Source organism: Scyliorhinus canicula, chromosome 11, assembly GCF_902713615.1.
Source record: "Scyliorhinus canicula chromosome 11, sScyCan1.1, whole genome shotgun sequence".
Lineage (NCBI taxonomy): Eukaryota > Metazoa > Chordata > Chondrichthyes > Carcharhiniformes > Scyliorhinidae > Scyliorhinus > Scyliorhinus canicula.
This window is the reverse complement of record NC_052156.1, coordinates 117,491,920-117,564,008: the sequence shown is the minus strand read 5'-3', so window position 1 is coordinate 117,564,008 and position 72,089 is coordinate 117,491,920. Positions and strand designations below refer to the sequence as shown.

Here is a 72,089-nt window from a genome sequence, read left to right as displayed (position 1 = left end):
TAACCCCAACTTTGTCATCAAACCTGCCGATAAAGGGGGTGCTATTGTCATCTGGCGCACTGACGTCTACCTCGCAGCAGAGGCTGAGCACCAACTCTCAGATACTTCCTCTTACCTCCCCCTGGACCATGACCAGACCACTGAACATCAAGCCATTATCTCCAACACCGTTAGTGACCTCATTTCCTCCGGATGCCTTCCCCTTATGGCTTCCAATCTCATAGTCTCCCAACCCTGGACAGCCCGCTTTTACCTACTTCCAAAAATCCACAAAAAGGACTGCCCCGGCAGACCCATTCTGTCAGCATGCTCCTGTCCCACCAAACTTATTTCCTCTTATCTTGACTCCACCCTCACTCCTCTGGTCCATTACCTCCCCACCTACATCCGGGATTCCTCTGATGACAGCTTCCAGTTCGCGGGCCCTAACCACAATCTATTCACCATGGATGTACAATCTCTCTACACCTCCATCCCACACCAGGATGGCCTGAGAGCTCTTTGCTTCTTTCTCAAAAGAGGCCCGGACAATTGCCATCCACCACCACTCTCCTCTGCCTGGCTGAACTCATTCTATCTCTCAAAACGTCTCCTTTAACTCATCCCACTGAGCTTTGAGTCATCGGACTTGAAACGTTAGCTCTTTTATCTCCGTACAGATGCTTCCAGACCTGCTGAGATTCTCCACCATTTTCTCTTTCGTCACAGCAGAGATGGCACTGAAATGGGCCACAGGATCGTGAACCTATGGGGCTGCTGACTCTGCAACCTACTGTTCTGAAATTCATAGCGAGGTACAGAAACAGCTATTCAGCTTGAACACTGCGAATTTGTCTGCTTAAATGGATTGAATTAAATGACAGGGGTGACAGACTGAAGGATGAGCAGCACAAATCAGGGAGCTGCAATCCAAAAATAGCAGGAGGAACAGGCATCATGGACGTGTTTGATGAGGAGAGGGAGACATGAACACTTAGGAGCAAATGTTCTAGCCGTTCCATAAAAGCAATCAAATGTCAACAGATCTGATACTGTGACCTTTCTCAGCTCAGTTGGGAGGAAAACATTCATGTTACTACAGAATTTAGTACACCTAGCTAAACCTGGAGACAAGTCATATGATGATTTAATGACTGTCTTGCAAGAACATTTCTCTCCCCGTCCACTATTAATAGCTAAAAGCTTCCGCTTTCACTGACATGCTCAGGAGAAAGGGGAAACACTTAGCTAGCAAAGTACTACAAATTTGGCCAGGCTTTGGATGGTACACACCGCGAATGATTAATTTATGGCCTCCGGAATGAAGCCATCCAAAGGAAATTGCTTACTGAAGGTCAATTAACCCTAAAATGTGCTGCAGAAATCGCAATGTCTACGGAACTTTCTGCAAGAGAAGCTTCACTGATTGGAGATTGAGCTAAAGTCCATAAGATAGAGCCTGTGAGAAGCAGGTCCACCAAGAACCTACCATGTCATCGCTGCAACCAAGTGAGGCATATGGTTGGAAATTGTTGGAGCAAGGAGAGCAAATTAAAAATTCTGGTAAAGTTTGTCACCTTGTCAAGGCATGTTGGTCATGCCAACTTTCATCACCACAAATGAAGTGTGCCAACTGCAAAGTCTACAGGGCAAGTTAACCAGTTAAGTGATCCAACTGAAGACTCACTGAGTATTAAGTGCCAAATCAACTTAAGGAATTTAAGCTTGGCATCCTAGCAGTACAAGGACATCAGCAACGATTTTGGATCTATCCAAAATTAAATGGGAACACTATTAAGATGAATGTGGATACGGACACTGCAGTATTGTTAATACTTAAATTTATATACTGTCAGAAATTTAAGTATCTGCCAGTACAATCATTTGATGAGGTCTTGAAAACATATACGGAAGAGGTTGTGCCACTGAAGGGCTTCCATCAAGGTGACTGTGGAAGTTAACAAACAGAAAATGGAGTTGCCTCTTCATGATTGTAATGAACCTCTTTTAAATCCTTGTCTGATTCTGGCTTCCTTTTAATGCCTGTCCTGCTGGCTGTTTTTAAAACTACAGACTTTTGAACTGAAACTCCCCTGCTGCAAGTTGCTAATTAGACTGGCCTGGGCACATCTCTTGATGCAGTGTGCTCTGTGGAATAACTTGAGATGTCATTTTGATGGACTTGGCTAGCAGCCAATCCCCTCTTTTGCAATTCTGGGACTTTTTCTGTTTTTATTGGGATTGGTAGAGCCTTTCTGAAACTTCTGGAGCAGAAGGCAGGTTCCATTTTTGCTTTCAGTTTTGTTCTGAGAAGGAGTTGAGAAGAAGCAAGTTGTGTATCTCTCCCAGAAAGGTTGGAACTTCTTCCTTCGCTGATATATTGGCTGGAGTGAGCAGGTCTGAACACTCTATCAGTCCTGTGAAGGTTTAATTCCTCATTTAAATGCTGCAAGCATTCTCTACATAACCAGTCCTATGAAGTTTAACCTGTGATCAAAAGGCTACAGCAGTGTCCAGTCAAATCTGTGAAAGGATGGGGAAGGCATAGTACTGATCGCTCCCACTTGAGATCTCTAGAGTCTGGAAGAAAGGGTCTTTTACTTTCTCTTCACTACAGTTAATCTTTACCTGCAGAAAGAACAGACAAGCGTTCCAGAGGCTCTCTTGTAAATTCTCATGGTGAGAATTTCAGATTGACTCAGGGAGGCTGATCGTCCATCTGGTGGACACAAGTTAGAATTGCACAGGCCAGAGGGGAGTCTTCTCTGTGAAAGCCCAGGTCAGTGGAAGCAAAGGTAACATCCCAGAGGAGGTTACAGCCTGAGAGTTCTAGTTGGCGACAAACATTAGAAGATCCAAACCAACCGATGATTTCAAGATCGCCGACTACAAAGACTACCAGCTTTACAGTAAAGTTTAATCTCAGCCCTTTTAATCCCTGTTATTTTTTTAATCCTTCCTATCCTCCACCGTGTGTCTGTCCTGTGTGTATCTGGGTGGAGAATGGGGCAGGGTATGGGGAATAGTTAGATTAGTTGACCATTATTCTATTATTTCCATTTTACCTCTTCTATTATATTATCTTCTATTATAAATAAAGTTTTTTAAATGTTTTACTTATAAATCTGGCAGCTGTAAGTCATTGGACCAGCCAAGGGTCGAAGATCTCAGGAAAACATACAAAATATTGGTTAATTCACTTATGTTGGGACTCTGGGGCCTGTTGAGCTGGAATTGATCACGCATTCACCGAGGGTATTGAAACACATTGTTCAAGGAAACTTTCCAGTATAGTTTGGGGGATGTTGGTTAAGGATGATTAAGCTAAACTGAGCCAATGTGAACCAGCTTGTTGATTCTACGAACGATCTTCAACCACTTCTGACAAAGTATGCAAAGGTATTCAAGAACTCACTTTGATCCATGACTGCATTCAAAGTGAATCTTAAGATAAAGGCAGACAACATGCCTAAGTGTTTGAAAACACATACCGTACCCTATGCTATTCAGTCAAAAATGGAAAAATAACCCAAGAGGTTACTTAAGGCAGGGAACATCAAGGCTGTTACCAACAGCGATTCGGCAACCCCAATCATCCCAGTCCCAAAGAAAGATGGTTCAATACGAATAATGCAGGGATTTCAAAATGACTATCAACCCTGTATTATGTGCTGATCAGTACCATCAACCACTTATTGAAGATCTTTTTACAGGCCTATCAGGTGGCCAAAAAGTTAGCAAAGTTGTTTGACTCCAAGCCTATCTGCAAATGAACTTGTCTATTGAGTCTAGCCCATCATGACCATAGTAATGCACAAGGGTCTGTTTCAGTATAGGAAGCTTCTGTTTGGGATAACATCGGCACAAGCTTTCTTCCAACAATTTATGGATCAGATCTAAATGAGGAAAGGATCAAGTTAGGCAATGCTACCTGAATAACGTTTTGATTACAGGTTTGAACGTTGTAGAGCATGTGAAGAACCTAGAAGCTACTCTTGCAAGGCTGTGACTACATAATCTCAGGGTCAAGAAAGAGAAGTGCGATTTTTAAAAATCTTGTATTCACTATCTTGGACACATCGTCGACCGAGACGGTCTTCACAAAATACCTAAGAAGATGGTGGAGATCCTGGATGCTCCACGACCACAGAGCATGGCTGAGTTCAGGTAATTTCTAAGATTGTTAAATTACTATAGAAAGTATGTACCGCACTTAGCAACACGGCTGAAGCCTTTACGCACAGTACTTTGTAACAAACAAGCTTGGCTCTTGATGAATGATTGTGAAAATGCTCACCAAAATGTCAAAATTAATTACAGGAATCTGAGGTATTGGTCCATTATAATCCAAAACTGAAGCTGCAGCTTGTTTGCGATGCATCGTCATGTGGGATTGGAGCAGTTGTCTCGCATATCATGCCTTCAGGCGAAGAGTGAACAATAGCAGTTGCTTCCAGGTCTTTGATTAGTGCGCAACTATGCTCAACTTGAGGAAGAAGCTCTCAGCACCTTTCAGCAAAAAAATAATTTTTGTTATTTGAAGGTTCCACCATTATTTATTTGGCCATCAATTTATTCCATTGACCGACCATAGTCCCTGAACAATTATTGGGCCACATAAGGGGATCTCTTCGCTCGCTGGTAGTCAATTACAACATTGGGCATTAATCTTGTCACCACACGATTATGTCATTGAATATCATGAGTCTAAACAGCAGTGAACATGGACGCTTTGTCCAGACTGCCGCTGCAAGATCAACAAGACCAAAAAGATAAGCACGAATCTGATGAACACTTCAACGACATATTCTATCTGTTTCATGTGGAAAATGTTCCGGTAACATCTTCTCAGGTGCGAAAATTTACCCGAACAGATCCAGTGATGGGGAAGGTGTTGGATACAATTTAAAAAGGCACTCTAACACAAGTGCATAGAGAATCCAGACCTCAAGCCATATTTTGTCAGGCATCTTGAGTTGACAGTATAAAATGGAACATTCTTGTGGGCATTAGAGTAATCATACTGCCGGGTCTACAAAGCAGAATTTTGGACCAGCTGCAGGGGGGTGGGAACCAGAACGTTAGCTTAGAAGGTGTAATAACTGAAGGGGAAATAGAGAACAAAAATAATAAAACATCACCCTCGGGCAGAACAAAAAAGGTGACAAGTGTGAGAAGGAGGTGGTCAATGCAGGACTGAGGGTATTGTACCTTCATGCGCGCAGTATACAGAACAAGGTAAATTAGCTTGTTGCGCACATTGAAATTGGCCAGTACGATGTTGTGGGCAACATAGAGACGTGGCTGCAAGGGGATCAGGGCGAGGATCTAAATATACAAGTATATGTGTCCTATCAAAAGGACAGGCAGATAGGCAAAGGGGGCGGGGCTGCATTGTTAGCAAGGAATGAAGTTAAATCGATAGCAAGGAGTGATATAGAATCAGAAGGCATAGAATCTCTGTGGGTAGAGTTGAGGGATCGCAAAGGTACAAAGACCCTGATGGGATTTATGTACAGGCCCCCTAGCAGTAGTCAGGATGTGGGGCAGAAAATAAACCAGGAGGTAGATAAAGCATGTAAAAAAGGCAACATCACAATAATCATGGGCGACTTCAATATGCATGTGGACTGGAAATCAGGTAGGTTGGTAGTGGATCCCAAGAAAAGGAATTTGTGGACTGCTTAAGAGATGTTTTTTTTGGAGCAGCTTGTGACAGAGCCTACTAGGGAACAGGCAATTCTGGATTTGGTGATGTGTAATGAGGCAGACTTGATTAGGGATCGTACGGTGAAGGAACCCTTAGGGAGTAGTGACCACAACATGATAGAATTTATCCTGCAGTTTGAGAGGGAGAAGCTGGAGACAGATGTAACGGTACTACAATTAAATAAGGGGAACTACAAAGACATGAGGGAGGAGCTGGCCAGTGTTGATTGGAAAAGGAGACTAGAAGGGAAGTCAGTGGAACAGCAATGACAGGGCTTTTTAGGGGTGATTCGGGAGGCACAGAAGAAATTCATCCCAAGGAGGAGGCAATATGTAAGGGCAGGACAAGGCATCCATGGTTGACGAGGGAAGTAAAGGACAGCATAAAAGCAAAAGAAAAATCATACAAAGTGGCAAGGATTAGTGGGAAGCCAGAGGATTGAGAATTATTTAAAAACGAGCAGACGACAACTAAAAAAGCAATAAGGGGAGAGAAGATGAAATATCAGTTCAACTTAGCTCGCAATATAAAAGAAGATAGGAAGATTTCCTTGCAGTATATAAAAGGTAAGAGAGAGGCAAAAATAGACATTGGACCAACTGGAAAACATGGCTGGAAAAGTAATAATAGGAAACAAAGAAATGGCAGACAAACTGAATAGTTACTTTGCATCAGTCTTCATGGTGGAAGACACAAGTGGGATGCCAGAGCTCCAGGAGAATAGGGGCCAGAGGTGAGTGCAGCGGCCATCACTAAGGAGAAGGTTTTGGGAAATTGAAAGGTCTGAAGATGGATAAGTCACCTGGACCAGATGGACTACAACCCAGGGTCCTAAAAGAGATAGCTGAGGAAATTTGGAGGCATTGGTGGTGATCTTTCAGGAATCACTGGAGGCAGGAAGGGTCCCAGAGGACTGGAAAGTGGCTAATGTAACACCATTGTTTAAGAAGGGAGGGAAGCAGAACATGGGGAATTATAGACCGGTTAGCCTGACTTCAGTCATTGGTAAGATTTTAGAGTCTGTTATTAAAGATGAGATCACAAAGTACTTGGAAGTGCATGGTAAAATAGGACTGATAAAATAGGACTGAGTCAGCACGGCTTTTTCAAAGGAAGGTCATGTCTGATAAATCTGTTAGAGTTCTTTGAGGAGGTAACAAGGAAGTTAGATAAAGGAAAACCAGTGGGCGTGATTTATTTAGATTTCCAGAAGGCCATTGACGAGGTGCCGCATAGGAGACTGATAAATAGGTTAAGAGCTCATGGTGTTCAGGGTACGATCCTGGCATGGATAGAGGATTGGCTGACTGGCAGAAGGCAGCGAGTGGGGATAAAGGGGTCTTTTTCATACAGAAACACTGCACATTCAGTAACACAAAGCTCACCGGCTACACTGATGTTCAAAAGAAAACTAGACATACATGTCAACCTTCTGACTCCCCCCTTCAACCTCCAAGATAGTCAGGCAACAACATCAGACGTAAGTGGCCAGAAGGGAACAACATTCCGAAAGCAGAATCTTAGATCGTGGAGAACATTGTCTTGTGTGAAAGTACATCTCAGGCAAAAAAATACAGTCTTGCAATTGGATTTGCCAAAACGGGTCCAATTTCACAGACAGTACAATCTGACGATGACTGAATTTGCTGTTGGCACACTGACCAATTATTGTCTGCACATAGTGGGAGTTCCAAATCTGTACCAGATGCTTTCACCACAGACACAATGACATGCACGACTTGAGGACTACAACTGCCATAATTACAGAATCTGTTGCAACAGAATCATCCACACAATCAGAGATAGTTCCTGAGTTGGTTCCGTCAGATGTAACACTGACCAGTGTACAGGAAGACACTCCTAGTACCCCTGAGAGCCAAGTGCCTGAACATCGTGTTCTGCCAAAATGAGGCAGGCATCCAGCCAAGAGACTGTCTTACTAATGTACATATGGATCTGTAACATAACAATGTTAGTTATGGCATACGCTCTTGGATCTGTGTTAAGGTGTTTGATTAAGTACAAATATCAAGGACACTAAAGGAGTAAAGAGGAAGGGGTGTTGTGTGTCAGAGTAAAACCATTGGCTGGTGCAATGTCATGTGTTATGCAATTACATCATTGGAGCGTATCACAGGTTTTTGTGGAGTTCACCATTGTACACTATTTGAGCAGCGCCTTGTAAATAAACCTCTTGCACTATGTTATATAAGATTGACATGTTCACATCTGATTCTCTCTCTTTGCGCTACAACAAAGAATATAACATTAGGGAATTGAAGGTTATCGGGGGTCGATGGGGATGTGGAACTCAACACAAACAGATCAGCCTTGATTTTATCAAATAGTGGAGCAGGCTCGAGGGGCTGAATGGCCTACTTGTCCTATTTTGAATGCTCGAATATCAGCTGAGAGAAGAGGAACATGGGCAGAATTTACCAGCTGTTCATGCCAGCAGGATATTCCCGTCCCACCGACAGCGCGCGGGTTTCCTGGCAACGAGGGGGTGCAGACAACGGAAACTCTGGTTGACAATGGCGGGACCAGAAAATCCCGCTGTCATATTATCCGCTCCTGTATATCTCTGCCATCTCGTCAAGAAGTCGATGGAATTCTAGTGGCTGCCCACGCATGAAGAGGAATGGAGTGTGCTGAAAGCAAAGCTCACCACAGCCCCGGTTCTGGCGTTCTTCGACCCAACCAAGGAAACTAAGATATCAACTGATGCAAGCCAGGACGGCATTGGGGTGGTGCTCCTTCAGTGGGATGACTCCTCGTCCTGGGCTCCAGTGGCGTATGCCTCCAGGGCCATGCGCCCACTGAGCAACGGTACGCTCAGATTGAGAAGGAGTGTCTGGGCCTCCTGACGGGGATAGTCAAGTTTCACGACTATGTTTATGGCCTGCCAAAATTCACGATAGAAACGGACCACAGGCCTCTAGTCCACATTATCCAGAAGGATTTCAATGACATGACGCCTCGGTTACAGCGAATTCTTCTCAAGCTACGCCACTACGACTTTGAACTTGTCTACACGCCAGGCAAAGAGCTCATCATTGCAGATGCCCTATCCAGGTCCGTTACCACACCGTGTGAACAAACTGACTTCATCTGCCACATAGAAGCGCAAGTGCAATTGTGTGCCACCAACCTTCCGGCCTCTGACGAGCGGGTGGTCCAAATTCGTGAGGAAACGGCCAAGGATCCTCTGCTGCAGCGTGTGATGCAGTACCTTACCAATGGCTGGCAGAAGGGACAATGTCCCCAATTCTACAACATAAAGGACGACCTGATGGTGGTGGAAGGCATCCTCCTGAAACTCGACAGAATCGTGATTCCTCAGAGCATGCGAGCTATGGTGCTCGGCCAACTCCATGAGGGTCACCTTGGGGTCGAGAAATGCCGACGCAGAACTCGGGAGGCGGTCTATTGGTCGGGCATCAGCAAGGACATTGAAACACAGTCTCAACTGCCCTATCTGTCAGAAATTCTAGCCAGCCTAACCCAAAGAAACGTTGCAGCAACACAAGATCATGACCTCTCCGTGGTCCAAAGTCGGTGTCGACCTTTTCCACTCCAAGGGGCGTGACTACATCCTCCTGGTCGACTACTTCTCCAGTTACCTAGAAGTGGTGAAACTGTTCGACCTCATGTCAAAGGCAATGATCAAAGCCTGCAAAGAAACGTTTGCAAGACATGGGATACTGTTCACAGCAATGAGTGACAACGGTCCTTGCTTTTACAGCCAGGAATGATCTGATTTTGCACAGTCCTACAACTTCCATCACGTAACCTCCAGTCCCCACTACCCGCAGTCAAACGGGAAGGCCGAGAAAGGGGTCCGTATTGTAAAGCGGTTGCTGTGCAAAGCTACAGACTCAGGCTCCGACTTCAACCTGGGAATGCTGGCATGCTCATGAATCACACTCTGAGGACCACAGTTCCAGCCATCCATGTTCCAGACCTTGACCACCTCACAGTCGTACAGAAAATGCAGCAGTCACAGGCCCAACAGAAAGCCACATATGATGCTCATGCCACGGATCTACCCGAGCTGGTCCCAATTTATCATGTTCGTGTCCAGTTTGCCTGAGGGCGGCTGGTCAGCCACAGCTGTGGTGATCAAACAAGTGGCCCCAATATCGTTCCTTGTCCGCATGGCTGATGGCTCCCTGCTATGACGCAACAGACGGGCATTGCGAAGTGTTCCACGCCCCCGCTACCTGACCGAAGTCCCCGCCGCCTACAATGCTTCCTCTAGACGCCCCGTACCACGAGGCCACCAATCCGCCAGCAATCCTGCCGGCCCCCGCGACCACCGCACTGGCAGCGATCCCTCCTATCCAAGTGCAGGGGTCTCCTGATCCACCTCTCTGACGGGCAACCAGAATTCGGCGCCCACCACAAAGACTAAATCTATAGACTGAACCTTTGTACCTTTTGTGACCTCATCGATTTGACCTCTGTAAATATTGTTTTGTTTGCCATGTATCTGCACTATCGGCACCTTCCTATGTATAAACGTTCATTTCGACACCTTTTGTATATAGTCAGGCACATGTGTATATATATATATATATGTACGCACGCACACCTCAATATTTATTTATCTAAACAAAAGTGGGGGGGGAGATGTCATATTATTCACTCCTGTATATAATGAAATGCAGACAGGCAGTGATTGACACACAGGATGACCAGTAAGCACACAGCACAGTGCAGCCAATCACCAGACAGGACACTACCACTATAAAGCCAGAGGGCACTAGGTTTCCCGCTCTCTCTGGACCCAGCCACTGAGACAGTCAGAGTCCACGAGCTAACCATGCGGTAGCTAGTAAGTCTGGTCAGGCTTGTACCAGGTCTCCAGTCAGTTCAGTATAGTGCCGACCCACACCCGAGCATGTTCATTAATTATGTCGTTGAATAAAATCGTGTTGGATCTTCTTCAGTGTTAGAGGTCTGTCTCTCGCCACACTGCATCAAGTGCAGTCCACGTCGAACCAACCTGCCTAACACATCACCCGCTGGCGGGCCGCCTCCGCAACCAAAAAATGAGCGGCGGATTGGGTGGTAAATCTTGCCCGTAACTTCACAAAAGTTATTGGCATGTGCAGAAGCTTTGAAATGCTTATTGAAAGTGTATTGATAGGAGAACTGCTGAGGATTGCACTCTGCTCAGAGGCAGTTCAGGCCTTCCAAGCACAAGACAGTGGATAAAGGAACAACTATTTACAGAACAGCCAGCAGAAAGATTGCGGCCATAATACGGGATGTAAATATTGCAGAGGGCTTGGCACAAAAGATAAGGAAGCATGTCCAGTGCAGGGAAATCCGTGCTCTAACTGCAAAAAGCTGAATCACTTTGTTTTTCTGAAGGAAAAAAAAACAAGTCTATGGAGATGGTTGCTAAGGAGATGTCTGACAAATATTCTGACAAATCATTCCACACCTTAGTTGGTTGCTACCATCAAGTCTCAAAGCAAAAAATAGTTTGTGGTTATTGGAATGATGACTACATAAGGAGACCATCGGGTTATTCAGAATTTAGCAGCTGTGTAGAAAATGATCAAACTGGACCTCAAATGTAATAATCTCCGGATTACTCCCAGTGCCACGTGCAAGCGAGTACAGAAATAGGGGGATAAGGCAGATAAATGCGTTGCTGGAAAGTTGGCGCAGGAGGAAGGGTTTTAGATTCCTGGACGGGCTTGGGGGGGCATGGCACCTTTACAGGCCGGAGGATGGGTTGCACCTGAACAGAGCTGGTACGGAGTTCCTTCTGAGGCGTTTTGCTAGTGCTGTTGGCAGGTCTTTAAATTAGCACAGCAGGAGGGTGAAACGAAGAGGAAATATTAGGGAGGAACACCAGGATGCAAAAAAGTGAGCGGGATAGATAGCACTAGTACAGAGAATAGTAGGTTAATAGGTCAAATTGGAGTAAGTGAGAAAGTAACAATGGCTAAATCAATGTTACTGTGCACGTATGTGAATACACTGGGTATACTAAATAAGACGGGAGAGTTACATGCACAGATTGCTTTGTGGAAATATGATGTTGTGGTGATAACAGAGCCCTGGCTCAAGGAAGGGCAGGACTGGGTGTGAAACATTCCTGGGTATAAAGTGTTGCAAAAAGGAAGGAATGGAGGAGGGGTGGCAGTATTGGTTAAGGGGAGCATTCCAGTGCTGGAGGAAGAGGATGTCTCAGATGGTTCAAGGACAGAATCAATTTGGCTGGAGCTAAGGAACAAAAAAGGCACAATTACATTGCTCGGTGTAGTCTGTAGACAATCAACTAGTGAGAAGAATGCAGAAGAAAAATGTGCAGGGAAATTATAGAGAGATGCAAACATTATTATGTGGTTATAATGGAGAACCTCAATCACCTGAATGTAGACTGGGACAGTGATATTGTGAAAGGCGTGGAGGGGTAACATTTCTGTAATTTTACGTTCAGGATATCCACAGCAGTATCAGTCCAGTCCAACCAGAAAGGATGCATTGTTGGAGCTGGTTCTTGGAAATGAGGTGGGACAAGTAGATCAAGTGTAAGTGGGGGAACATTTAGGAGACCGTGATCATTGTATCATAAGCTTTAAGATGATGATACAAGGCAGCACGGTGGTGCAGTGGTTAGCAATGCTGTCTCACGGTGCCGAGGTTCCAGGTTCGATCCCAGATCTGGGTCACTGTCCATGTGGATTTTGCACATTCTTCCCGTGTCTGCGTGGGTTTCACCCCCACAACCCAAAGATGTGCAGCGTAGGTGGACTGGCCACACTAAATTGTCCCTTAATTGGAAAAAATGAATTGGGCACTCTAAATTTATTTTAAGATAGATGATGATACAAAAAGAAAATAGTCAATCCAGAGTAAAAAATAACAAACTGAGAGCCAATTTTGATGGGGCAAGAACAGAGCTGGGCTGGTTGGACTGGAATGAAAGGCTAGCGGGATAAACCACTCCAGAGCTTCCTGGATGAAAAAGGAGATAGAAATTGAAATAAGGCAGAAAAAATGTGTTTTTGGTAGGTGTCATACAGTTGACAAGGGTGGCACGGTGGTCCAATGGTTAGCACTCCTGCCTACGGCACTGAGGACCCGGGTTCGATCCCGGCCCCGGATCACTGTCTGTGTGGAGTTTGCACATTCTCCCCATATCTGCATGGGTTTCACCCCGACAACCCAAAGATGTGCAGGTTAGGTGCATTGGCCACACTAAATTAAGCACCTTAATTGTAAACAAATAATTGGGTACTCTAAATTTTTAAATAAAGAAAATAGAGTTGAGAACCAAGTGGAATACTGAAGAATAAGCGAGGGGGTGCAAAAGCATATTAGAGAAGCAAAGAGGGATTATGAGAAAAGGCTGGGGGGGGCAACATAAAAGGGAATCCTAAAGTCTTCTGTCGGCATATAAATAGTATAAGTGTGGTAAAAGGAGAAGTAGGGCTGATTAGGGACATGAAGGGGGATTGACACAAGGAGGCATGGGACATGGTTGAGGTACTCAATGAATACTTTACATCGGTCTTTACCAAGGAGGTAGATGCTATACAGGCCATGGCGACAGACGAGGAAACTCTGTCCCTCGAAGTGTTCAAAATTGATAAGGAGGAAATGTTGAATAGACTGGACTGTGGGTATTTAAAGTTGACAAGGCACCGGAACTGGATGAGATGCCTCGAAGAATACACTCAGGAGAGGTGCCAAGGAATTGGAGAATTGCAAATGCTATGCCCTTGTTCAGAAAAAGGTTGTAAGGATTGTCCCAGCAGTCCGTTGTGTGACTCAGTGTTACACAACAGACTTGTGTGCAAAGCTTTGGCTCATGGAATAAAAGTGACAGTAGCAATATAGATACAAAATTAGCTGAATAGGAAGTGGAGAGCAATGCTCGATGGATAATTTTGGGGCTGGAGGAAAGTCTGTTGTGGTGTTCCTCAGGGGTCAATAGTAGGACCCTTGCTTTTCCTGATATATATTAATGATCTAGATCTTGGTGTACAATTTCTAAGTTTGCGGATGATACAAAACTTGGCAGTACTGTAAACTGTGAAGAGGACAGTGCAGAACTTCAAAAGGACACAGACAAGTTGGTGGAATGGGCAGATAGGTGGCAGATGACGTTCAATGTGGAGAAGTGTGAAGTGATACATTTTGGAAGGAAGAATGTGGAGAGAATATAAATTAAGGGATAAAATTCTTAAGGGGGTTCAAGAGCAGGAGGACCTGGGTATATCTGTGCATCAATCATTGAAGATGTTAGGACAGGTGGGGAGAGCTGTTAAAAAAACATATTGTATTCTGGGGTTTATTAATAGGGGCTTAAGAGTACAAGAACAGGGAGGTTGTGCCAAACTTATACAAGACACTAGTTGGACCTCAGCTGGAATATTGTGTACAATTCTGGGCAACATACTATAGGAAGTTTGTGAACATATTGGAGAGAGTGCAGAAGTTTACAAGAATAGTTCCAGAGATGAGAAACTTCAGTAATAAAGATAGCTTGGGGAGGTTGGGACTGTTCTCCTTGAAGAGAAGGCGGCTAAGCGAAGATTTGATAGAGGTGTTCAAAATCTCGAGGGAGCTGGACAGAGTAGATAGGGAGAAATTGTTCCCATTCATAAAAGGATCAAGAATGAGAGGGCACAGATTGAAAGTCATTTGCAAAAGAAACAAGTGTGATGTGAGAAAAAGCTTCTTCACACAGTGAGTGGTCTGGGTCTGGAATGCACTGCCTGGAAGTGTGGTTTAATCGAGTCATTCATGAGGGCAGTAGAGATTATTTGAATAAAAATAATGCACAGGGGTATGGGGGAAAGGCGGGAGAATGGCACTCAGTCATAATGCACATTTGGAGAGCCAGTACAGACACATTGGGCCGAATGGCCTGCTTCTGTGCCATAAAAATACTATGATATTAATGTGGAGTGTCACAGACACTGGTGTTCTGTTCAACATCGGACACTTTGCAGGCCTGTGTGAAATGGCTCAAAGTGGTGACCAGAAGGTGAATCCATTGAAGGTAAAGTTCAGGCTCTGTGATGGAACAATAGCTCACCCCAAGAGACAAACTAAGCTAAGAGCCCAATGCAATGGGAAAAAAGCTCCAAACTAATCAGAATCCCCTCATCTTAGCTGAAACAAGTCATAAGCTTGGATTGGTAACCCTCCATGTACCAGAAGAGATTTTCAGTGTTTCAGATGACCACCAAAAACCATTCACTACTGAGCAGATCCTGACCAGTTACAAAGATGTTTTCACAGGTCTTGAATGTATTCCTGGGGGTGCGAGATCAACTCAGCATCTTCTGAGGAGAGTTTCCAACTGGTCTAAAATCCAGTCTGAGAGATGAGATTGAGAAACTTGAAACGGTGGGTGTATTTAAGAAAATGAAACTGCTACACACTAGATTAGCAGCATGGTAGCTGTGAAAAAAGCTGAGAGTGCAAACATTCAATGCATCAAGCCTGTGGCAAATAGCAAGCCATGTAAAGGACTTGTCACCTCGATCGTACACAGTGAAAGTGAACGACCAGATATTGTTACAAGGGACACGTACGTGCAAGTGGAGACGCTGCTCCTTCACAGCACACAGCCGAAATGCAAGAGTTTATTTTGTCAATTGAACAAAGAACGAAACAACCATCAGTACGAGAGGTGAACTGTACCCCAACAAATGCAGCGGATCACCAGCAGCACTCGCTACAGAAATAATATTCCCCAGAGCCACCACAGGAACCAACAGTCACTAGATGAATAACCAACAACCCCCACACACCCACAGAAGACCTGAATACTTTAAAGATTGCCTAGATAGATGGAGGTGAGACAGACTATAATTGATAGTTTTTTGTTTGCACATGATAACTTTCTTTATAGGCTGTGGGCGCAATTCTCTAGAAAAATTTCTAAGTGTGGTAACGAGCGGGAATTGCCGCAAGCTTCCCAGCCCTTGGCCCAGCGAAGCCGGCAATGCTGTTCAATATTCATTGGTCCACATAACGAGGACTCACAGGCTTCTCGCCAGAAATGAAGGCTCAGCAACTGATTCACCGAGACCGCGCTCACCAGCCCCCGCTAACAAGGTGGAGCAGCACTTAAGCTGCACTTGGTCAGCCAATCTCAGCCAGATCGCAACAATGCTGCTGAGGAGACCAGCCCCAAGATTTGGGGATGTTGACCTGGGGAAGCTCCTAGAAGCTGTGGAGGCCAGGAGGGATGTCCTATTCCCCCGAGGGTGCTGGAGGATGAGCCATAGGGCAGCCAGTGCTGCCTGGGATGAGGTGGGGCAGCTGGGAGCTCAGGGAGGGTGACCAGGAGGACTGGGCTTCAGTGTCGAAAAAAAGTTAATGACCTACACCGGGCAGCACATGTGAGTAGACACCAACGCCCCCCCCCCCACCCCCCACCCCGCTAAGGGAGCATTGCTCCCACAACTCTCCAAACGACCCTCTACCCCCTTCCCACCATTGTGAACCAAGCGTGTGGCTAACGATGCGCCCTCTATGTCTCCTCAGGAAAAACACTCCCATAATTGTCTGGCTATGGCCCAGACTGGTGGACGGGTGCTGGACTTAAGAATCCTCACCTTCTTCGAAGGGTGTGTGCCCTGGAGGTGACTGGGATGGCCGAGGACACATCGGTCACCCATGAGGAGGCTGGCGGATGCCAGAAAGGTGGGGAACCACCGGGCCCCAACAGGAGAACCTGTCAAACATGAGTTGTTATTGCCTTACTGACTGACCCATCCCTCCTACTGACCACATGTCCATTTTCTCACAGGTCCTGCATCCGACAGTGCCGGCCCATTGTGGGTGGCTCCTTCTCCTGCTTCCCAGGAGACCACCTCGGAGGAGAGTTCTGAGGATGGCACCGAAATAGTCACGTCACAGCTGTCATCCCCGCCCTCCCCCAGGATGATAGACACACCTCGGTGGGACAGGTTAGTGGACAGGCTTCGGGGGCACAATCTGGTGAGCACCACACTGCTGCTGATGTAAATAAGGTGGAGGCAGGACCCCACAGGCGAGACAGCAGTCGGAGGGCTGCTGGATCACAAGACCCAGCTGGGTCCCAGCCTGATGCTGAGCCTGTGGAACAGAGTTACCCGTGGCTGTTGGAGATGATAGGGAGCAGCCGAAACATTCCGGGGGAATGTCAGCATCACTCCAGCAGATCCATAGCCACTTGGAGGAGTCTCAGAGGCTATGGGCACAGGATATGTCGCTGGCGATGCGTGACGCCAAGGCCAACACTGTTAGAGTGACGACGGCAGTGGAAAGCCTGGTGCACAACGTTGGGGCCACGAGCGAAGGTGTCCAAGGCGCCGCGTAGTCGGTGACGGCTATGTCTGAGAGTCTCGACAGAATGCCCGACTTGCTGGGGGATGTTACCCAGTACCTGGCTGACCTTGATGAGATTCTGCGGCATATGTCCCGCTCTCAGATGGGCATGGCCGAGTCTCTGAAGAGCTTGACCCAGTCACAGGTGGGCATTGCCGAGGCCCTGCAGAGCATGTGTCAGTCACTGAGGAGCATCGCCGAGGGCGGCGACACAATGGTGAGGACATGGGGAACCGCCAAGGCTGGCAGAGTCCGATGATGCAGGGGCAGCCGGGGCTCAAACCAGCTGCCCCGCTCTGCAAGGCGAACTTCAAAGCCCCATGAACAAAGAGTGGGAGGACGGGGTGCTGAGTGCAAACCCGGACCTGTCCAATAGAGTGGTGACGGTGACCACCAGCTCCCCTGAGTTCCACACCTCTGATGAGGCTGCATCTCAAAGTCAGCACACGGGACTGTGCATGTTCCACCGACAAGTGAGCCAGGGCCCTCTGGCCTCAGAGGACACCCGCCAGGGGATCAAAGGCCACGGGACAAGGTCAGCAGCTGGCTGGCTCTACCTCTAAAGTGCATCCTGGGGAGACACCTAGACATAGTGGTAGATCTAGGAGGGCCCAGCACCTTGAGGATTACTGGGGTGGGAGGCAGCACCATCGGGAGAGTGGGGACTTGTATGACACATTAGCCACCCTTGTGCACAACGAGTATGATGCCTCTGTGACTTTCTTCCACAATGCGGGCTGACCTCCAAACCCTTTGCCCATCTCTCCAGGCATCTCCCCCTCCTCGTGGTACCCACCCACACTCCGGCTGTGGACATGTCCCTTGAGCTGTGTCCCATCTCCTGGATGTTCGGATGTTGGCTGCTGCGTGCGTGGTGTTGCCTCCCGCAGTATTCAGGCACAGTGCCCAGGCATCAAGGTATAATTGGGATACTAGACAATGACTCCCACATGGCATGCCCACACACGGAAATCCACTTGGGTTGTGTGAAGTGTTCACTTAACCATGATTGCCATTTCCCTATTAGTGATAGCATTCAGCCACACGGCCAGAGGCCTTAGCAGTCAGTGGGGGTTACGGGTGGTCAGTGAACCAGACAGGTAGGGATATCATTTGCCCCAGGAATGGTTACACATGATCCAGAGGATGGCATAGTGCCGTGAGCGGTTACCCCCATTTGCCCCCTCAGTACCTCCCCCCACCCTCCTATGGCTGCCCACCCCTGCGGAGGGTCCCTCAACCCCAGGCGAGCACAGGGACGGCAATCCCAGCATCCCTGGGCTCTTTGCCTGTGAGCAAAGGTGGCTACTCACCTCCTTGGCTTCCCACAAAAGCCCATCCATCAGGTTCACGTTTTTCAAAAGGAGTACTAATCGGCACCAGCTGGGGAGGCTGCTGAATGACAGGGGGCCATTGGATATGGGGTGGCTCTCATTAATTGTATGGAAATAGGGCTTAAGTGGTGATAATTGTTTTCTCACCACGTTACAGCAAGATCCCGATTTCGCTTACGGGAGCAGGCCGGTTGCATCGCAAACTGTTTGCCACCTGGCACAGTTCTCGCTTTTGGCCTCTCCGACTATTCACCGGCCTCGTTTCACTTGAGCGAGAGCGTAACAAGGCCGGACAATCAAGTCCTGTGTCTGTGGGTAACTTGCAACTGTAAATGATAATACAAGCAATATGTTTCTTTTTATAAAAAGCAGATGCTTGAAGAAATGCCTCAGTGTACAGTTGCCTGTACTGTGGTTTGTCAGTCATATGGTCTCTGATATTGCTTTGTGAGTAAAGGATTGGGTCAAAAGCCATTTTACCTACCACATGGAACACAATTCACACTAGGATCGGTTTTGCAAAGTCCTCTGCCACCTACTGTGCTAGGATTGCCAACTTTGGTTCGGCATGGTCCTGGTGATTTGATCACGTGACCTTCAAATGAACAGCCTCAAATCACATGATATTTGATCATGTGAGCAGCACGGTAACAGTGGGCTGCACGGTAGCATAGTGGTCAGCACAGTTGCTTCACAGCTCCAGGGTCCCAGGTTCGATTCCCGGCTTGGGTCACTCTATGCACGGAGTCTGCACCTTCTTCCTGTGTCTGCGTGGGTTTCCTCCGGGTGCTCCAGTTTCCTCCCACAGTCCAAAGATGTGCAGGTTAGGTGGATTGGCCATGATAAATTGCCCTCAAGAGTCGAAAAAATGGTTAGGTGGGGTTACTGGGTTACGGGGATAGGGTTCTCGGTGTGGACTCGATGGGCCGAATGACCTCCTTCTGCACTGTAAATTCTATTATTCTATGATGAGACATTTGTCCACTATTTGCAAATGGTTTCGCACTTCCCTCAGTTGAGTGTGTTAGCACTCCATTGCATTCCAAAGAAAATTATGTCATAGTGTTCCCAAAATATTTTAAACTCAATGCACAATTGGACAAACATGTTTTGGAATCATATTATATTGACATGTATGATGTTTTGCAGGATTAGAGTACAGCAAATCAATTGTTACCCACCCATGCACATTAGCAGATTTGCATAGATTAGTGAGAGCTACTTTTTTGTAATTAGCTGCTTTTTATTATTTGCTGAACAAAACAAAGTGAGTTTTAGAATATAGGCGCATAAGCCAAATGGTATTTCTCCAGATAAAGCTCTTCTACTTTAATCCAAGTTCAGCAAATTAGTCAATGCAGGCTGATTCATTTGCCCCATTTGTAATGTCCTCTGTATTCCAACCCCATGGAAGAAACCTTTCTTTGCTTTTGCAAAGGAGCAGATAGATTAGCAACAAACATAATGTTTTGACTTCGATTTAACAATGTACTCACTAGTAACAGTATAATTATTTCTGATTTTGTTTTCCCTATTCAGGGTTGAACTACTGAAAACATTTTGTCCATATCCAAGTATCTAAACCTTTGCCTTGTGGAACGACTGACCTGTTTCTGTGTTGTAAATACTATGTAATACAATGTAATACTGCACTATCACAGCAGTGGAAGAAGGGTATAAGGATTTGGTAACAGTTGGATTTGGTTCCTAGAGCTTGGCAGCAACTTTAGTTCTATATTCTGCTTTCTTGTGTTCTTCATCCCATACACTTTGGATCTGAACTCTGCTCAGTCCAGCTCTGGATCCTGAACTATCGCCACTCTTTTGTTTTCTCCCTGGGAAACATGTAGAAACCATGCAGAGTGAATACACATGGAATGGTAGGCTGGATGCAACAATACAGGTTTATTCTCTGCATGTTCTTCCCGTGTCTGCGTGGGTTTCCTCCGGGTGCTCCGGTTTCCTCCACAGTCCAAAGATGTGCAGGTTAGGTGAATTGGCCATTCCCATGACTCTCCACTCCCCAAAGGATATCCTCCTCAACCTGCACCCAGGTATGGGGTTTTTATATTATGAGGGCTGCCCTCGTTAAAGGTGAAGCCCCGCCCCATTACCGGGGTAGTTCATAATCCGTAGAGTCATGGGGAACCGGATGGTCCATACCCCATGACCTCCGTGAGGGTTGTAACACATATGTTTTGAACAAAATTTATTTCAGAACTTGATTTCAAACACCACAACTTGAGAACATGATAAAATTCCAGATAATTGTCATTCTTATGTACACAACCAATAATGAATGATTCTAATGTCAAGTTTACTGAAAACCTAGAACTTGTTCTGTACAGAAGACATGGAGGAAGTAGTGTCAAAGTTGTCACTTGGTGATTTTAGTAACAGATCTATTGTTTGGACTATTTAAATGCCCCAGAATGACACAGCAAATTTGAATTCACCCAAAATGGGGCGGCATGGGTGGCACAGGGTTGGACTGCTGCCTCACAGTGCCAGGGACCCAGGTTCAATTATGACCTTGGGTGACTGTGTGGAGTTTTCACATGTCAGCATTGGTTTCCTCTGGGTGCTCCAGTTTACTCCCACAGTCCAAAGATGTGCAGATTGGGTGAATTGGCCATGCTAATATTGCCCAAAGGTTAGGTGGGGTTAAGGGGATGGCCGGGAGGGGGGGGGGGGGGGCAGGTAAGGCACTCTACCAGTGCAGACTTGATGGGCTGAATGGCCTCCTTCTACTCTGGACGGATTCTATGATTTTGGTGAAATTCAGTTTTGTGAACAAATATAGATAGCTGCTTGATGGCCGGCACAGACCATAATGGACCAAAGGGCTTCTTTCTGTTCTGTAAAACTCTATGACTCGATAAATTATTCCAATTCAGATTTAGGCATAATTTATAACTTTACATAAATTACCCCTCATGCACCATTTACAGGTTTCTGCAGTTTTCTCTCAACTTGTTTTTAAATATTTTATCAGTTGTTAACGTACATTTCATGTGATTACACTAAGTTGGTAATTGGTTTTTGAAAGAATGAATGTGTTCATGTGACACTTTTTCAGGATATCCTGAAGCAGTATTAGGAAATTAAGGCACTTACGGATGGGCACGAACTGCAGGCCTTGCCAGTAAAGTCCACATCCCATGAAAGATTCTTTTGCAAATTGGATAATTTTACAAGCACAAGTGCTGGAGAATTTTGAAGAGGTAACAGAGAGGTAATGTTGATATGGTGTACATGGGCTTCCAAAAAACATCTGATACAATGCCACAGAACAGTCTTGTGACAAAGTCATAGCTCATGGAATAAAAGGGACAGTAGCAATATGGATGGAAGATTGACTGAGTAATAGGAAACCGAGAGTAATGTCAATAGATATTTTTCAGGCTGGAGCAAGTGTTCGATAACGTACTACTCATAAAGTAGCGTAATAAAATAAGAGCCCATGGTGTTGAAGGTAGTATATAAGCATGGATAGAGGATTGGCTAACTGATAGAATAGAGAGTTGGGATAAGAGAGGCATTTTTAGGAAAGCAATCTGTAATGGAGTGTTACAGGGATCTGTGCTGGGGCCACAATTATTTCACTATAGATATCGGATGGTGATGACCAACACGAGGGGACATAGCTTTAAATTGAGGGGTGGTAGATATAGGACAGATGTCAGAGGCAGTTTCTTTACTCAGAGAGTAGTAGGGGTGTGGAACGCCCTGCCTGCAACAGTAGTAGACTCGCCAACTTTAAGGGCATTTAAGTGGTCACTGGATAGACATATGGATGAACATGGAATAGTGTAGGTCAGATAGGCTTCAGATGGTTTCACAGGTCGGCGCAACATCGAGGGCTGAAGGGCCCGTACTGCGCTGTAATGTTCTATGTTCTATTAATAACTTAGACGAGGTAAGTGATGTTTGCGGATGCCACAAAAATAGGTGGGAAGGCAAGTAGTGAGGACGACATAAATACAGAGGGATAAGGGACGGTTAGGTGAGTGGGCAAAACCTTGGCAGATGGAATATAATGTAGGAAAATGTGTAGTTATGCACTTTGGTAGGAAGAATAAAGGAGCTGAATATTATTTAAATGGAGAAAGACTGCAGAAAGCTGTAACAAAGAGGGATTTGCAGATCCTGATGCATAAATCACAAAAAGCTAGCTTGCAAACTATCTGTCTGATTATGCTCCTGAGAAGCGCTTTGTGCAATTTTACTACGTTTAAAGTGGTGTATAAATGCAAATTGATGCCTTGTTTTATGTTGTCAGGATCATGCTTTAGTCCCCTTCCCAACTCCTAACGAGGCAATAATGGTTTCTTATTGTTAAGACTCCTGTGTCTGCTTTATAGAGGAAGTCGAATAGGAAGAATGAAGGGAAGAGAACTTGTTCATAAGCCATGGGTAGCGTAAGGCACTCACTTTCTGGAATTTACACACCAATTTATATAAATCAATGTGCTCTTAAATTCAGCTCACACAGGAACATCCCTTGTGGAAGCTATCAGAGAATTATACCACATGCTGCAACCTAACCTCCAAGTCATCTCCATAGGCAGTGCATGTATAGCAGCTGTGAAGGTCAACAGTTTGTACTCAACAATACGCCTCTGGGGAAATCAGCAATATTAGTCAGTATCAGTTGTGCACTGATACATCACATCACAGTTTCCTACAATGCCACAGTGGCTACACTTTGTTGGCTGTGAAGCCTGTAGTCATGAAAAATATTATACAAATACAAGCCTTTCTTTCACTCAATGTGATTTTCCCCGAATGGGTGCATTAATAGTCAGTTAGTGGGATTAGCGTCCAGTTGAGGAGGTTGAGCAGGTTCTGGGATTAGCGTCCAGTTAAGGAGGTTGAGCAGGTTCTCGAGGCTGGAGGGCCAACATGAGGTGACTTCCAGGTAACTGAAAGAAGGCACCCCAAAATGGAGATGCCCTCTCTCCAACATGTTTGAATGTAAAATAGAAAACAGATCAAGCAGCCTAGGCCACCATTGTGTGGGCCTGGGCAATTTATCCACAGTGGAGCCTGCAACTGCAGGTAGATTCAGGCATGCAGGGAGGGACAGTCTGGCTGCACCACTAGATCCTCCATATGTTGCTGAGAGGCTGCATCTCCAGGCAACTCAACTGTCACCCTGTCATATGTGGGGAGTTCAAGGTGTATTAGAAAATCCCAGTCAGCCTCTGACACTCAGCCATAATAAGACCATAAGATAGGGGCAGCACGGTAGCACAAGTGGATAGCACTGTGGCTTCACAGCGCCAGGGTCCCAGGTTCGATTCTCCACTGGGTCACTGTCTGTGGAGTTTGCACATTCTCCCCGTGTCTGCGTGGGTTTCCTCCGGGTGCTCCGGTTTCCTCCCACAGTCCAAAGGCGTGCAGATTAGGTGGATTGGCCATGATAAATTGCCCTTAGTGACCAAAAAAGGTTAGATGGGGTTATTGGGTTACAGGGATAGGGTGGAAGCGAGGTCTTAAATGGGTCGGTGCAGACTCGATGGGCCGAATGGCCTCCTTCTGCAGTGTATGTTCTATATAGAAGCAGAAGTGGGACACTCAACCCGAGTTTGCTCACCATTCAATGAGACCATAGCTGATTTGATATAATTCTCAACTCCACTTTCTGATTAAAAATCTGTCTATCCGAACCTTGAACATGTTTAATGACCCAACCTCTACAGCTCTCTGCGGTAAAGAATTCCACAGATTAACTACACCCTGAGCGAAGAAATTCCTCCTCATCTTTGTCTTAAATAGGTGACCTCTTAATCTGGGATTATGCCCTCTGGTCCTAAACTCTCCCTCAAGAGGAAACATCCTTGCAGCATCTACCCTATGAATTCTGCCTCTCGTCTTCGAAACGCCAATGAGTTCAGGCCCAACCTACTTAACTTCTCCTCATAAGAAAATTCCTCCATACCTGGGATCAACCTAGTTGAATTTTCTCTGGATTGCCTCTGATGCCAGTATATCTTTCCTTATGTAAGAGGACCAAAACTGTTCACAGTATTCCAGGTGTGGTCCAACTAGTACCTTGTATCGTTTTAGTAGGACTTCCCTATTTTCATACTCCATTTCCTTTGAAATAAAGGCCAACATTCCATTTGCCTTCCCAATTACCTGCTGAACTTGCATGCTGGCTTTTTGTGATTTTATGCACAAGGACTCCAAATCCCTCTGAGCTGCAATTTTCTGCCATCTTTCTCCATTTAAACAATATTCAGTTCCTTTATTTTTCCTGCGAAAGTGCATAACTTCACATTTTCCTACATTATATTCCATCTGCCAAGTTTGTCCCACTCATCTAACTTGTCTATATCCCTCTGTTGACTGTGTGTCATCTTCACCACTTGCCTTCGCAACTATTTTTTGTGTCACCCACAAACTTGGCAATGGTATGTTCACGTCCCTCGTCCAAGTCATTAATATATATTATTAGGGTAGTACGGTGGTGCAGTGGATAGCACTGGCTGCCTCAGGCGCCGAGGTCCCAGGTTTGATCCCGGCTCTGGGTCACTGTCGACGTGGAGTTTGCACATTCTCCCCGTGTTTGCGTGGGTTTCGCCCCCACAACCCAAAGATTTGCAGGGTAGGTGGATTGGCCATGCTAAATTGTCCCTTAATTGAAAATTTTTTTTAAAAAAATAATAACAAAAAATTAAAATATATTAATAATTGTGGCCCCAGCATGGATCCTTGTGGCCTTCCACTCGTTAAATAAAGGATACCATCCTAAAAATGATCCACATCATCGTTAAATAAAGGTTACCATCCTAAAAATGCTCCTCCTCTCCCATCCTGGACCTCCATATCCATAATGTGTCCATTAAGGAATGAATTGGCTATCTGCCTCCTGCATGCAGATAACCCAACTGCCACCCCAAGGGAACTGGCAGCCTCAGTTCAAATCCTCAACAGGGGCTAAAGATCCAACCCATTATTTGCTGGACAAAACTAGTTCACATTACCCTAGGCTACTGGTGCTAGCACAATTCAGGGCACTGCAGTATTACTTCAAACTCGATTCCCTGAAGTACAAGTAGTTAGTTATATCTTCCACCCTCGTGCTCCCAATTCATCAGTCCCATCGCCTACAGAATACAGGAGAACTAAAAAAATATTACGGTTAAGACTACAGGGATGCTAAATTGGGGCCAGTTAGCTAGAGGTTAGTGTGTGGCTGAGATTAATGTCAACAGAATTAGGTTCAAATCCTGTCCCAGTTAAGATAGAGGCACAACGTCGGCCTTATCACCCAACAGCGGTAAAATATCGTGGCACTTTGCTGCGGCTTGGCAAATAATCAGGCAGAGAACTGAAGAAGAAAGACGTGGGGAATATTTTATCTGGATTTCTTATTTTCATGTCCATATAATAGTTAACAGACCAACCCTTGACCTTCTCACGAGCATGTAAGTACAGGAAACTGGAAATGGGTAGCTGAAGATCACTGAAGACACAGACAGCCCACCATTAAGGAAATGGTCAGCAATAAATTTTTTAAAAAGAGGATTGTACAAGTTTTATTAAAAAATGCTATTTTAACTCTTTACTTCCGAGCAACACTGGGGGCTAGTTTTGCATGGTTAGTGCCCAGTGTGAATAGTAAAGATGGAAAATGGCAAAATGGTGCATAATTTGCGGTCAAAATGAATGTCAGGACGATCAGGCCCTGGCTTTAACAGGGCGTCAAGGGGGCAGCGAATGCCCGGTGACTGCGGAAATCAGGAAGCTGCTGCTCAAGTTGCCCCGACCTCCCACAATCTCAGCATTGAATCACATGCGAGGTCGCTGGGCCCACACTGCACGGGTTAGAAAAGGAAAATAATTTCCACACGTCTGCTTTATATTTTTTTGCAAATCACGCGTTCAATGAGAAAGTGGAACAGAACAGGGGATGTATTTTCCAGGGCGAGGGGCTGGCATTGCCAATGGAATGTATTTCACAAGAGGCATGCGCGTTTCATCAACACCCCCTCCCTCCCCGCCGGGATATTCTTTCCACTCTTTCCCTCAAAAGTCCAGTCCTTCTCATATGATGCACCTCAGATCTAAGACCGACACCAAAACATCTCCATGGAAACTAATCGGAGGGCTGCTGTGGTAGACGTCAGGCGCCGCGCCCTGATTCTTATCTGAGCAGTGAGGAGGAGGGAGTGGTAGAAAGGGTTGAGTGTAGACACAAGCTCTGCAGCAGCACTAACCAGAGGCGGGCTCGCTGTCACACACAGTGTATAAAGTACCTGTCCTGCGAACGATTGACTGTCCAGTGAGAGTCCCCGCCCAAACACAGGCCGCCAGAAAGCGGCAGCTTTATTCCCCACACCTGAGAGCAATCTAGCCAAGGGCGAGGTCGCATTCCTCTGGCGCGTCTGCTGACTCGCCTCCGGAGCAAAACACAGCGAGAGAGAGAGAGAGAGAGAGGAAGAGGAGAAAGAAAATCCACCTCGTAGTCGGAGATTATCCCCAGCTCAAGAAGCAACCTAAAAGAGAAGGGGAAGAAAAAGCCTCTTCGACGTCTGCAAACTCGACCCGTTCCTCAGCATCAAAATGGTGCACGGCGGCATGAAGTGCGTTAAATACCTACTGTTTGGCTTCAATTTCTTGTTCTGGGTAAGTATTTTTGGCTCTCTCTCTCTCTCCCCCTCCCTCTCGCGTCGTCAATGTTCAGACCCTGACTGCTCGAAACAAAATGTTTGCCTGCCTTGGATTTTTCGAAGTGTATTCAGTAAGGTGCACAAAGCTGGCGCGAGCCATTCGACTGCTTTGCTTCTTCTCGCCCACCCACCCCCCAGATGCGAGGTTTAAAATGGGGAAGTTTTTAAAATGCTAAAACCAACCTTCATTTTTCCATGTAAAGAAAAAATAATAATTTTCGACCTGCCCGCCAGATGTGGAATTTTGAATAACTTGGGGTGAATTCTGACTGATTTACTTATTCCCACTTTACCGAAGTTCCCGAAAGTTTTCCTCAATTTGGCATGTACTGCTTTCAGACAAACATGGCTGTTGCAATAACAAGGAGCATGTTTTTTTTTTACCAGTTACAGGGGAGAGTGTGGAAATGTTTGTTTATAGATGGATGGCCTGATTGGCTGAAAAATAGGCAAGTTTAGCAAAAATTTCTCATCGGTTTTCGAAGCCCTTGATTCCATTAAGTAAACAAAATTATTGAAACGAATCATTACTAAAAACAGAAAATGTTGGCAATTATATTTCGGATTGATATGGTGTGTTTGATTTTGGGAAGATGGTGTAGTTGTATTGTCACTAGAATGGCAATCCAGAGACCCAGGGTAATAATGCTATCAACTGATAGTTGGGTGCTGGGCTTCAATCCCACCATGGAAGATGGTGAAATTTGAATTCAATAAAAATCTGTATGATTATGAAACCATTGCTGATTGTCGTCATAACCCCCACCTGGTTCATTAATGTCCTTCAAGGAAGGAAATCTGCTGTCTTAACCTGGTCTGGCCTACATGTGACTCCAGACACACTGTGATGTGGTTGACTCTTAACTGCTTTTTACTGAAGGGCAATTAGGGGTGGGAACAAATGCTATCCCAGCCAGTGACGCCCAGATCCCAAGAACGAATAAAACTGAAGCCTACAGAGGAGGGCATTACTGTAAAATAATGACTCCTGTAGTTTAGCTAATAACAATCACTTAACAGCATTCAAGTTATTTTCTGGCCCTTAAGTCGTGTTCATAGATCATAGAAATTACAGTGCAGAAAGAGGCCATTTCGCCCGTCATGTCTTCACCAGTGCTTGGAAAGAGCACCCTGCCCTATCCCAGTAACCCCACCTAATCTTTGGACACAAGGCAATTTAGCATAGCCAATCCACCTAATCTGTACATCTTTGGACTATGGGAGGAAACCGAAGCACCAGAAGGAAACCCACGCAGACACAGGGAGAATGTGGAGACTCCGCACCGACAGTGACCCAAGCCGGGAATCAAAGCTGGGAGCCTGGAGCTGTGAAGCAACTGTGCTAACCACTGTGATACCGGAACGATGTGGGGTAAATTCCAGGTGTTTGCTGATGACCTGCAGCCCAACCCGAACACTTCCTTTGTGTTGGCCAATTGTGGATGTGGTCACCATTTCCCCCATCTCTGACCTGCCTCACTTCACTTGCTGAAACCTTCAGGGCAGTAGGCGGGGAAGTGAACCCTGCTTACATTGAATGACAGAGGAGGCTTGAGTGACTACGGTCTACTCCTCCTATTTCTCATATTCATGTATTCATATGCTCCAGACTTTCTCCATACCTGCAAGACTTGAGAGCTCTGTACTCTAGCATTGGCAACCATGCCTTCACCAAATAGGCTCTGATTTAACTCCTTTTTGAGCAGTTCCAATCAATCAAGCTTTTAGTCCTTCTCTTCCCCTTTGGCTCAGTACCAATCTTGCCTGTTAGTATTTGTCACAACCACATAAAGGATGTTTTCCACAAAGTGATCAGAATTTGTATCTGAGCACGTAGCCAGCTCTCTCTTCCGTCCCCCTGCTTTTGAGTGATTCATTTTTTTAAAAAAGGACACTGCAGTCAAGCTTTATTCTTGAATGAAATAAAATGTTAGCTTATTACAAAACTACTGCTTAAAGTTACTTAAGTAAAATACCAATAAAGGTTAAAATGCATTAAAGTAAAAAGATCGTGGACCCGTTACTTCCTTCTTTTCAAAGTAAAGGGATGGAAATTTAAGTTTCAGTTGAGCAGTGTGAAGGCTTTTGGAGTCGAACAGTCAGTTTTTGTAACCAAAGGAGAAAATGCTGCAAAATCTCAGAAGGCCTGGCAGCATCTGTAAGGAGAGAAAAGAGCTAATGTTTTCAGTCCAGATCGAAGGCTCCTTTCCTTACTGGAAACTGTGGGTACTGACACTTTTAAGATGCCTGATTTCTTCTCGGCAGACCAGGGATGACTTTTCTTTTGACCAAATTTCTCTGTTACGCCTGGCAGCAGGGAGCCCCAGCACTCATGTGGTTCAAGGCTAGTTCAGCTGATTGTTGTGTGCTGCCATACTCTCTGCCAGTCTCTCTTACTGCCATACACAATGGCTTCTTCCAAGGTTCCTTTTTTTATACCATTCAAAAACATGCAATTGGCTGCTATCCCAAACTGTTGAATCATGCTTCCATTTTATATATTGGGTTAGCCCAGATCTAGAGGTGTGGTCCCATCTGTATTTTAGCAGAAATAATTAACCGTTAAATGTCTCAACCAATAACTTTGAATGACTGCCACTCTTCTAGTTTTGGTGAGATAGGAAAGAGCTATTCACATCGCCAGGATAGCCATTGTCAATTTAGTTTTGGTTTACTTTTGTGGACATGTGCACTTAATTTCTTCGCATGTCTGGATAATTCTACTTGCAATCCACTTGGAATCTTCTAGAAGATGGACAAACATTGCAGTTGTAAAACCTCAGGTGACTGTTGACAGCCATTTTTAAGGATGGAAACAGTCCATTTGGAAAGATTAGCTTTTTAAACAAAATATATAATATTACAACTATACATTGTGACATACTATTACCAATTCTATATAAATGCAGTTATTCTTTGGATGTGTGAGCATTTATGTTTGAGAAATATCTTTTAAATCCACGTTAAGCATGAGGGTCAAAAATCTACTATTTCCTCGAGCATCACCGTTCTACATTTACTTTTGATTGGGAGGTTTTCTTTAACCTAAAAAGGGTAAAGTCTTTGGCAAAGTATTTTGTTTCTTTAGAACTGCACAATGCAGATCATAGAATTCTATTGGATGATATTCTGGAAATTCAAACCTTTTTTAGGGGTTTTCCAATTTGAACAAGCTTGTTAAACTTGCATCTACCCAAGATAATTAGAAATAGTCACGAAATATCTTGCTAAAGTTGATCTTTTTCATATTGGTGTGGTGCAGGATTTTGTCCATTATTTCAAGAGGTGCTGTTCATTAAATTGTAGACTGTGATGTTCCGGGCTAATTAAATATTTATGTGAATATCCCAATGCTAGTGTAACAGTGTACAATAATGAGTTCCTCCGCAAAGAAATTGTAATTCTTTTTATGCTGGATAGCGCTCTTTTTCTTTCTCGGGTGTCAAAATTTCATAATTAAGTCCAATACTGTGAATTATCATTGTCCATTTTTGCACATTCTCAACCTTAAAATGGCAGACCATGGCATGGTTTTTAATGCCGGCTCAGACATGTAGTAATTCCAGCTTCTTTGTGTTGAGAAGCACAATAATGATCTATTTTCAACATCTTACTTTTTGTTGGAGCTTTAGAGATTAGATTTTTGTTTGATCCTGCAGATGTGAGAACCCCTTCTACAGGTGCCCTAATTTGTATATGCTCCTCTTCCTCCAGCACATTACTAGCTGTAAACCTCTATGACTAGCTGCTCCGAGGAAAGTGAAACTGAAAACGCTCACCCTTTTGTTTTGGTGAAACTGATTTCATTTAATCACAAATGAATAGACAATTATTTGCATAAAGGGGTCATTTGAAAAATATGTACATTTATTTTCAGTATAATTTTTTTTCTAGCAACAGATTGAGGTTGGAACAAAACTTTAATTTTAAAATAGTTTGCCTTTTCTCTAATATCTCAGTATTGGATGGCTTGGTGATTATATCTAACTGTCTGTCTGGTATGATGCATTGGATGTCGTCTGAACTGCATGTCAAACTAAAGAAGACGGCATGGTGGCACAGTAGTTAGCACTGCTACCTTACAGCACCAGGGACCCAGTTTCAGTTCTGGCTTTGGGGGTGGCACAGTAATTAGCACTGCTACCTTACAGCACCAGGGACCCAGTTTCAGTTCTGGCTTTGGGGGAGACTGTATGTTTGGAGTTTGCACATTCTCCCCATGTATGCATTGGGTTTCCTTTGGGTGCTCCGGTTTCCTCCCATAGTCCAACGGTTAGGAGGATTGGCCATGCTAAATTGCCCCTTGGTATCCAAATATGTGCAGATTAGGTGCAGTTGCGGGGAAAGGGCAGAGAAAGGGTATTCTTTTGGTGGGTTGGTACAGACCCAATGGGCCAAATGGGATTCTATGACAAAAAGGCCACACTGAGTTTTCAGACCAGACTGTAATTAATGTACCAATGGGCTGATATCTCAAAAGGTTGAGGATCTGAATTCGATAATCTGTATGCTGACACCAGAAAAATGAAAAGTTGATAGATTACAATAAAAACCCAACTGGTGCATTAATAAATACCTTGTGGGGATGGCCGGTTCTTGAGGAGGAACATGTCACCCCTCCCTGTTTGGGCTCAACACTAGTGTTAGTTTTAATTTTAGTTTTAAATGGCCTAGCATGCGACCTAGTTGTTAGAAGGCTCACTGCCTATTCAGCCAGGAATGGACAATATTTTGCCCACATCCCAAAGATATTTTATTTTAAATGAAACCTGCTGGAAAATGGCTATTTTAAGTGTTGCATTAGTCTTGTATGACTGTCCCCTATTTCATTTTTAACTAAATTTGACTGGTACACTGGTTATTTCTTATCTTGAGGTGATATAATCTTGTGGATATCCCACTTAATTCCCAGTGAATTATTTAGCTGAATTCCTCTGGGTTTATTTTTGAATCCAAAATATGCTACCTGGAGATGTGGGAAAATTGTAGTTTTGGGTTCATAATTCACTTAGTTTGCTTGTAGAAGCTGCAAGGTAGCCTCAATGATAAGAGAAGAAGAGCTTAAACTGTCGGTGAACTTTTTTTTGGTTCGACCATATTTTGAAAGGATTGAGTGAGGGGGGATTCTTTGAACTTTCTATCATTAAATACTTGCTTCTAAGTCCCAACGATTGTTCAGTGGAAGGTTAAATTTTATTTTTGTCACGTGTCAAGGACATCAGAAACCCAACATAATAAAGCTGCACTTGGATTGGTCTAACATCAGTGCCTATGAATTAGTCTCCAGTCTGGTTATGTTCTTGAGAGAGAGCTCAGAACTCGATCATAACACTTTATTTAATGTTAGTTTATTGTTGAATGAGAACAAACCTGTCTGGTTAGATATCTAAATATCATCCTGTTACAATTCTTCAGCATTAACGAGTTAATTTACAATGCAAATGATTAACATGTTCATTGGCAATGAGGATAGAATCAAATTAATAGTTTTATGACCGTACTATCGATCTACCTTGTCAGCGAGGCTCTCCCAGATGACCTTGTCCTGAAAGTGGATATGGTAGGAAACCAATATTGGAGAGATGGGTCTGATGCCGCTGAACATATTTACACTTCTATCAGGTCAGATTTAAATACCGAACATGGTGTAATGTGAATTTATACTTTGCCAAACAAATTACAGGGTAGTGCAAAGTTTTCCTGATAATTGTGGTCGGTACATTTTGCCATAGAGATGCTAATTAAAGAATTGTTATGGAGAGCCTCCAGTTTCTTTATTGCTTTGGCTTGGGTGTTAAAGATTTTTTAAATTGCTGTTACTTCAATTAATATTAAATTAAAATTCCTACAGTGCAGGAAGAGTCCCTTCGGCCCATCACGTCTACACCGACCCTCTGAAAGAGCACCCTATCTAGGTCCACTCCCCTGCCCTATCCCCGTAACCCCACCGAACCTAATCTTTGAACACTAAGGGACATTTTAGCATGGCCCATCCACCTAACTTGCATCTTTGGATTGTGGGAGAAAGCCAGAGCATCTGAAAGAAATCACGCAGACAGAATGTAAAGCTCCACACAGTCACGGTCAGATTCGAACCCAGGTCATTGGTACTGTGAGGCAGCAGTGCTAGCCACTATGCCGCCCATTTATTGCTTAATGAAGATGGTAGTTTACAGATGAGGTTGACACGAAAGTCTTTCAACTGAAGGTCCGAAGCGAATGCAAAGCAGCTGGTACTGTTTACAATGAGTTTACCCACAACATAAGAGGTTTATTGTTTATTCATGCAAAGGCATCCTGCATTCAGATTGCAGCGATTATGGGCATGTCTGTCCGCTGGTCTTTTTACTGAGAATGAGGAGGAGTATCTGAAATGATAGTATTCCCTTTTATACAGCTCTAAATCAGAATTATATCCTTTGGTGCACTGGGCTTGACTATTTGATTTTCACAGCCAGAACATGCTCGTTCAGCATTAAAGAAAATAATTTTTTACCGTGGGGACAAAGTGAACCATTTTGAATATGTTTACTCCAGGTTTGACTAAATATGTCAAACCCAAATGGTGGGGAACCACTCACTGCTGTGTTCTTCATTCAGAACTGCTGCTATATTTTGACTGAAGTAGAAGTCCATTTACAGCGAGCCAGTACAAAAGCAAGATAATATGGATGCAGGAAATCTGATGTTGAAATACTTGCATCGGTCAGGGAGCTACTTGCATCGATCAGCGGGCATCTGTGGAGAGAAAGCAATATTATTTGTTTCGGGGCAATGATATTTTGCGAATTTAATCCAGCATTTTCTCCTCAAACTAAATTACTCGCCACCAGTAAACTACTCGCCACCAGTAAAATGAGGAAGTCTATCTGGGTAAACAATCCCTGTGGTTTAGATTAAAGTTTGGTCCTTGTGGCCAATTTCTGTTGTGCTCAACATGGATACCACCTGTTCTAGCATTATAGGTTATTGATTAGTAAACAGGGCTTTCGCACTACTTTTTTCTCCTTTATTCGCAAGCTGGCTAGCATGGCATAAAATGGGAATTGAATTTTGAATTCTTCTGATCTCTGGTACAAGCTATTGCATTTACCAGTTAAAACCTTAATGGTGGAAAAGCAGCATTCTTTTTTTGACTGGCTATGAACTCCCAAGACAAAGGGATATTTTGCTTGCTTATTGCAATACCTCCTATTCGTAAATCTCTTTTGAAATTGCCACATAGGTTTAAATAAGGAAGGCTTATGGCTTGCCCCTCTACCAGTAAGCACAACTTAATTGGTAAAAGAAACCCTACCATTCAAACAGCCACTTTTCAAACACATTTGTACATTTGTACAAAATGGACAATTCCCAATCAACCAAAGAAACTTTGTTTTATTTTCTCTCAATGCCAAATGAAACCTGTTATACACCTGGAATGATGGTCTCTGTTGCTAATTCACTTATTTGAATTCTATATTCCAAGCAGTGTTAAATGTTCCTCGTTGTTACTTTTTAAATATTTCAAAAGCGCATTATTCTTCACTGAAATTCGAGAGCAGACTGCTGAGGAGATGAACTTTACTGGCAAATGTTTCATCTGATGAGAAAGTTGGAATTTATAAGTGACAGCTGTCCAGTTTTATGGCTTTTAAAACTTCACTGATCATTTAGGTTTGACTATTAAATTCCAAGAACACGTGGGGAGTGTTTGTGCTAATAGTTGATGTCTGTGAAGTGAGCTTTAGTGATAATGCAGTGTTGAGAAATGGGCATGTGAAGAACCTGGTATTGGGAACTAGCAGAGTGGTGAACGGGATGTAGAGAACAGGATCTGGAAGGTTTGCGAAAAGGGTGAATGTGGTAAAATGGATGATGTGAACTTAGGAAATTGTGGAGGATCAGGAAGTGAGAACGGAGTGTCAATGTACAACCGTAGATAAACATGAGTCTGAAAGGAAGAAGTATAATAGAATACATTAAGATATGACTAACAGGAGTTTTTGAGGGGGGACAAAAATTTGATTGCGCAGAAAGCTAGGAGATAGCCTGGAAAGCTGAGATTGGGTCAGAAATGTGTTCGAATCAGTAGATCAAAGATGAGTACAAATTTTCCTTCAATAGAAAAACTTGGATGAATAAAACATGACCCAGAGGCATGAGAGAAATGTTGCCAGAAATAGGTGTGATTAAGTTTGTTGGATCATTTGTTCTATTCCATGAAAAGTTATAGGATGTGGTGTTAATTAGCCTAAAGGTTGTTTTCAATAAAGTGGTGGGTTAAATTGAATCATAGAATAAATTGTCATTGTGGAAATAATGAACCAATTAAGTTAATGGATAATTAGATGTGTATGAAAAGCTTAACTACAAGGTTTAGTCATAAAGGGAGTTTTGGTGAAAAGCTGATGTGAATTGTCGATTGAAACGTGCAGTATGTAAATGTTACTATTTAATTTGTGATTTTTCTGGGCAGCACGGTGGCGCAGTGGTTAGCATTGCTGCCTCGCGGTACCGATATTCCAGGTTCGATCCCGTCTCTGGTCACTGTCTGTGTGGAGTTTGCACATTCTCCCCGTATTTGCGTGGGTTTCACACCCACAACCCAAAGATGTGCAGGGTAGGTGGATTGGCCACGCTAAATTGCCCCTTAATTGGTAAAAATGAATTGGGTACTCTAAATTTACTTTTAAAATTATAATTTGTGATGTGGAGATGCTGGCATTGCACTGGGATGGGCACAGCAAGAAATCTTACAACACCGGATTAAAGTCCAACAGGTTTATTTGGAATCATGAGCTTTTGGAGCGTAGCTCCTTCATCACTCAGCTGATGAAGGAGCTATTGCTTGTGATTCCAAATAAACATGTTGCCATTTAATTTGTAGACCCACATTCTGAGCATTATAGGTTCCATGTGGCAGGTGATATGCCACTGGATGGCATTCAGCTCTGTTAAAATAGTGGCAAATGTGTTCACACATGCAATATTGGCCATGTCAGGAGAAGACAGACATGGCATTTTTTGCGATTCAGAACACATCTGCCAGTTGCATGTAATTTTGCCTTTGGGATGACTTCAGTGGCGAAGTAGAGGCTGCTTTTTGTACACTTTTTTTCTGTGTGTGGGGAGGAAAGTGAGATTTGTTCTTGATGTAGATGAGCGAATGAGAATGCTGCAGCTTTAGTTTTCGAGCCCTGTAATCGACTCATGATATTCCAACTGCCCAACAATGCTGACCTATGGTTATACGGCTTCAATCTAGTCTTTCTGACAGGAGTGGACTTCCTAATGTTAAACTCTACTACTGAATTGTAAATTCGGATTCCAGTAGATAGGAGGAATATCTGATTATTTAAAATAGATTTTTGTTTTAAAGGAATAAACCAGGAAGACTTCAACAACTTAAAATTTAAAGAATAAAACCCATTTCAGAATTGAGAGATGGGTTCATCAATGCTTGGTAGATTCAATGAGTAGAGTTCTTTTATGGCCTTCAGTGAATGATTCTGGTGCTGCGACTCAAAATTGTGCCTAATTTTTTTATTTTTGCCTGAGTTTACACTCAGACGAGAGCTAAAAATGAGTTCAGCTCAAGAAAAGCACTTCAAATCTGTCAACCCAGCACCTGTCAGTAACCTGATTTTAACTTCAAAAAATATTATACAAAACTTAAAATCATTCAAAATCAAATTCACAACTTGGTGTCCTTGCAGTCAAAAGCTCCAGCTTAATTTTTGGAGCCTCCTTGAATACCTGCCACTGAATGCAGTGAACAGGAATGCCCCATGTCGATTCATTCTGGGGCCTGTTTTCATGGACGGGGTTTGCTTCCAGCACAATGCTTTTAAAATTGGCAACGGGTAGCACTGTGGCACAGTGGTTAGCACTGCTGCCTCACAGCACCTGGGACCCGGGTACAATTCCAGCCTTGGGTAACTTGTCTGTGTCAAGTTTGCACATTCTCCTCCTGTCCTCTGGGAGCTCAAGTTTCCTCCCACAGTCCAAAGGTTTGGCCACTGTAAATTGTCCTTTCGTATCCGAGGTTAGGTGAGGCTATGGGGTTACAGATATAAGGTAGGGGAGTGGGCCTAGGTAGGGTGCTTGATGGGCCCAATGGCCTTTGCTCTGTAGCGATCTATGATTGCAAAGTTTTAAGTTCACAAATCTCCATTTGCGCTTAAAATTTTGTGATCTTCTGTGCCATTTCTGCTGATACCAGAAATGCTAATAAAACCTGTACAATTGAGAGGAGACCTTTTTAGGCCTGTAATTTTTCTCGTAACACTGAGGGAACGCTGCGTTGTCTGAGCTGCATCCTTCCAGATGTGATGTTTTTAAAAATAAATTTAAGAGTACCCAATTCATCCAAGGGGCAATTCAGCGTGGCCAATCCATCTATGCATATCTTTGGGTTGTAGATGTGAAACCCACGCGGATACAGGAAGAATGTGCAAACTCCACATGGACAGTGACCCAGAGCCGGGATCTGGGACCCTGGCGCCATGAGGCAGCAGTGCTAACTACTGCACCTTCGTGCTGCCCATTCAGATGTGATGTTAAGCCAAGATCCCACCTCTGTCCTCAAGTAAATATGGCACTATTTAGAGTTGGATTTATTGTCACGTGTACGGCGGTACAGTGAAAAATATTGTTCTGGTTACAGTCCAGGCACATCGCTCCATACATGAAAACACAGAACATAAATGTTTTTTTCTGGTTACAGTCCAGGCACATCGCTCCATACATGAAAACACAGAACATAAATGTTTTTTAAATAAATAAATTTAGAGTACCCAATTATTTTTTCCAATTAAGGGGCAATTTAGTATGGCCAATCCACCTATCCTGCACATCTTTGGGTTGTGGGGGCGAAACCCACGCAGACACGGGGAGAATGTGCAAACTCCTCACGGACAGTGACCCAGAGCCGGGATTCGAACCCGGGTCTTCAGTGCCGTAGGCAGCAATGCTAACCACTGTGCCCTGTTAGCAATGCTAACCACTACTTATTGTCACAAGTAGGCTTACATTAACACTGCAATGAACTTTCTGTGGAAAAACCCTCGTCGCCACATTCCAGTACCTGCTCTAGTACACAAGAGGGGGATTTCAAAATGTCCAAATTACCTAACAGCACGTCTTTCAGATCTTGTGGGAGGAAACCAGAGCACCCTGTGGAAACCCATGCAGGCACAAGGAGAACGTGTAGACTCAACACAGACAGTGACCCAAGCCAGGAATCAAACCTGGGACAGTGCTAACCACTGTGCTGCCATGCTGACCATCAACGATAAAGACATGGGAGGATATATAATGAAAATACATGAACATAGAAAGTGAGTGATGGCTACATTATATACTGCTACTGTAGAGAAGATGCGTAGAAAAAGCAGTTCAGACCCTCGGAGGGTCATTCAGGAGTCGGGTAACAACAGGAAAGGAGCTGTTTTTGAATCTGTTGGTGTGTGTTCTCAAACATTTGTATCTTCTGCCTGATGGAAGAGGTGTGAAGAACAGGAGAATTCTCCTGGTGCCCAGACTTTTGTTGGGGGGGGGGGGAGAGAAAGAGGAGTATAGGTTATGTTTGATGGGTAGAGAATTATGATGTGTGGTTATAATCTTTTGGTGGAAAGTGTTTGGAGTTACATTGGGATCTTGTTACAGGAGTATGAAGTTGAATGTATACGAGTGGATAAGGGGTCGGTTGCAGATTGGAATACTATTTTTTTTAAATGTAGTTGATGCATAAAGAGGAACAAAGCTGCTGCTGAAAATTGTGGTGGCTACAAAGAAGAAAAAGTTGAGAAAATGGGTATGGAGTGAAGTTGGGGAAAAAATAGGAGGGCATCTAGATTTGGGAGAATGGAAAGATGGAGGAGAGGTGTTCAGGATCTGAAATTATTTGGGAGGGAATTTGTTTAGATTGAAAAAGGCCTTTCTGGATTGTGGCGGTTGGCGGGGTGGTCTTGGGTTCTGGAAGCACTAGGAGTAGCAGAGGTAATGCATGTAAATTTGGAATATTAGGGAAGGGTTTCCCAAACTTGTGGGGGATGGTTGGAGTTCTGTGTGGAATGTGGTACTGTGTGAGGGAGTACTGGATCTATTTTTTTGATCCAGGACCACAAGCAAGGCCAGATTTATTATTCATTGCCAATTGCCCTGGCAATAGGCCAGTTTTTTTTCATGGTGATTGATTTACAGCAATATAGTTTAGAGTTAACTTTAGAAAATGTTAATCATCAACTACATTGTTTGCAACTGGAGCTATTTGTCAGCTTGACTTTGTAGGATTGGTGGATTTCTTTTCCTGAAGGAGATGAGGACACTGGTGAACAAAAAAAACAAAGTTTATTAAATTCAGTTTTACAATTTGCCATTGCAGACTTGAGGCACCTAATCTCTGGCGTGTTAAACCAAATCTCTATAGTCTTATCTAGGATGAATTGGTGAAAGGGTCTTAAAATCTGAGTGTGAATGGCAGTTCAGATGTGGCAGCACTTGAATGGAGAAGTGGCATGGGCTGGGTGACCTCCAACTAAACCCTTTTGACCCTCCGCCTTAATGTTGTTGCTGTTTCTGAATCCTGGCATTGGAATTGGTTTATGTTGAAGGGTGTACTCCATGGAGTACGTAATCTATAATTTGGGGTACTGAAGCAAATAGCAAGGAACATTTCCTAACCATATGAAGTAAATATTGAATTAACCTTTCATGTTGCTCCAGTAGACTTGCTTTCTGCACGGTTCAAACATAAGCACTTTTGAGGTTGGAGGAGTTGAGTGGAAAATGCTCTAATGCAGGGGTGGGCAAACTACGGCCCGCGGGCCGCATGCGGCCCGCCAAAGGTCTTTATGCGGCCCACCAAGTCATTAAAAAAAAACTTTTTAAAAAATTGTTTTAAAGGTTAATGGGGGGGGCTGTTGGGTTACTTACTGGTATAGGGTGGATACGTTGACTTGAGTAGGGTGATCATTGCTCGGCACAACATCGAGGGCCGAAGGGCCTGTTCTGTGCTGTACTGTTCTATGTTCTATATGAGGCGCCCAGAATCATAACCGAGTGAAGTAATTATTTTACTTAATATACTATGCGGCCCTTTAAAATTGTGAATTTCTGAATGTGGCCCTTGCACGGAAAAGTTTGCCCACCCCTGCTCTAATGCAAGGCTGGAATTATGATTTTTTTTTGGGAGGTGGGGTGGAGAGGGAGTGTTGGCAACATTCGGAGTCCAAGATATTTGTGAACACTGGTGGGAGGGATCTTGGAATCTGGACGTGGGCATGGGTTTGTAGTTTGGCCTGCCCAAAATTAGGGGTGTGCACCAGGTGTTGAAGCATTAGAAATGTTGTCAGGAATTCACGCAGTTCCTGCCCCAAGTGAGATTCAAGCATGGAATCTTAATTGTGTGCGTAAGTGTGGGAAGGGCAAGAGGGGAGTGGAACGTTGAGCAGTGATGTACTGTTAATGGAACTAAAATGTTTACTGTACCACATGCTATTTTAGGGATTCTTTAGAACTTGCATTCTATTTTGTGCTTTTATGATGGTGTATTTAAAATCATTTTAAATTACCTGAGTTGTCATTGCTGAACTGGGTCATTATTGACACGTTACTTGAATTTGCTGTACACAAGCCAGGGTCCCAGGTTCGATTCCTGTCTGTGCAGAGGCTGCACGTTCTCCCCATGTCTGCGTGGGTTTCCTCCGGGTGCTCTGGTTTCCTCCCACAAGTCCCAAAAGACGTGCTGTAAGGTGAATTGTGTATCCGAACAGGCACTGGAATGTGGCGACTAGGGGCTTTTCACAGTAACTTTATTGCAGTGATAACATAAGCCAACTTGTGACAATAATGATTATTATTATTATTATTACTAAGAGGTGCTGAATTCAAATGCTATTTTTGTTTTATCTCCAGTTCAACATTTTTGGTGGCTGGTGGGGTGTCCTGTTTTGCCTAGCCTTTCTCATGCCTTTTGACAATTGAAATGGAATGAGTTTTTAAACTGGGAAATTCAAGAATAATTTAATGATCCTCATTTTTTTTTTCCCCTGGATTTTCTGTGTTGCACCCTCCTGGTTTGGCCCATTGTTCTAAGCAAACATCAAGAACAGCTCGAGGCTCCAGACTATCTGTGAGCAATGTTGCAACCGATAGATAGTCTTGTGTAATTAAAACTGTAATCATGCATTTTCATGTCCCTATTCGCCACCTCAACCACCCTGCACCCAAACAATTACATCAGCATAAATATTGGTCCTCGGTTGCCTTTTTCACCAGGAACTACTTCACCATAAGTGATGAGTAATGTTCTTGAATTTGTCTTTTGAAAGTGGTGCTGCTGTATTAGATTTATAGCTTCTGGGATTCTACAATTGAGCAGATTCAGTTTGCAAGGGCTGGGTGCAAGTTCCTATTTGGCAATTTTATAATTAAAATCAGTCTGAGTTTGAGTTACCTTCAAATTATAGAAATCATTGTTGTGCCCACATGATACAATAATAGAGAGGTCAGCAGAGCAGCAGTTTATTTTTTACAGCAGTCTTCTTCCTCCAGGTTCCCGAAAGGGCTTGGCCAGAATTCCAGGGCAGTAAAATAAAAATGTTTTGGGAGTGGCAGAGGACAGAACTCAACAGGAAACGTCTGGCACTTGCACTGGAAAATGTGCTAAATGATTCAGAATTCCTGCTTTGTCAGTCTTGCTCTTTGTGAAAAAACTTTTTTTTTTAAACAGTGAAACATTTTGAATCTGGGTCTGAGTATACATGCTCCCTTTTATAGAATCCTGACAGTGCAGAAGGAGGCCATTCGGCCCATCAGATCTGCACTGACCCTCCGAAAGAGTGTTCTATCAAGGCCCACCTAACCTGCAAATCTTTGGACAAAGAGGGAAATTAGCATTGCCGATCCACTTGTCTGGATGAGTGCAGCTCTGTCGGAGGAAAACAGAGCACCTAGAAGAAACGCGCGCAGACCGGAGGAGAAAGTACAAACTCTCCACACAGTCACCCGAGGCTGGAATTGAACTTGGGTCCCTGATGCTGTGAGGCAGCATTGCTAACCATTGCTGTATTTCTAATTTTTTTTGTGGAAAATTGTGCTCTTTTTCCAATTTAAGAAAATTCATTTTTACGGGCTATGGGTTTGGATTTGGATTTTGTTTATTGTCACGTGTACAGAGGTACAGTGAAAAGTATTTTTCTGTGAGTAGCTCAACAGATCATTAAGTACATGAAAAGAATAGGAAATAAAATAATACATAATAGGGCAATACAAGGTATACAATGTAACTACATAAACAACGGCATCGGGTGAAGCATACAGGGGCGTAGTGTTAATGAGGTCAGTCCATAAGACGGTCGTTTAGGAGTCTGGTAACAGTGGGGAAGAAGCTGTTTTTGAGTCTGGGTCGGCTAACATTTGTTTCCCATCCTTAATTGCCCTGGAGAAAGGGGATGGTGAGCTGCCTTGAACTGCTGCAGTACCCAAGGTATGGTATACTCACTGTGCTATTTGAGGGAGTTCCAGGATTTTGACCCAGTGACAGTAATGGAATGGCAATATAACAAGTCAGAATAGTAAGTGACTTGGAGGGGAACCTCCAGATGGTGGTGGTGATCCCATGTATCTGCTGCCCTTGTGCTTCTAAATGGTAGTGGTCATGGGCAGCATCTGTGGAGAGAGAAACAGTGGAGTCCACATAATCTTTCAACAGACTTTTCAATGTCTTATCTGAAAATCAGCAGCAATGGCAGTGAGCACTGTCTAAATATTACACACCAATGTCAACGTTAACAATCAAACCTCTGGGATGCTGAACTTGAGCATTGCCAAGTGATCCATGGGTGGTGATACTGTCTGTGTTTAAAACACTAATGGTTCTCTTTCTCATGGGTAACAAATTTGTTTTGTGACCTCTGCTTTTCCTATGTCTGGTTAGATAGGGGTTCAAAATATATTGGGGTGACAGGCGAATTCTTTCTCAAATTCACAAATAGCCGCTCCTGCAGAAACAGGGTTTGGAAGTGATGGCAGGGCTTGGGAGGGTGGAAAGGAGGAACAAGTGATTGCAGGAGCTCAAGCAGTTGTCCTCCAGTTTGACTGTGAAACTTCAAAGTTGTCCGGGAGTCTTGAGAGAGGACAGCGGCGGTGACGAGAAACCCAGTATCAAGGCCAGAAGCTACCGACACCAAGAATCTCAAACAGCCAAAGCCAGCCGAGAGGAGGTCCATGGGGAGAATGGGATCAAAGACTATAGAGAGAAAGTAGGATTCGGCTATTGAGCTGGACGATCAGTCATGATCATGATCAATGACGGAGCAAGGGCCAAAAGGCCTCCTCCTATCTTCTATGTATCCCATTTTAATTTTCCTGCGCCTAGTCATCTTGTAGTGATAATGATGGCTGGGGAGGCATGGCGAAGAGAAATTATTAACTAACTGAACCTAAGACTTCTTACCAGTATGTGTTACAGTGCTTCTTGGAGTGAAGTATTGATGTTAGTACACTACACGCGATCCTCCAGTAATGGTTTGAAAAAATGTGCTCTGGTACAAACAAGAAGTAAATGTGGCTTTCTCTTATTGTGCTGTTTTCCAGTGCAGCTGAGCTGAGGTAGATTTATTTGATGTGACATATGAGGTTAACCCACCACCATCTCACACATCCTACCCACATGTCCATTTTGAAATGTTAAACTCTCTAGTTTGCAGGCTGGGGAAAAGAGATTAATTATCTATAATCTGGCTCATTATATATTCACTTGAAAGGAAGACTGTCAAATGTCTTTAATTTAACATTTGTGACGTGAAAGACTTCTTCTGGAATAGAGGAGTTCCCATTGCTGTGTGTCCGTAGTTCAATATTGCCATTTAATGACCAACTTTCAATTCCAATTCAGTGTTTAATTTTTTGACCCCTTTTACTGGCTGAAATATTTGTCTTGTATTTGCAACAGTAACTACCCTTTGGCAAGTACATAGGACATCCCAAAAACTTTCTACAGCCTGAGTTCAGAAAAGGCACTATATAGATGCAAGACTTTCTAACTGACATTGTGTGTCATGCAAGAAAGTTTGCAGGGTGGCACGGTAGTTAGCACTGCTGCCTACGGTGCTGAGGACCCAGGTTCAATCCCGGCTCTGGGTCACAGTCCGTGTGGAATTTGCACATTCTCCCCATGGTTTCACCACCACAACCCAAAGATATGCAGGTTAGGTGGATTGGCCACACTAAATTGCCCCTGAATTCAAAAAGAATAATAATTGGGTACTCTAAATTTATTTTTTTTTAATGCAAGAAAGTTCCCAGTGGTAGAACCCTCAAGAGTATCGACAGTCAGAGAGATCTAGGTGTACAGGTCACTGAAAGGGACAATACAGGTGGAGAAGGTAGTCAAGAAGGCAAACGGCAGCTTGCCTTCATTGGCCGGGGCATTGAGTACAAAAATTGGCAAGTCATGTTGCAGCTCTACAGAACCTTAGTTAGGCCACACTTGGAATATAGTGTTCAATTCTGGTCGCCACACTACCAGAAGGATGTGGAGGCTTTCGAGAGGGTGCAAAGAGATTTACCAGGATGTTGCCTGGTATGGAGGGCATTAGCTCTGAGGAGAGGTTGAATAAGCTCGGTTTGTTCTCACTGGAACGACAGAGGTTGAGGGGCGACCTGATAGAGGTCTACAAAATTGAGGGGCACAGACAGGGTGGATAGTCAGACTTTTTCTGAGGGTAGAGGGGTGAATTACTCGGGGGCATAGGTTTAAGGTGCGAGGGGCAAGGTTTAGAGTAGATGTACGAGGCAAAGTTTTTTTACACAGAGGGTAGTGAGTGCCTGGAACCCCCTGCCAGAGGAGGTGGTGGAAGCAGGGACGATAGTGACGTTAAGGGGCATCTTGATAAAGATATTAATAGGATGGGAATAGAGGGATACGGATCCTGGAAATGTAGAAGATTTTAGTTTAGACATGGTCGGCACAGGCTTGGAGGGCCTGTTCCTGTGCTGTACTTTTCTTCTTTGTTCTAAACTACTTCATGTGTCTGATTTCCGTCTCATTGCATCAAGTAGTTATAATTTGAGATGATGTGGAGATGTTGGACTGGGGTGGGCACCGTAAGAAGGCACCGCAACACCAGGTTAAAGTCCCAACAGGTTTGTTTCGAATCACAGCTTTCAGAGTGCAGCTCCATACGTGAATGTACTTGGAGGTAATTGATTTTAGAAATTGAGAATTCTCTTCAGGTGATGAGCAGAGACTTTTCAGATGGCAGCTAACCTTCACTCCTTGATGGTGACCCTTTGTTCCTTTTTGCAGAAACCTCCCTTACTATGGTGTATGTCAAGGAACATGTTCCGTTGTTTGTATGGACATCATCCATACAAACATGGACATGACCATCCATGGGCAGCACGGTAGCATTGTGGATAGCACAATCGCTTCACAGCTCCAGGGTCCCAGGTTCGATTCCGGCTTGGGTCACTGTCTGTGCGGAGTCTGCACATCCTCCCCGTGTGTCCGTGGGTTTCCTCCGGGTGCTCCGGTTTCCTCCCACAGTCCAAAGATGTGCAAGTTAGGTGGATTGGCCATGATAAATTGCCCTAGTCCAAAATTGCCCTTAGTGTTGGGTGGGGTTACTGGGTTATGGGGATAGGGTGGAGTTGTTGACCTTGGGCAGGGTGCTCTTTCCAAGAGCTGGTGCAGACTCGATGGGCTGAATGGCCTCCTGCACTGTAAATTCTATGATTCTATCCTGTAATATGTGTGCCAACTGCATAAAAAGCTGAAATGCTGAGACCACACTGGTGATTTTTGAACAGACTTGCTGATCCACAGTCTTGGTGGTAATTAAAGGAAATCAAAGGGGAAGTGTTAACTTTAAATTACAGCGTGCTTGATTGGTAGTGTAACGACACGTAGTCAGTTCCAGACCCACTTTACTTGGAGTCGCAACACGGTTGAACTTAACTTTTTTACTTTTCATGCACATGTGCAGTAGTTTTCACTATAGACTCACCAAAATAGCAGGCAGCCTGCATTTGAGAGATAGCTTCTTTCAGGGTCTAGAAGCTTCTGCCTTGAAACAGTAGGTAGCAGAGAGAGAGAGCTTTTCTACCTTGTGGGTCTAGTGGCTTCACTCCGGAAAAGAAACCCACCTGACAGGATCCAGTCGTTGTCGGTTGCCGGGCAGAATAGTGTCCCTGGCCAATCCATTGGCCACCAGCCAACCAATGGAAACAAACCCCTCCAATATCTTGGGTGCCATAAAGTCTAGTTTTTCTACCAAAATTACAAAACTTTGTAACACTGTGTACTATTTCGCCACTGAGTTCCTTACCCGATGTCTCCCTTCATGATCCATGGACCAAAAAACGGTAAAAACAAAATAAAAGAAGCAGTTTGGCAATCAACAGGAAGGGCTTTTATAGTATGGAATACTTCTGATTGCAACTGACAACAGAAAAGAGCCTGCGAGTTCATCTTCTGAAACAAAGACAGTTACTTGTGTACCATCTGATTCCAATGAAAGCTTAATGTCTGGAAGCTGGACCGGATTGGGATGCTGCAGATGCACTGAAACCTGATGTGGTGCAATATGCACTGAATCAAAGAGCTCCTGATGAACAACCAGCTCTGACTTTGTCATCTCTGGCACAATCAACATAAGGAAATATTTAGCATTATGACAGTCAGAGCCTAAGTCACGGAAGATGGTTATAATGCATGTAAAAATAAAACCATTCTGAAGGAGTTGTAGGCATTGTGACAATGATTGAACAAGTGTATGGGAAGATGTTGAAGCTATTTGGCATCTGGCAAAACATTGCAAGCATCTCCGAGATGAGATCTTCGCAGAACTGGCTGCCGAGGTGCTGTGGCTGATTGGAACCCATTGTGTGGTGCTGTGGCTGATTGGAACCCATTGTGTGGTGCCTAGATTACTTGCTGCCAACGATACTACTTCATCAGGTAGATTGATTTGTAAGAGGTCAAGATGTCATTAATCTACAGAAAGTCGTGAAAGCACCTTTGGGAGCTTGGTGAAATGTCTGATTAGCGAGGGAAACCTTTCTCCAACCAATAATAATCGCTTATTGTCACAAGTAGGCTTCAATGAAGTTACTGTGAAAATCCCCTAGTCGCCACATTCCGGCATCTGTTCAGGGAGGCCGGTATGGGAATTGAACCCATGCTGCTGGTCTTGTTCTGCATTACAAGCCAGCTGTTTAGCCCACTGTGCTAAACTGGCCCGATATGGGTAGAGGGCACTCGTTGGATTAATTGCAGGAGATGAACACTGGTGATGTTGAATGGGAACCCCTCTGCTGTGTTGCTTTTCTAAATGGCATAGGAAGTGAACAGTGGGCTGAGATCGAGAAATGAGATACTTCTATAATGTGGATTGGTGAAGCAACTCGCCGCCTCTAATTTCCTTCTCCATATCGCTGTGTTTTGGAGGAGTTACCCTGCATCCCTTATTGAAAAATGATATAAGTGTACCGTGGGCCATGGAAACACTTGTCAGCTAAGTCCTGTGTGACATGACACAGTGGTTGTCCCAAGCTGCAATCAATCGGAGTGCAATAAGGGGTTTAGGGTTAGGGGACCTACAGCGTTATTGAATTGAAATAGGTTTGCAGAAGGTGAAGCTGGCTTTTCCCAGTCATGCAGAAACCACGTTAAGCCAATGCCTACAAGGGCAGTTTGGCTCATTATCAACCAACCAGGTATTTGGAGTTGATAAAACCTGATTGGAAAGTCTGGCCAAAGGAGCTGAAAGATTATATGTAGTGAACGGTAGAACCCTTGAGTATTGACAGTCAGAGATCCAGGTGTGCAGGTCCACAGGTCACTGAAAGGGGCAACACAGGTGGAGAAGGTAGTCAAGAAGGCATATGGCATACTTGCCTTCATTGGCCGGGGCATTGAGTATAAGAATTGGCAAGTCATGGTGCAGCTGTATAGAACCTTAGTTAGGCCACACTTGGAGTATAGTGTTCAATTCTGGTCGCCACACTACCAGAAGAATGTGGAGGCTTTAGAGAGGGTGTAGAAAAGATTTACCAGGATGTTGTCTGGTATGGAGGGCATTAGCTATGAGTTAGCGGTTGAATAAACTCTGTTTGTTCTCACTGGAACGACAGAGGTTGAGGGGCGACCTGATAGAGGTCTACAAAATTGAGGGGCATAGACAGAGTGGATAGTCAGAGGCTTTTTCCCAGGGTAGAGGGGTCAATTACTAGGGGGGCATAGGTTTAAGGTGCGAGGGGCAAGGTTTAGATGAGATGTAGGAGGCAAAGTTTTTTTTTTTAACACAGGAGGGTTGTGGGTGCCTGGAACCCGCTGCTGGAGGAGGTGGTGGAAGCAGGGACGATAGTGACATTTAAGGAGCATCTTGACAAATACATGAATAGGATGGGAATAGAGGGATACGGACCCTGGAAGTGCAGAAGTTTTTAGTTTAGATGGGCAGCATGGTCAGCACAGGCCTGAGGGCTGAAGGGCCTGTGTTCCTTTCTTTGTTAGTTGCCAATTGAAAAGATCCTTCCATCCCAGGTTGCAAATTTGATGGAGCTATAGCCAAACAGCTCAAACCAAAGTAGAAAGTCCAAATATTCTACAGTGGCACACTTTCATGCCGTAGGCTATTCAAAGAGAGGCTTTTACCTATTGGAGATCATGCAAGTCATAGCATTTGCCACAGCCAAAGCTGACGGGCCCTTTTCCCTCATGAACTGAATTAAAAGTGATTGCTGAGTCAACATTTAGAGGTAAATCATCGACAACATCATGATCTCCCTTGAGGGCCCTTCTGGGGATGACTTCAATGTAAAATCATCTGTAACCAGGTGGTACAAAGCAGGTTAACAAGAGTAGACCATGTTTAGCTGTATGATGGGCATCAACAATTATTAGCTACCTTGTCTGAAGAAGAAGAAACAGGACATGGTGTTTTTGAAGAAGATTTGGAAGTTTGTAAGAGATGTCATGGCTTAAGAAGGTGAATGATGGACACAAATGTCAGCAAACCCTAGTTTTAAAATCTGACTGTTGGCACAAGTAATGTGCACAACTTGAAATTTTCAGGAGGAGAAGGTTTGTTACAGGCAGGAGAAGGATTAATTTAAACAGCACTAATTGCCCCCCCCCCCCCCCCCCCCAAAATCTCTGAACAGAAAGGTGTTTTGGTTTGTTTCCTCCTTTTAGTGTTATTTCCCAATCCCTCAATTTTGACGTGATCTAATTTTCTATTAACCCCACAGCAATATAATTAATTTATTTGCAAATATCGAAAGCGCGACAATGGGTTTGTGATGTCCCCCTCGCATTTGGATAGTAAAGAGAGGGATAAAGAAAGAAGGACACTACAGAGATTTCAGAAAATAAATATTGTTTCACAAGCATTCCAGAGTCCAGAATCATTTGTGGCTCTCTGGCGATAATGTGTGGGTTTCCTAATATTGCCAGGCAACTCCTTTGTTCGGCGGTCACTGATGTAGATTCAGAAACACCTTTGTTCATTTTATGGACGGGATCACGTTTTAGCAAATCTGCATTTCTCACTTTATTATATAGTTTCCCGAGGTAACCAAGGCGTTGGGATCTATCCCTTTTGCCTCGGGTGACAGGAGATCTCGGGTGAGTGCTGTTCAGTACTGGTCTCCACAGACTGGGACTAGACGGAACGGCACTCGTGGGGGGTCTCCCAGGGGATCGGAGGCCCTAAGTACATGCCCTTTGGGCAGGGTGGTACACTGACACTGCTGGTGTCAGCCTGGAACCCTGGCAGTGCACCTGCCTGTCAGCTTGGCACTGCCAAGGTGCCCAGGTGGTGCCAGATTGGCGGTGCCAAGCCAGCATTTTGTGTGCTGGCGATCATGTCGGGTGAGTGCCTGTGCAGACTGTGGGGTATAAATTTTATGTATATTGATACCATGGCTAGCGTGATATTTTGATCTGATTAATTCTTACCTAGAGATTGCATGATTGTATATTCTTTTCATTTGGCTATCTTATCTATCTAAAGACCGAAACCCTTTACTTTCCAAATTCGTGTTGAAGTGTTATGCTTACTCCATGACTGAGTCACCTAATAAAGGAGCCCCAGAAAATCAAAAAAGCCTTTTTTTTAAAAAACAAAAATTTAAACCTGAGTCAATTAAATGTCACCCTCAAGTGCTGCACCGTTACCTGACTACAGCTGATTCTGCAAAGTAAATGTGTATTGTTCTTCTGTATATCTATCTTGAACACATCTAGCACTCATTAACTGGTGGATGGATGAGTTTGTGAAACCGGCACAATATGTGAGATCTCAACTGAATATCTGTAAAAGTAATTATATAGATACATGCATTTTTATACACAAGCCTTTCAAATGTACTGCCTATAGATTTGGCTAAGTGGTTAAAATATCGGAATTGTTCTTGGAAGTGTGACTAGTCTTATTCATGATCTGTTCCTCTTCTATCTCAGCTTGCAGGTACTGCAGTCCTGGCAATTGGATTATGGCTCCGTTTTGATCCACAAACGAAGGATATATTTGAAATTGATAACCATCCTTCTACATTCTATATAGGTAAGATATCAGTTCTTTAAGATAGAGAGTGGGTTACTGGAAGGGAATTGGGGGGGGGGGGGGGGGGGGGGGGGGGGAGAAAGGGAGAGGTCATCTATATTTATTCTATTGCACAAGACATTAAAAACTTGGCTCTTCCAGCAAGTGCTAGGTTAGTGTCAGCATTAATGAATTAGATTATTGGACTAGCGCAAAAAAAAGTTGGGTACTCCGTTTTCCCTCCATTATTCCCCCATAATAAATATGAAAATTCTGCTTTTGTTTTCTATAGTTTTGTGTAGATTGCAAGGTGCAAGAGAGATTTGAGTTTACAGCTCTGGGAGTTGTGTATAAACTCTCATCAGAAAGTTCACTTTGACAAAAGATTTATTTGACAGGCAGCGATACCAGTTTTCCATTGGCTTTGACACAAAAACAAGACTTGTACATTCTAGGTACTATGTGAACTTTCAATTCCAATTGTGTTCATTTGGAAATTTAACCATATGGGTAACAGGAAATTTGAAATAATTTGTAGTTCAATTCTTATCAAAAACAGGGCAGGATAGGGGCAGCACGGTGGCCTAGTGGTTAGCACAGCTGCCTCACGGCGCTGAGGTCCCAGGTTCGATCCCGGCTCTAGTTCACACCGTGTTGAGTTTGCACATTCTCCCCGTGTCTGCGTGGGTTTCGCCCCCACAACCCAAAAATGTGCAGAGTAGGTGGACTGGCCATGCTAAATTGCCCCTTAATTGGAAAAAAAAAATTGGTTAATCTAAATTTATAAAACAAAAACAGGGCAGGACTTGACTCTCATTCTACGGCTCTTGCTTTCCCATTCTGTCTGAGGTTCAGGTTGATACTCTGGTCTCCGTTCTCTCCTCATAACTACTTTCTGTAGACAGTGGACTGTATGCACTTCAGTTTCAAACTTGCTGCGTCTTTCTCATTGAAAGCTACTGCTTATTAATGTTTTCTGAGCCCTACCCACAGCATGATCAATGGCGTGTTTTCATTCTGGTTGTCACAAATGAGGTGAGACTAATTCTCTTAATTGGTTTAAGGGGCACATGATCAATCCATGATTGGTCTATGTGGTGTATGATCTATTTCTAATTGGTTTCTTGAGGGTGATGGTCATCTGTTAATTTCATTTCCAACTAGAGCTCTTGATGTGTCAATTATGCAGGACCAATCACCTCATTAAAATTTGTTTCCGATGCTTTACTTTTAAGCAAGGGATTTAGTGGTAAATTGCTTATAACAACATCAAAAACTAAAAGTTTACAAAGTGGGTAGTACTTACAATTTATGGGGTATGTTTAGGATGTCATGAGTGCTTCTGATGTCTGCTTTTTTGGATTAAATGGCATGTGGAATCATCAGTCAAGATGTTTATATCCTGTAGAATCTCATTAAAATGGAGCACAGTTTTGATTGAGAACTGCTTTGCTGTGGTACGTTTTTGCTTGTTGGTGTTTGGTACAAATCAATTAAAAATACAGAATAGCTTTTACAGAACATACAAAATTACAGAAATTAGCACCAGTCTGTGTATGATGTACCGTATATAAAATCTGTGCTCGAAAGTGATTGGTTTGCTGAACATAAATAGTTAGCTCACTTGGCCAGGCAGCTGGTTCATGATGCAGAGCAAGGCCAGCAGCGCGGGTTCAATTGCTTGGGTTTAATTCCTGTACCGGCTGAGGTTATTCACAAAGATCCGCCTTCTCAGCCTTGCCCCTCGCCTGAGATGTAGTTGCCCTCCGAGGGAGGCGGAGAGAGAGAGGCAAAATGAGAGCACTGTAATTTGGGATCTGTTTGAAAAATTAATACACGCAGATTCCAAAATCTTCTCAAAACGCGAATGGTGTGAGATCTTAAATAGGAAACATTGACAGGATTATGGGATTAAGCAAAGGTGTGCTCCTCTGAGTAGGCATGGTCTCAATGGAAGAAGTAGTTACCTGCTGTACTGTGTCGTTAATCATTCTATCTTCTGTATGAAAGCGTTTAATGCCTGAAAATGGAACGTAGCTGTCAAAATGTTCAAGCTTCCCAACAGGTTTTCCTTTTGTCGGTTCTCCCTGATCTGAGCCTGCTTGCTGGGAAGTTGGTGAGTGATGCTGCTTGTTGTCAGCTGATCATCTGCTCCGTAGCACTGGGCTCTAGCTTTGTTTATTGCAGGGGAATAGAAAGAATGATGGGGATCTTTCAGATCTATGTTACAGAATTTTGCTTCAGTATTAGATACTAGGCACTTGGTGAAAGAAATTGCTAGGTATCCTGTTTGCATAATGCTTACAAATTCCCTTATCAAGGTACGCCCTGCGTGGAACTCAGTAAGACAGGCTTATTGTAGTAGAATGTGGGTCGAGTTCCTCCTGGGTGTGTAATACTTATTTGCCCTTCAGTTAACAAAACAAATTGCAGAATATTTCAAATCCTGCAGCAGCATATGAACAAGGAGCAGGCCATTCAGCCATCAAGCCTGCTTCACCATTTAAGAAGATCATGACTGATCTGACACTCTATTTAAATCTGCTGCATCATCCTATGTTTTCCATGCACACAGTGGACGTCCAATGACCAGCCTTCTTGATGATGTTGCAAGCTTGTTAACTCTTTAAATGAGGGTGAGATAGAGGCGGGAACGACAGTCAAGAGCTGTGATAATCTCTCAATGCCCAATTCCTGGTTAGAGACCTGACCTGTCACCATTATGTTCATTCATTGCTTTCATTTCGCAAGGTGGCTTGGCATCATTGTTTGGCATAGCACTATGCCAAACAAACATGCCAAGCCACCTTGCTAAGTCAGTAGAGCACAAACCTAAAATGTTGAAGCTTTATAAAACTGCACTGATATTTCACTGAGTCCTGTGTTTAGTGACTGTGGCACATAAGAACCTGGAAGTGGGAAAGGAAGTTTCACATGGCAGAGAGTATTTTTTTTAATTAAGGGGGAATTTAGTGTGGCCAGTCCACCTAATCTGCACATCTCTGGTTTATGGGGGTGAAACCCTGCAGACACTGGGAGAGTGAAAGTTTTTTTTAATTCTAGAAGACTGAGGAAGATGGGTGCATACAGGCAAAAGACATATCTGGGAGTGATGGGAAACACTTCATAAAGAGTGACTTTGGGAATAAATTTCTAGGTAGAAGGAAAAGATTGGAATGAAATGCTGTAATAGGAAATGTGGTAGGTTTTTATCAAAACCTGAACAAAATGGCCTCTTGCATGTGTTAGTGTTGGAAAGAGACATGTCAGACTAAGTAAATATAATTTTTTTTTAAAGTTGTTACTGCACAAAACCAGCTAGAAACCAAATAGTGTGCAAAACAGTTGACATCTTTGGGAAAACCCCCACATTCAGCATAGGGTTCCAAAAAGTTGAAATTTTTAACTTTGCTCCCCGTTATGCAAGTTTGGCTCAAAGCACGAGGATACTGAATATTTGCACGGCAGCTGAAGCTTGAAACTAGCACTTAAAATGTACACAAATAGACCTTGGCATTCCATCTATTTAAATAAATTGAATGGATAGAAAATCCTGAGTTTCCTATTAGAGATGTTTTCCATGAGTGTAGATTCAAGGAATCGCTCCCTCGTCATGTTCTCCTTTCAGTCCATTAAAGCACTGTCTTCAGTGTGAAAAATGTTGTTTTTTTAATTGAAGGTTACATGGATGTGACCTAACCCTGATGATTTGGATGACTTGTAGATTATTTTTCAGTGGTAACTGCTGGAACATTTGCAACTGCTAAAGATCTTGTCTATTATCTTTCCTGCTCCTTGTTGTGATGAAAAGTTTTGTAGAAAATGTTCATGTTTGCAGTTAAGTGTGTTGAATTATACTTCAGATAGAGTTGTATGTTATGCAAGAAGTATAGTTCTGCTTTTCTGGAACACGTGAATATGTTAAATTGTTTTAATTTGGGGATATATTTTCATGCTTTTGGAGTGAGATTCTTGAGTGCAAAAGAATTGATCAAATAAAGCGTCTCTTTGGCATGTACACCTCTGTTTGATAGAAATAGATTCTAGTTGTAAATATACTGTGCACATATGCGCAGTCAGCTGAATCCCAACTTTACACAATCACAGGTTGCACAGAGAACAGCCTCATCAAATCTGGAAGCATCTGCTCTGATGTGTGCACAAAATGTCACTCCCCGAGTTGTTAATTCTTCATGTTAGAAGGAAGTGGATTCTGTTGTTAGAGTTCTCCAATGGGGTGGGCAGCACGGTGGCCTAGTGATTATCACGGCACTGAGGTTCCACATTCAATCCCGGCTCTGGGTCACTGTCCCTGTGGAGTTTGCACATTCTCCCCGTGTGCGCGTGGGTTTTGCCCCTACAACCCAAAATGTGCAGAATAGGTGGATTGGCCATGCTAAATTACCCCTTAATTGGGTTATCTAAATTTATTTACCAAAAAAAGAGTTGTCCAAAGGGCTGCCTGGACACTCTGAAATGTTGCTTGGCACCCTGGCCAGAGTTGTACTGAGCATGATGTAGTCTCGCAGTATTTTAGTCAACTTTATAAAAATAAATCCTAGGATTTGGATTTCACCAGCACTGCCAACATTTAATTCATATCCCTAGATATCCTCTAAGTTGGTGTGAGTCTCGAACTGCTGTGATGAAGGTAGCCTGTAGTGCTGTGTGTTGGTTAGTTTAAGTAAATTAATCCAGTGATCATGAATGTGATAAATTTCCACGCTGGGATAGTATGTGACATGGTGGGAAACTTGGAAACGTGGGTGTTCCATTCACTTGCACACATTCATGATTTATGCATTTCCTTACAGGTGTCTATATCCTGATTGCAGCTGGTGCATTGATGATGATTGTTGGCTTCCTAGGATGTTGTGGCGCAATTCAGGAATCTACATGCATGCTTGGATGTGTAAGTTGAAATACATGGCATAAATAATCTGTGATGTTGGCCTTTGGGTAGAAGCATTCTTGTAGACTAGATCTGTTTTGCACTGAGAAGTGCACATTAAATGGCAGAAGTTAACAATACCTTTGCCATTTTAAACTTTTTAAAATGCAGATGAATCTCAAAACTAAGCTACTGTCAAATCCATGTGTTGAATTTCTGTTTGCCCACTACAGAGCATACAGTTTCCTGATAACTGGCATCCCATGTACAGGGATCTTTGGTACAGCTTGACTGGACCAAAATTTAAGTCTCCAGTCCTTCTGAAGTTTAAACAAATAAAACCGTTCTCTTCCGGCACATCATTTAATGGACTCTCCAGTGTTTGTTCAGCTAAATCTGTTAAGGAATTGACCTATTGGGCTATCTGAAGTCTATTGGGAATGAATCTCGTTCCATAGGTCTACTCTTGTGTTCCATTAGGGAGGTAAGTTAGCTATGAAATGAAAAACGCTTATTGTCTCGAGTAGGCTTCAATGAAGTTACTGTGAAAAGCCCCTAGTCGCCACATTCCGGCGCCTGTCCGGGGAGGCTGGTACGGGAATTGAACCGTGCTGCTGGCCTGCTTGGTCTGCTTTAAAAGCCAGCGATTTAGCTGAGTGAGCTAAACCAGTCGCTAGCCATTTATCCAACATTTTCCCTGGGATACAGTGGACCTGCTGGTTCAGGTATTGAATCACCCATTCTTGGAAGGGCGTTGACAGAGATAACAGCTTGCACTACCAAATGTGTCATCTTAGAGCTACTTCATCCCCAAAGACTCACTGCTGCCAAGGAGGATAATCATTAGGTACAAGGCAACTAATGAGCATGGATTCAAACTCTTGTGTGGACACAGAAAACATCTTGCAAGGAGCACACCCCTTTGAGACCCAAGTGCATTGCAAACATGGACACAGTTAATGCTATACCTATTAAATTGAGGTGAAGTTATTTGGCATCTCTCTGTAACCTGTAATCGATATCTATCTGGCCCTGTGAAAAACCTGTGTGCTAATACCCAGGCTTCAGTAAATATCTTCCAGTGCTATTTCTCCCTAGTCTGTTTGCCATCAGTGACACCAAAAGAATCTGTATTGCAAGAGCCTATGTTGTAAAGTAGCCATGATCACAGATGACCGTAGGCTGCTTTCCCCTTTGAGGGGGGAAGCTGACTGGTGGTTATTTAACCTGAGGATCACCACATCTCGGACGAGGGCAAGGTTGAGAAGATGGGCCTTCATGAATAACCTACTACATTGCAGCTCATGAATTGCCGGTCACTATGATGTACTTATGATGTACTATCAAATTTTCACTAACTGCAATTAAAGCCTTCATGGACTGTGTTCAGAGGTGACAGGCTAGAGGAAGAAAATGGAGATAGAATTCCATTCAGACACTTGTCAGCTTTCAATTTAACAAATATCAATGTCCTACCTAGGGGATCAATAAGTAACCTGTCGGACAAATGTCCAGTGTGATTTCAACTGTTAAGTTGGTTGGGAAATAACTAGAGAGCAGCTTCAAAGTGCATTTAATAAAGTGGAGACCTTATATTTTCCACTACTGTTAATTGAAAGCACATGCATTCAGGCCAGTGAAGATGCTTATTTCCTGCAATTCCTCCAATCTTGAATCTCAGTCCCTCAGTGCCCATCTATTTGATTCTGCGATGTACACCTACAGGAGGAGGCCATTTGGCCCTTCCAGCCTGCTCCACCATTCATTATGATCATGACTGATCATCCAGTTCAGTATCCTGCTCCCGCCTTTCTCTCTTTCTTTCTCTCCCCCCCCCCCCCCCCCCCCCCCCCCCCCCCCAAATCTCTTTAGCCCCAAGAGGTATATCTAATTCCTTGAAATTACACTACATTTTGGCCTCCACTATTTTCTGTAGTGAATTCTGCAGATTCACCACTCGGGGTGAAGAAATTTCTCCTCCCCTCCATCCTAAAAGGTTTACCCCTTATTGTCAAACTGACCCCCTAGTTCTGGTTCCTATCAACTTGTCAAGGCCAATAAAAGCTATTTTGAAGTGCCTGCAGAAATCTTAAAGTTCCTGTAATAAATTGTTTTGTAAACTTGGAATAAACTTTGTGAAGACTTGAGTCCCTTCTGGGGCTTTTAACAAAATATCCAAGATGTGAAATATTGGGAGGGGGTGGAAAGGTATTTCGACTTAGTGCAGAACGTTTTTAAATTGGACTTCCATACTTGTTTAGTTTGAAGTCGACAGAATTTTTTCTTGTGTAAAATGAAATTGCTGTTATTTGCTGAGGTTTCTGGCTACTACATACTATTTAGATGGTCAAAACCAAGAATGATGCTGTACTCCCACTAAGTCAGTGCAACTTGGTTTCAGCTTCACCGTTACACTAAATTCATGGAGTATAAATTTATTGGGCAGCACGGTAGCACAAGTGGATAGCACTGTGGCTTCACAGCACCAGGGTCCCAGGTTTGATTACCTGCCAGGTCACTGTCTGTGCGGAGTCTGCACGTTCTCTCCGTGTCTGCGTGGGTTTCCTCCGGGTACTCCGGTTTCCTCCCACAGTCCAAAGATGTGCAGGTTAGGTGGATTGGCCATGCTAAATTGCCCAGTAGTGTCCAAAAGGTTAGGAGGGGGTTATTGGGTTACGGGGATAGGGTGGAAGTGAGGGCTTAAGTGGGTCGGTGCCGATTCGATGGGCTGAATGGCCTCCTTCTGCACTGTATGTTCTATGTACGTTGAGTGACCAGGTCTGAATTATGAAGTGAGGCTGAAAGAGTGAACCACCTTCAGAGAATCTCATTCCATTGCTACCTGGTTAGGACCTGACTCTGGATGACTGTGCCATTTACACTCTTCACTTTACAGTGATGCTGCATTTGTGCGCATTGAGGTGCTAGTTAGAATTAAAATATATTCTTACAAATCCAGAGTTAAGGTCCTTCTGCAAGTCCTGAATTTGTACAGCACTGATCTTTAAATAATTTGTATGTAATTAACTCTTTTTCAGTTCTTCCTGTTTCTGCTGGTCATATTTGCAGTTGAGATAGCAGCTGGAATTTGGGGCTTTTTGAATAAGGACAAGGTATGTATCAGTTTCTGCTTCTGATAGCTTAGTTGTTGTATTCATCAAAGTATTGGACGTTGGTTTTGAGGAATAAAACACTAAACTATTTCAGCCATCCATTGTCACCAACGACTCCCAGATTAGCTGTAGTAAAACTCTACTATACCTCAACAATATTTGCTGTACCTAATGGGGCCATGTTTCTATTTCATAGGAACAGGAATAGGCCATTCAGCCCCTCAAGCCTGCTCTACCATTCAATGAGATCGCGGCTGATCCGTGCTAACGCCATATGCTTGCCTTTGGCCCATATTCCTTAATACCGTTGCTCAACAAAAATGTATCTCTCCGATTTAAAATTAACAACTGATGTAGCATCAATTGCTGTTTGTGGAAGAGAGTTCCAAACCTCTACCACACCAATCATAAATCCCTCTAAATGAGATTGCTAAATTGCTTTGGGGTAGTTAACCCATAATTAGGAACTGAACTGAGATTTTCTAACTTTCATCCTTGGGGACAGCACCGAGAGAAGAGACTTTCTCACATTTATCTGCATTGAATTTGGAACCAAATATGGGAGATCCATGTATAACACAGCCATGAGGTTCCCCCTTTTAATAGTTTTGTCCCAACATCTTTCTGTCCCTGTGCCCCTCTCCAGAGCCATCAAATAAACCTATCTGAATTTTCCCTATTCATATAATTTTCTAAGTCTTCCTCTGCTGGATTCTAATATCCTCCCAAGTCCTCAGGCTTACTGCTACTCTTGACAAAATTGTAAATTCTTCCTTTGACTTCATAATCTAATCTTTAATTGTTAGCCATTGTTGGACCATATTTTCTGTGGATTTTCTTTTTGCCTTTAAAAGAGTATATATTTGTTTCAATGCTAGCTATGGATTGTCTGCTGTCACGTATTTTAATCTTCCCAATTACCTTGGGCAATTTGTCCAGATCAAAGTAATTTGATTTGTTTAGATGTTGGCCCTTGGCTTCAGACTCAACAAATCACTTTCACATTCTTTATAAAAGTCGATCCTGTTGTGGTCACATTTCCTTGGAGGCCCCTTTACTACAAGATTATTAATTAATGCTTCCTCATTGCACAATAATAGATCTACAGTAGCCTGTTCCCCCTTGGTTCCTCAACATGCTGATCGAGGGAACTATCTTGTTTACATTTCAAGATCTTTTGTTCTCTACGCTTACTACAAATTTGGTTTAACCAGTCAATATAGATTTAAGTCCCCCATGCAATATCCTGGTTACATGCACCTCTAATTCCCTGATTTATGCTCTTCCCTGAACTATAACTACTGTTCAGGCACCCATCAGCAACTCTCAAATGTTTTCTACCACTTGCTGATGTACTGTTTCTTGATTTTTCTGGGGAGCTAAAATCCTTTCTATTGTGTTTATACCAGCCTTTTTTTAAAATTAGGAATGTTTTGTCACTCCTCCATAAAGTTAAGTATCCTGGAATATTTAGTTCCCCGTTTTGGTCACTTTACAATTACATATCCATAATGGGTATTAAATCAACCTATTAATTTTTACCTGTGCTATTGATTCTTGCCAATTTTAGGGCTTCCTACTTATGGCTGCAAAGAATCTATTCCGCTTGATATGCTGTCCCCTGTCACTGCCAATTCTACCACGACTTCCTGTACCATTATACTATGGTCAGTTTGTCCATCTAGCTGCCGGTCCTTGCTTTATTCACAGAGGTGCCTTTGTACCTGTTAGTCAAGTCCAGCATCATGATTGCTGAATCCACGTACATGCCTGATTCCCTGTCGCACCCTCCTGCCCTTGGCAACCAACCACCTCTTAAAATACTGCTAGGGCAGCATGGTGGTGCAGTGTTTAGCACTGCTGCCTCACGGCGCCGAGGTCCCAGATTTGATCCCGGCTCTGGGTTATTGTACATGTGGAGTTTGCACATTCTCCCTGTGTTTGCGTGGGTTTCGCCCCCACAACCCAAAGATATGCAGGGTAAGTGGATTGACCATGCTAAATTGCTCCTTAATTAGAAAAAATAAATTGGGCACTCTAAATTTATTTTTAAAATATTGCTTAACCTGAAAGAGGTGGCTGCCTCATGGACTGTACTCCTCCCTGGTGTACTGCAAGATGAACATGTGGGTATACACTGGGGTTGGTGGAAGACCTAGGAAAATTCTAGGTCTCCTTCGTACATTTTTCTTTTCAATTTTAAGTTCAGGCAGTGATCTGGAATTACCTTAAGCTGTTTTCATGACAGCACCAAGTGAAATAGAGATATTTAATTTATTCAATTTTACTGGGATTATGAAAATTGAGAAGCTATCAAACATATGTACCCACACACAAATCTTTGGGATTCCCAATCACTGCCGTAGCGAGCAGTACCTATTCCCCCAACTATATAACAAGTTTAAAATGATCAGTTCCAGAACTAAAACATGAGTATTATTGTTTTTCGTTGGTGTGAAATAATGCACAGATAATCTCAAAAGGAATCAGTAAAGTAATTTGAACTAGTCTTATGCCAGTTATTGAGAGAGCTTGCACTACCACTTACTTCCTCAACACTTCATTGCCCCAGACTGTGCCAGGGGACAAGTAATAAGTTGAGGACTGCAGAGGAATCTTTTTCTTTATCGTTTTGTTTTGTCTGTTAGCTCATAAGGAAAATATCATTTAACTTGATTTAAAAATATAAATATTGCGAATGTCGGAAACCTGACCGCCAAAAAAAACAGAATTTTGGGATCAGACAGCATGTGACAAGATGATATCACGGATGCTGAACTCTTCCTCAATTTTCTGTTTTTGACTGCGATTAAATTATCTCAAGTTTGTAATGCAGCAAGTGTTTTGTTATAGCTACCATACAATAATACAGGAGGTAACTTTTAGCTTGATTGCACCTTTTCACCTCTTTAGTTTTACTTTGAATAAATCGCCTTGTGTTTTAATTGTATCCTGTAGGTCACTACAGAGGTGAAAGAATTCTATACATCTATATATACCGAATACTTGGCTCATCCAAAGGATGAGAGCAAGAAGGCAGCTCTTACAGCAATACAGAAAGGGGTAAGTTATTAATCTCTTGATTGATCTGGTTTTGATCATTTTAGCTCTTTAATGAAATATGTTTAATGTTATAACTTTCAACAATTTGATGTGCATTCACAAGTTAATTTTCTGTCTTATGGTAGCTTTGCCTTCATAGGGCAGCACGGTAGCATTGTGGATAGCACAATCGCTTCACAGCTCCAGGATCCCAGGTTCGATTCCGGCTTGGGTCACTGTCTGTGCCGAGTCTGCACATCCTCCCCGTGTGTGCGTGGGTTTCCTCCGGGTACTCCGGTTTCCTCCCACAGTCCAAAGATGTGCAGGTTAGGTGGATCGGCCATGATAAATTGCCCTTAGTGTCCAAAATTGCCCTTAGTGTTGGGTGGGGTTACTGGGTTATGGGGATAGGGTGGAGGTGTTGACCTTGGGTAGGATGCTCTTTCCAAGAGCCGGTGCAGACTCGATGGGCTGAATAGCCTCCTTCACTGTAAATTCTATGTAATACCGGTTGCCAACTTGTGTGGCTTGCATCAGTGTTGCAGCCCAACTAGCTTTGAAGTAAAGTGCAGTGAAACTCCCACCTTGAGTTGAATCCTAAATTCAAACTGTAATTTGCATGGGGGGGGAAATATTTTACATAACTGCTAATGAAGTATAAATGCTCCACAATTTTTTTTAAATGATATCTTTAATATCTATTCTGATGACTTGGCAATCACCATCATTCCAATGGTAATACTAAAAAATGTGTTCATTAGTATGATGATCAGACCTTCTCTGTGACCCCAACTCCGTTTTGAAAATTACTTCATAATTCCTTATTTACCATCATATTTGGACAATTTATACATAAAATGCTAATAAAACCTGGGGTTGGGGGGGGGTTACTGTTGACCAAAAACTGAACTGGACTAGCTAAAAGAACAGGGAAGAGACTCCGCTACTGCGGTGAGTGATTTTTCCCCCAAAGCCTGTCCAACATATACAAGGCCAAGTGAGGAGTGCATTGGAATTCTCTCCACTTGCCTTGATGAGTGTAACTCCCAACAGCACTCAAGACGCTCAACACCATCCAGGATAAAGAAAACTGCTCGATTGGCACCCCCACAAACATTCACTCCATCCACCATTGATGGCACAGTAGCACCGCTATCTACAAGAATGCACACAAGTCGCACATCATATTGGTTTGGAGGTATACTGCCATTCTTTCACTGTCGCTGGGTCGAAATTGTCGAACTCTCTCCTCCACCACGCTGAGTGGCATCACAAAAGGTCAACAGCACAAAAGGCCTATCGCGTCTGCGCCAGTCAAAAACAACCACCTGACTACTCTAATTCCATTTTACACTACTTGAACATAAGTGTTTCATAAAGGTAACTCATCAGTGCCTTATCAAGACCCATTGAGGATGCCTAAGAATTGCTGGCTGGGTGCTGCTTTGGTTTTCTTGAATTGTATCTAAAACTGTATTTGTTTTCCAAAAATGAGAACTTGTTGCAGTTGGAAATGTTTAATTTGATATGTTGACTCTCTTTGCTATTACTGTACACTGAAGCTGATTTATATAATCTTACAAGACAGTATTTTATTTTAGCTCGATTGCTGTGGAATGGGAGGAACAGTTGAATTATTCGTTCGTGACACCTGCCCAGATACAAGTTTTACAGAGAACATTGCTAGAGAGGTATTACAATTTATTTTCTCACTTTGGTTTATGTGATACAGTAGGTTTAAAATTGTACACGGTCACTGCCAATGTATAACCTATTTTCCTGGAGGGGACATTCTCGCTACCAAAAAAAATGATCAAAATATCCCTGTGTGGGTCATAGATTATCATAGAATTTACAGTGCAGAAGGAGGCCATTCGGCCCATCGAGTCTGCACCAGCTCTTGGAAAGAGCACCCTACCCAAGGTCAACACCTCCACCCCATTACCCAGTAACCCCACCCAACACTAAGGGCAATTTTGGACACTAAGGGCAATTTATCATGGCCAATCCACCTAACCTGCACATCTTTGGACTGTGGGAGGAAACCGGAGCACCCGGAGGAAACCCACGCACACACAGGGAGGATGTGCAGACTCCGCACAGACAGTGACCCAAGCCGGAATCGAACCTGGGACCCTGGAGCTGTGAAGCGATTGTGCTATCCACAATGCTACCGTGCTGCTGTAACAGGCCTACATCACAAAAGGCCCATCAAGCCAGTCAAAAACACCACCTGACTATTCTAATCCCATTTTCCAGTTCTTGGCCCATAGCCTTGCATGTCTTGGTATTGCAAGTGCATATCTAAATACTATTTCAAAGTTATGAGGGTGTCTGCCTCCACCACTCTCTCAGGCAGTGAGTTCCAGACTCCCTCCATCCTCTGGGTGAAAACGATTTTCCTCGCACCCCATCTAAACCTCCAGCCCCTTATCTTAAATTTATGCCTCTGGTAGTTGATTCCTCCACAAGGGTGACAACTGGGGGTTTTTCACAGTAACCTCATTGCAGTGTTAATGTAAGACTACTCATGACAATAATAAAAATTGATTTTTTTAAAAAGAGTTCTCCCTGTCTACTCTATCTATACCCCCATAATTTTATAACACATCAATCATGGAGCAGAGGAGAATTTAGGGCGTCACAATAACAGTGATTAGCACAGTTGCTTCACCGCTCCAGTCTACAAACAGCAAGGACCCAAGCACTTGGGACCCCACTGAACACAGGCATCTAGTCAAAAAAGCACCTCTGGGCTCTTCTATCAGTCTGACTGACCTGTATATCCAGGTTTTTTTCCTTTCTTGAATACTGCTACCACATTGACTCCTGGTACCGCACCAGCTATCCTCCAGTCCTCCGGCACCCCTCCTGTGGCCAGAGAGGTATTGAAAATTATTGCCAGTGCCCCTGCTATTTCCTTCCTTACCTCACTCAATACCCTGGGATACATTAGATACCTTTCATCTGTGCCTGGAGATTAGTGTACTTTTAGTATGGCATACCAGTCAGAACCTCCCCTCTATGTTACATTAATTTAATTTATCACCATTTATCTTATTTCTATACACATGTTGGCTCTTTCCGGAATGAATAGCAACACCGTATTCATTTAGAACCCTGCCTGCATCCTCTGGCTCCACACACAAGTTATCACTGTGATCCTTAATCACTATGATCCTTACTCTTTCCCTATTTTTTAAAAAAAAATTTAGCGTACCCAATTATTTTTTCAATTAAGGGGCAATTTAGCGTAGCCAATCCACCTACCCTGCACATCTTTGGGTTGTGGGGGTGAAACCCACGCAGACACAGGGAGAATGTGCAAACTCCTCACCGACAGTGACCCAGGGCCAGGATTCGAACCCGGGTCCTCGGTGCCATAGGCAGCAATGCTAACCACTGTGCCACCATGCCGCCCCTCTTTCCCTATTAATGTACTTGTAAAACAACTTAGTATTTTTCTCTCTTACCTTCCAAGTGCCCTTTGTCCCCCTTTTTTTGCTCACCTAATTTCCTGAGTTCTGTCTTGCACCTTCTGTACGTCTCTAAGGCTTCTACTGTTTGAGACCTCTATTTCTGCATAAGTCTCACTTTTTTTCTCTTTGCCCAATGCAGTATGTTCCTCTGTATCCAGGGTTCACTGAGTTTGTCGGTCCCACACTTTTTTTTCTTGATTGGAACAGGTTGGCCCTGTACCATCCCTATTTACTTCCCACTGTTCTGTCACAGATTTATCTACAAGTGTCTGCTCCTAGTCCATTCTAGCCAAATCATATCATCTTAAAATCGTTTAGAATTTTGATCTAGGGCCCATCTTTGTCCTTTTCCATAATGACCTTAAATCTAATGGGAGCTATGATCGCTATCTGCGAAATGCTTCAACCACTTGCCTGGATTTGTTACCTAAAATTAAATCCAGGACGGCCCTCTCTTCTAGGACCTTCCACATACTAGCTTTGGTTCTCCTGGATGCATTTTAAAAATTCAGTTCTTTCTAAACATTTCACACTGACTACCCCAGTTAATGTTGGGCAAGTTGAAATCCCCCACTATTATTGCTTTTACGCTTCTCTGAAATTTGCCTGCACATCTGCTCTTCTATTTCTCTCGGACTGTTAGGGGACTTGTGCAATTCTCCGAGCAATGTGATCGTCCCTTTTTGGTTTTTAAGTTTTATCTATATGGCTTAATTTGATGAACCTGCATAACCTAACGATGCATGGCATTAAGGGCAAAGTAGTAGCATGGATAGAGGATTGGTTAGTTAATAGAAAGCATGGAGTGGGGATTAATGGGTGTTTCTCTGGCTGGCAATCAATAGCTAGTGGGATCAGTGGGCCCACAATTGTTCACAATTTACATAGATGATTTGGAGTAGGGGACCAAGTGCAACGTGTCCAAGTTTGCAGACGACACTAAAATGAGTGGTAAAGCAAAAAGTGCAGAGGATACCAGAAGTCTGCAGAGGGATTTGGATAGATTAAGTGAATGGTCTAGGGTCTGGCAGATGGAATACAATGTTGATAAATGTGAGGTTATCCATTTTGGTAGAAATAACAGCAAACGGAATTATTATTTAAATGATAAAATATTAAAACATGCTGCTGTGCAGAGAAACATGGGTGTGCTAGTGCATGAGTTGCAAAAAGTTGGTTTACAGGTGATTAAGAAGACGAATGGAGTTTTATCCTTCATTGCTAGAGGGATGGAGTTTAAGACTATGGAGTTTATGCTGCAATTGTATAAGGTGTTAGTGAGGCCACACCTGGAGTATTGTGTTCTGTTTTGGTCTCCTTACCTGAGAAAGAACATACTGGCGCTGGAGGGTGTGCAGAGGAGATTCACTAGGTTAATCCCAGACCTGAAGGGGTTGGATTATGAGGAGAGGTTGAGTAGACTGCGACTGTACTCGTTGGAATTTAAAAGTATGCGGGGGGAGGGGGGAAATCCTATAGAAACATCTAAAATTATGAAGGGAATAGATAGGATAGATGCGGGCAGGTTGTTTCCACTGGCGGGTGAAAGCAGAACTAGGGGGCATAGCCTCAAAATAAGGGGAAGTAGATTTAGGACTGAGTTTAGGAGGGATTTCTTCACCCAAAGGGTTGTGAATCTATGGAATTCCTTGCTCAGTGAAGCAGTTGAGGCTCCTTCATTACATGTTTTTAAGGTAAAGATATAGTTTTTTGAAGAATAAAGGGATTAAGGGTTATGGTGTTCGGGCCGGAAAGTGGAGCTGAGTCCACAAAAGATCAGCCATGATCTCATTGAATGCCTGTATCGTGATGTTTCCCAAGTCTGGAAATTGGTCAGTTGAGGGAGACGATCAGCCAGTATCTTAATGGATGGCAGAGAAGGGTTGAAGGGCCAATTGGCATTCTCTTGCCATTATTTCATATGTTATGACTTTCTTGTGTTCAATGAATGCATGACAGCTTCTTCAACTTAATATTTACAATTTTGATCTTGATCTTGTGCACAGGGTTGCCCCACAGTCATTAATGAAGTATTCAACGACAAGCTTTACATCATTGGGGCAATTGGAATTGGCATTGGAATCGTAATGGTAAGTAAAATGGGCTCAACTCTAGGTTGTGAAAAGGTAAAACTTCACCATTAAGCTAACTATACAAGTTTATAACAAAAATAATAACACTTAGTTCTTTTTTGCAGATTTTTGGCATGATTTTCAGCATGGTGCTGTGCTGTGCCATCCGCAACAGCAAAGAGATGATCTAAGATTGGTTAAGAATAATCGTGACACTTATCAATGGAATGCATTTTTTGCCTAATATTTGCTTCTTGTTAACAGCTTAACTTTAGCACTTAATTTTTTCACTGTTTTGTATTCAGTTTAAAATCTGAGTAACTTTTTAAAAAAAACACTTCCATCAATTTAATGTATCCATGTTTTGTTTAATTTTTTTGTATACAGTTGAGAAATGAGATGGTACACTTGGGAAATCTTGCATTTTCCTTAAAGTTCCTATAAATTTAAAGATATATATTTGTTTTATCTGTTTAAATTGGAAATGTTTGATGCGCAGAATTTAAGATGCTGAACTAGTTAAGCTAGTTATACCATATTACAAATATTAAATGTTTAGTCAAAATGTGATGACTCAAATAAAAACATGCTTCTGTGGAATCTTGGCCTTACCAATAAATCCTTTAAAGTTTTTTGATTGTTTAAATAAGTTACAAACTGTAGATACCAGATTTGCCTCTCTTTGAGAAAATAAAGTTTAAATTTGAACCTCCAGAAAATGGTCTGTCTCTGAATGCACAGAAGGGAAACTGGTATTGAGCAAAGATACTATTTGACACAATTCTCCCTGGTCTTCTCTTCCCTGTATATTAAATTACATGAAGGGAAAGTCTTATCCATAAATATTCATGAAACTCCAAAGCTAACTGAGCAAAATTCCAGGGTGTTTGTTTGCACATTCAGCTTCTGGCCATGGACTAATTTAAGGCACAGAAGAGGCCATTTGGTCATCAAATCTATGCCAGCTCCCCAAAGAGCAGTCCCATTTCCCCACTCTATCCCTGTAGCTCTGCAAGTTTACTTCCCTCAAATGAGATCATTGATCGTTTCTTGTAGACAGCGAGTTCCAGGTGATTACCACGAGGTATGTAAGAAAGCTATTACTTGCACCTGCCTCTCCATTCCCACATCTCCTGCCAAAATCTTAAATCTGTGTTCCCTGCTCCTTGTACCATCAGCTAATGAAAACTTTTTTTGTTTGTTTGTCTAATCCAAATCTGTCATAATCTTGATAAAGATACTCTTATACCAGCAAAGTGTTTTATTTGGCTGTGACCTTTGGAGGCTGACTGTTTGGACTTGCATCAGGAGAGGCCAGGAATAACCGCACTTTCAGCCAACTGAGGGGAAAAAAAGGAACCCAGAGCAAACAAGAAGCCAGCGAATCATGTACCTCCTCAGTTGACTCTTGCCATCTGCAGCAAATGTGGCAGAGAGTACCATGACAGAGTAGGGCTCCTAGAGCCACATGATGACACCAAGGTACAAACCATTATCGTCTCCAGACGGAAGGATGCTAAAGTCAGATCTCCCCTCTGTCCCCAGGCTCCTGCAATTTAATCTTTTGGATAAATTCCCTCATAGCCTGAAAGCATTCTGGTACATCTCCCTACTAAAGTGTGGTGACTAGAACTGCATATGATATTCTAACCAGAGTTTTCTAAAGGTCCAGCATAACCTCTCCGCATTTGTACTTATTTTTATGAAGCCCTCAATTCCATAAATTTTTCTAACCACTCATGTCCTGCCACCTTCCGAAATCCATGTAAATGCAACCTGGGTCCCTCTGTCCTTGCATACACTTTAGAACTGCCATTAAATCTATATTTCCTTGTTGCCAAAATACAACCACGCTCATTTCTCCGAATTGAATTCTATTCACCACTTGTCTGCTCACTCTTCCTGTGCATTGTTGCAGTTGACTGCTATCATCCTCACTGCCATAGATCTCTGTGTATAAGTTGACAATTAAGTCTCCAAATGTCCTTCCAAAAATGGAGTTTGTCTTGTGAGTTTAAAATGTGAGCCACCAGTGTGAGTGATCACCATTTTGAAATGTGAAAATACCCAGCAGTAATCCATGTTAAATGAATGTGACCTGGTTTATCAACTTAATTATTTGCAGAAAGGACATCCAAAGGTCCTTGCAAGGGTGTAGGAGTGATGTAGCAGAGTGATTTCAAGTGTTAAGAGTTTGCCGACAAGATTAATTGGAGAAGCATAACCACAAAGCCATCAAATTCATTGCCTTTGGCATCCAATGCCGAGTTTATCAAATTCATTGTCATTTTCGGCTATAGTATCATCGTGATGATCCCACACTATCATAGAAAGGAGGCCATTCAGCCCATTGAGTCTGCACTGGCCAATGGAAAGAGCGCCCTACTTAAGTCCTGCTTCCACCCTATCCCGGTAACCTGACCCAAACGTTTGGACAGTTAACGGGGCAATTTATCACCGCCATTCCACCTAACCTGCACAACTGTGGGAGGAAACCTGAGCACTGAGGGAACCCACACAGACATTGTCTGTGTGGAGTTTGCACTCTCTCAATCATCCAATGTCATTTCTAGCTCTTTCTAACAACATATTACCAACTGGTAATGAACATGCCTATTAGGAGTGCAAGAACATTTAATTGAGAATGTATGAAACCACTTAAACCAACAGAACATTGCAACAAATGGTTGCTGCTTTTTAAAGTAATTATTCCAACTGACTCTTATTCTTAAATCTTCCAGTTTGATATTAGAAATGTTTTTTTAAAATAATTTTTATTCACATTTTTCAACAACAAATTTTCGCCCAACAAAAAAATAAACCAGGCACCGAAAAACAAAGAACCCCCCCCCCGGCTTGCTGCTGAGATTGACCACCCCCTAACACTCCGCCAGGAAATCAAGAAAAGGCTGCCACTGCCGGAAGAACCCTTGCACCAACCCCCCCTCAGGGCAAACTTGACCCTCTCCAATTTGATGAACCCGGCCATGTCATTAATCCAGGATTCTGGGCTCGGGGGGCTTCACGTCCCTCCACTGTAAAAGAATCCTGCGCCGAGCTACTAGAGACGCAAAGACCAGAATACCAGCCTCCTGCACTCTCGGCTCCGATGCTACCCCAAAGATAGCGAGCCTCCAGCCTGGCTCCACCCTGGAACTGACCACCTTGGACAAGGTCTCCGCCACCCCCTTCCAGAGCCCCACCAATGCCGGACACACCCAGAACATGTGGGTGTGATTCGACGGGCCTCCCGAACACATCCCACAACTATCCTCACCCCCAAAGAACCAACTCACCCTGGCCCCAGTCATATGCGCCCTGTGCAGCACCTTCAGCTGAATTAAGCTGAGCTGTGCGCAAGAAGAGGACGAAGTCGCCCTCCCCAGGGCATCCGCCCACGTCCCCTCGTCAATCTTTTCCCCTCGCTCCTCCTCCCACTTAGCTTTCAGCTCCTCCACCAAGGCCTCCTCCCCTCCTGCATCACCTGATAAATTGCCGAGATCCTACCCTCACTGACCCACGTCCCCGAGAGCACCCTATCCTGCACCCCCCCTTGGCAGCAATAGCGGAAACTCCGCCACCTGCCGCTTAAGAAATGCCCTAATCGGCATATACCTGAAAGTATTCCCAGGGGGAGACCCCACTTCCCCTCCAACTCCTCTAAAGTCACAAACATCCCGTCGAGGAAAAGGTCCCCCATCCATTAAGTCTGCACGTCCTCCCAGTGTGTGCGTGGGTATCCTCCCACAGTCCAAAGATGTGTGGGTTAGGTGGATTGGCCATGCTAAATTGCCCGTAGTGTCCTAAAAAGTAAGGTTAAGGGGGGGGTTGTTGGGTTACGGGTATAGGGTGGATACATGGGTTTGAGTAGGGTGATCATTGCTCGGCACAACATCGAGGGCCGAAGGGCCTGTTCTGTGCTGTATTGTTCTATGTTCTATGTTCTATCCATCTGATGCCTGCCCTATGCCAACTCAAAAACCCACCATCTATTCTTCTTGGTGCAAAGCGGTGGTTGCCCTGTATCGGGGTCCAAACTGAGGCCTTCCCTTCAACCCCCCCCCAATGCCGCCTCCACTGCCCCCAAATTTTGAGGGAAGCCACCACTACTGGACTCGTAGAATACCTTGCTGGGGGGAGTGGGAGCGGGGCCGTCACCAGTGCCTCCAAACTCCTGCCCATACAGGACGCCACCTCCAACCTCTTCCATGCGGCACCCTCCCCCTCCATCACCCACCTATGAATCATTGCCACATTCGCAGCCCAGTAGTACCCGCACAGGTTGGGCAACGCCAGACCACCTACCTCCCTGCCTCGCTCCAGGAATACCCTCCTCACTCTTGGGGTCTTCCGCGCCCACACAAACCCCAAAATACTCTTAGTAGCCCTCCTAAAGAAAGCCTTCGGAATCAAGATGGGGAGGCACTGGAAGAGAGCCTGCCAAGGAGAGTGGCAGCGCATCCCACCTCCTAAACTCCTCCTCCATCTGTTCCACCAGCCTCAAGGTTTAGCCTATGTAGGGCCCCCCAGCTCCTAGCTATCTGGACTCCAAGATATCTAAAGCTCCTCTCCGCCCTCTTCAACGGGAGCTCCCCTAACTCCCTCTCCTGGTCCCCCAAGTGCAGCACAAACAGCTCACTTTTCCCCAAGTTGAGCTTATAGCCCGAAAAGTCCCCAAGTATCCTCAACACCTCTGGCATCCCCCCGCCGAATCCGCGATGTACAACAGTAAATCATCCGCGTACAGCGAGAACCGATGCTCCTCCTCTTTCCCCCCCTCCCCCCTGCACAATCCCCCTCCAGTTCTTCAAATCCATCAGCGGCATGGCCAGGGGTTCAATCGCTAACGCTAAGAGCAGGGGAGACCAGGGGCACCACTGCCTCATTCCCGGGACAGCC

At 43.7% G+C, this 72,089-nt stretch overlaps 1 protein-coding gene across 1 annotated transcript; it reads left to right on the top strand.

The window, feature by feature from the left end:
• Positions 1–26,408: 26,408 nt before the first annotated feature.
• LOC119973319 (CD9 antigen-like) lies at positions 26,409–67,909 on the top strand. The gene is made up of 8 exons (XM_038811189.1): positions 26,409–27,012; positions 50,512–50,614; positions 55,408–55,505; positions 58,523–58,597; positions 61,556–61,660; positions 63,241–63,330; positions 67,125–67,208; positions 67,316–67,909. The coding sequence occupies exons 1-8, from the start codon at positions 26,950–26,952 to the stop codon at positions 67,379–67,381; spliced, it is 684 nt and encodes a 227-aa protein (XP_038667117.1). The 5' UTR covers positions 26,409–26,949; the 3' UTR covers positions 67,382–67,909.
• The last annotated feature ends 4,180 nt before the right edge of the window (positions 67,910–72,089 follow it).

Coding starts and splice junctions, on each gene's coding strand:
- LOC119973319 (XM_038811189.1), top strand. CDS start 26,950: ATGGTGCACGGCGGCATGAAGTGCGTTAAATACCTACTGTTTGGCTTC. Junction 55,506..58,522: donor CTACATGCATGCTTGGATGT/GTAAGTTGAAAT, acceptor ACTCTTTTTCAG/TTCTTCCTGTTTCTGCTGGT. Junction 67,209..67,315: donor TTGGCATTGGAATCGTAATG/GTAAGTAAAATG, acceptor TCTTTTTTGCAG/ATTTTTGGCATGATTTTCAG.